The sequence below is a fragment of the Panicum virgatum genome, chromosome 2N (genome assembly GCF_016808335.1).
Source record: "Panicum virgatum strain AP13 chromosome 2N, P.virgatum_v5, whole genome shotgun sequence".
NCBI lineage: Eukaryota > Viridiplantae > Streptophyta > Magnoliopsida > Poales > Poaceae > Panicum > Panicum virgatum.
In genome coordinates this window covers 36384297-36456385 of record NC_053146.1, presented here as the reverse complement: position 1 = coordinate 36456385, position 72089 = coordinate 36384297, and the positions used below count along the sequence as shown (strand labels likewise).

The 72089-nt window shown below is 46.8% G+C and overlaps 2 protein-coding genes and 1 pseudogene across 2 annotated transcripts in view; 2 read left to right on the top strand and 1 right to left on the bottom strand.

Annotated features, from left to right (window-relative positions):
* The window catches only part of LOC120660310, a 3201-nt gene extending 2420 nt beyond the window's left edge, over nt 1–781 (top strand). Inside the window, exon 2 of the mRNA XM_039938784.1 lies at nt 1–781. This exon is cut by the window's left edge and continues 1973 nt beyond it. Coding sequence (XP_039794718.1) covers nt 1–452 — 452 coding nt within the window. The 3' untranslated portion in view covers nt 453–781.
* A 30883-nt stretch (nt 782–31664) lies between these two features.
* Nucleotides 31665–47443, bottom strand: LOC120662560 (annotated as a pseudogene).
* Nucleotides 47444–66918: 19475 nt separating this feature from the next.
* LOC120660309 (NAD(P)H dehydrogenase (quinone) FQR1-like) lies at nt 66919–67954 on the top strand. Its single transcript, XM_039938783.1, has 2 exons — nt 66919–67007; nt 67132–67954. Exons 1-2 carry the CDS (start codon nt 66982–66984, stop codon nt 67736–67738), a joined length of 633 nt encoding a protein of 210 aa, XP_039794717.1. The 5' UTR covers nt 66919–66981; the 3' UTR covers nt 67739–67954.
* The last annotated feature ends 4135 nt before the right edge of the window (nt 67955–72089 follow it).

Here is a 72089-nt window from a genome sequence, read left to right as displayed (position 1 = left end):
GCACGGAGCGCGTCTACAAGGACACCATGGCGGAGCTCAAGAGTAATAATAAGGCGCTCGGGTGCTGGGGCTACCACGTGTATCCACCCGCCACCCGGTCCAACAAGTTGATGGCGATGGCGGCGGAGACGGCGGTGGCCACCGACACCGAGAGGAAGGAGAAGAAGAAGGAGGCCACCTCGGCGTCTGCGCTGCACGAGGGAGCAAGGTTGGGGAAGGCGCTGGTGGACACGTACGGAGCCCCCACGACGGACGTTGAGCAGCTGTGGAAGCAGCTCGCCGACCTGTGGACAGAGGTGCTGGTGTACGCGGCGCCGACGGGGAGCGAGGTGCACCTCAAGGCGCACAGGGAGGCGCTGGCGCAGGGCGGCGAGTTCATCACCGTGCTCTGGGCGATAGCCACCCACACCGGCATCGGCCGCGGGCCGGCGGTGGCCACGCCGCCGGCATGATTCTAGCTCGCCGGCGGGCCGGGCGAGAGTTTTATTTTGTTGTGGGTAGCTCGCCGGCCGGCATCAACAGTTACGTTGCGTACTCCCTACTGTCGGCACGCACGCGCTCCTAACTCTGTACATGTATGTTGCAGAGAATGTGTACGTGCAGTTCCAAAGTATCGGCTAGCGTTTCTAGTATTATTGGAGCTTTTTTTGTGAGTTTAGCTTAGCGATCTTTTCCGTTAATGCATTTATTGCCTATTGGTCTTCATTGTTTCGTCTTGTTACTGGGTGCCCATGTAAGATTTAATCAGCAATAATCACAAAGCAGATCCTATCTTCATAGACACCCTTTTGTAAAAACAGAGCACGGACTTAATAATAACTCTAAGAGGCTATATATAAACTCCACGGACCAGATTTAGGCTGGTCTAACTTAACTCGGAAAAGCCTAACGACGAATAACGTTTAACGTCACGAAGGAAGCTAAATAAAACGAATCGCAATCAATACAGTAAAACTTCCCCAAAAGAAGTCGGTAGCACAAAAGCCAGAACCATGGTAAGGGCAAGAAGGGGCCACAGTAGATTCTACGAAACCAGAACCGACAATCTTTTCTACCATATATATACAGCAGGACCTACAAAGGACAAAGGGCACGCAATCGGCTAAGGCTACTACAAATTTTATTTTTACAGTTAAAGACCTATTGACAGCCAAATTTAGCATGTCCCGAGACCGACCGGTCAGACCGGTCCAGTCTGTGCAGTCCGAGTAGAATTAGAGTTTTTGTAAAGAGTCCTTTTGTAATCCTACTCGTGAAGGGGTACGTCTTCCCCGGTCTATATATATGAAGGCTAAGGCCAATTGAGGTAATACCCAAACGAATCAATCAAAATATTGCATTTCTTTTTGCCTTTCAAATTCTAGCTTTTTTCAAACCCTAATTGCTTTCTTCCTTCGTCTCGACGGCGTTTGAAGACGTTCTGAGTGGCCTGCCGACCTCAGAGCAACCCTAGCCTCACGAGCTCCGACGGGGTCCCTCCCGAGCTTGCTGATTCTAGGTCTTTGCGAAGCCCTGCCTGCACCGGTCAGACCGGTCGGCGGCACCGGTCAGACCGGCCTGCCCAAGGTTTTGCTGGTTTTGATCGTTTTGACGATCGTCGCGCGTTCTAGCGCATCCGAGTGTATTTTGGCGCGATTCTATATCAACAAGACCCTACAAAAGCACAACCGAAAACCTTTTCTAGCATATATAGCAAGGCCTACAAAGAACAGGGGCTGCGCAATCGGCTAACAGAACGACAAATTTTAGGCCACAAGCAAGATAAGGAAAACGTGCAAGGAGAAAAGAAGAAATCGCACACATACTGTGTCCAGGCAACCGCAAGGAGGTCGTCGCCGTCGCCCGTGGCAACCAACCGCAACGAGGTCGTCGCCGTCGCCTAAACAGACCCGTGGAAGAGGCACAAAGCCACCTGCAAAATAGAGGGCACCAAACAAACAACATCGACATGGGAACAAGAAACACAAATCTAAACCTAACAAATCTACAACGAGAATTCACCAGGAGGAAGAAATGCAGGAGACAAAGGCACCCAGCAACACCTTCCCAAACGCAGAGGATCCGGCACCAAGCGGCCCGAGACCCCAACCCCGACCCCGACGAGAAAGAGTTAGAGCAGCAAACGAGCCCCGACGCAACAACGGATGGGTGGTAAGAAGATGAAACGAAACCCTAACCCCACACCCCCTACACCCTCCATGGCCACAAAATCCGGGACCAGCAGCAGGTAGAACGGCACAGCAAGGAAAGCGTCGAAGAGGACCAGGCCAGAGAACGTAGCCGAGGAATCCCCTCTCCGGCGGCACAGAGGAACGGGCGAACCCCAAAGACCAAAAACAGAAGAACGGGCGGAAGAAAGAAAGCAAGGGCCATGTTTGGTTTAGCGCAAAAAAAAATGTCGCGAAATTTTTTCGCAACTTTGACCACTAATTAGAGATATTAAATGAAATCTAATTACAAAAACAACTCTACAACCATGGTAATTGTAGCAATACTGTAACTAACAAGGCCTTTGACCGCATGATTGGAGGATGATTAGAGTATAGTTACTGTAGCATTACTATATCTAATCATATTAGACTCACTAGATTCAGCTCGCAAAGTTGCACCTATTTGTGAAAAGGTTTTGTAAATAAACTTCATTTAATATTTCATACATGCAGGATTTTCTTTTCGCGATATTTTTTTTCGTGCTAACCAAACGTGGCCAAGAGGAAGAAGGGGAAGGCAAGGACCGAGGCTTAAATACAGCGGCGGCAGACGCATCCGGGCGAACCCCCGCCGACCCTAACAGGAAGGGCACCACGCGAACGAAGGAGCACCACCGGATGGCGATCGAATGGACAGTATTTTTTTTTTTTGCTACCGTGGACCTCCCGAGGGAGCTGGGACGACAGCCCTTCTGTTGGGGGTAAATGTGCTACCAGCTGATGAGTGATGAGAACCACAGCATTCTCGGTAGTCCAAGCTAATTCTAGTGTGTGGTCATCTGCACTGACCGACAAAGTCCATATATTTGATCAAAGGGGGAGAAGTTTACAAATGGCTTTGACAATAGAGGAAGTAGCAAACAAGAGGAGAAACAAAGGAGGAATGATGGGTTTAGGAGGAGGCCAAGTCAACATTGGATGATGGTAAGCATCCAAGCAAGTGTAAGTGGTTCAATTTATTAATTTTTGCAAAATTTATGTTTGCTTTGATTGTGTTGTCATCAATCACCAAAAAAGAGGAGATTGTAAGAAACATGCCCCATTAGGCCATAGTTTTGTGATTTTGTTGATTGAGTGACACCGCAATCAATGTGACTAATAGGTTTGTCAAGTGAATATTTATAGATCCTAGGGATGAAGCAAAAAGGCCAAGCAAAACAAAACATTAAGAAAGAACTCAAAGAAATGGCAAAATGGACGAGTTCTACAGAGCACAGTGGCACCGGATGAACCGACGCAGGGTCACCGGTCTATCCGGTGAGCGTCGGATAATCCGATGCATAGGCGTCGGAGCAATGGGGTGCACTGGGGGCAGGCCATGTGGACAAGGCCAAGTGGCACCGAATAAACCGACGGTGCCAAAGATGGTGCGTCGGAGTATCGACCGGAGGATCGTGCAGAGACGTTGTCAAGTGCGCTGAAGCAAAGCCTTCAGCACCGGATGATCCGACGGGCACCGATGAACCGACGGCCTTTGACCGATTTATCCGGTGACTGCCACGTCACTTGTCAGGGAGCCAACAGCTACCTCGAAGCGTAGTGTGACTGGATGATCCGGTGCCCTACCGTCGGTCTATCCGACGCCTTCGCAGGAATTTAGATAACGGCTAGTAACAGCTCTTTGGGCTTGGAGTCCTATATATATGCCATCCCCCGGTCATTTGAAGTTTGCTGGAGTTGCTACAAGCCTCAAACACACCCAAGAACATCTCCAAGCCAACCCAAGTGCATATTGATCATATCCTTAGGTTTAGCACTAGCTTTGTGAGTGTAAGTGCTAGATTAGCTCTTGAGTGAGTGATAAAGCAAGGCTTAGTGCCTTTGTGCTGTGATTCTCTTGTGAACCAAGAAGATATCTTGGTGCGCCGGCCCCTTGGAGCTTTGTGGCTCGCCGGCAACGTCAACGACCCTCTGACTTGGTGTAGAGCGGCGTGGACGACTTTGTGCGGGGGACGTGGAGACCCCCATCCTTCGTGGAGAAGCTCCTTAGTAGAACCCGGGATCAAGGTGACCGTGGTGACTCGGTATCCCCGGTCAACAACGTGGATGTAGGTGTGCCTTGATTGCCGAGTAGCAATACTCTTAGTGAGTGCTACAACAACGTGGATGTAGGTGTGCCTTTGTGGCTAACCGAACCACGGGATAAATACCCGCATCAAGAGTTTGCTTCTCCTATCCCGCTCTTTAATCTTCCGCATTTCATACTAGCAATCTATGGGTGCCTTTACTTTCATAGAGCAGAATCTTGATAGGAAAGGCTATATGTTGCTAAACTCTTTTGGGATAGGGGTTTCACACTAGAACAACCGTAGTTGCACATATAGAAAGCATGTTTTAGTTTAATATTGTATAATTTAGTTGGAGCCATAAGTCTAGTTTTTAAATTGCCTAATTCACCCTCTCCCCCTCTTAGGCTAGAGCACCCGATCCGGTATTACAATTGGTATCAGAGCCGGGACTCACTTCTCTCACAAAGAAAGCCAATTCCATTGGTAATTTGTGTTTACCGGCTCATTCGATCGGTTAGGCTTCACCGTCTAGTGAGTTAGCTCTTTTAGGCGAAGGGATGAATTCTTTAGGACCTCCTCCACGTTTCGATGGCACGGACTTTCAACGATGAAAGATTTTGATGCAATCACACCTCCAAACAAAGGGCCTAAATATTTGGAGGATAACTAGTGAGGGAGTGAAGAGCAAAAGTCAACAAGAGAGACAATATGATGTTATTACAAAATGTGCTATTTTAAGCTCTCTTGGTGGCAACGTTTTTAACCGTGTGTTTGCTTATGAAAATGCTAAGGATTTATGAAAAACTATTAGTGAGAACCATGAAGGCACAAAAGATGTTGCAAATGAAAAATATCATGTTCTCATTGATAAACTCAATAGCTTCAAGCAACTTGATAATGAGAATGCCGAATCTATGTACTCACATTCTTGTGAATGAGATTAATTCTTTAGGTGTGAAGAAAATTAATGATAAAGAGCTCATTCGCAAGATCCTTCACTCATTACGGAGGCCGGACTATGATTTGGTGATCATAATTCTTTATGAGGAAGAAATCAACACATTGACGCCAAATCAAGTCCTCAACAAGGTGATCGCCCATGAGCTACGCCACGACATCAAGCCAAAAGCGCCATCTTCTTCACCAACACATAGTACACTTGCATGCAAGCAAGTCAAGAAGTTGAAAGAAATGGCCATCAAAGGTAGCTCTAGTGAAGAGGAAGAAGAAGAGGCATGCCAAAGGTCCTCAAATGATAAAAAAAATCCAATGCACCCCAACCTCTACAAGCAAGTCAAGAAGATGAACAAATGCTTGAAAAAAATCAACTCAATTGGGTATATGGTCTTTCTCAAGGATGGGCCTCACCATCTATTTATGAAGGTTGAGAAGAGGATCAAGAAGAAGAAAGAAAAGAAGGAGAAAAAGCATCAACATGAGTCCTTCGTCATTTTCGGTGAATGGATAAGCGGTGGTGAAGAATCAAGCGCAAGCTCAAGTGATGAATCAAATAATAAATTCACCACCCGCACCAACATGGGATTATCATCAAACACTTGCCTTATGCCTCAAGATAGAAAAGCGATGTAAGTGATGATGACTCCGTTTCTTCTTCATATGATGAGCTTCTTGAACTAGTTCATGAGCACCAAAAAGTTATTGAGAAGCAATCAAATGAAATTGAAAATCTTAGTGCTCTTAATGATCTTCATGCTATTTTCGCTACAAATTATGAAAATTTGTCATGCAAATTCAAATTACTTAGCAAAAAGTATGAAGAGCTCAAGTTAAAAATTGGGTACTTCATGGTACATATACTTCATGAGGTATGTATTTTATTTGTGTACCATGAGCACAAGCTATAGAGTAAACTTCCCATTATTGTCAAAAACAATGTGCATACATTTGATTAGTGATTCAAACACTAAATGCGCACATTTAGGGGGAGCTCATCCTATAGTTTGTGATTTTGAGACTAATATATTTTCAAACTTATCTTTTGTAGTCTCTTATTGAGCCATGATCTATTGAACTAAATTTTTGTATCTAAATTCATAGGCTATGTGCTCATGCATTTGCTCACCTTGGCGTACCAAGTTTTTTTGACCTCAAAGACTTTCAATTGGTATCATTTGGCAAGTCTCTTTCAAATTGGTACATACAAGGTAATCAAAATCCCCGGAGGTATGCATGGTCTAAAACTCCTTCAATTGGTATCTTTGTCAATTTTTTGTTATTATAGAGCTACCTCCGTGCATGATACGATTTAAGCTTTCTCTTTCAAATGTCTAGTTGTGCACTTGATTTTTACATTATTTTTTTATGCACACACTTTGTGGAAAGTTTAGCTCATGTCATGCTAATTTCGTAATTTTGTGATCCACCCTTGTAATTGCTCAATTGGCATCTTCATTGATATCATATAATTGGATCATGATTCATGGAACTAACTCCCTAGGCAATACTAACACTTCCCTTTGAGCTATGTTGTTTTGCAAAGCTTTTTTAGGTGATTTGATTGCAAAGGGGGAGAGTTTGGGTCAAAGCAAGGAAAACCAAGGGAGAGAAATGTCAAAGCAAGGTGATCAAAGGGGGAGAAGTTTACAAATGACTTTGACAATAGGGGAAGTAGCAAACAAGGGGAGAAACAAAGGGGGAATGATGAGTTTAGGGGGAGGCCAAGTCAACATTGGATGATGGTAGGCATCCAAGCAAGTGTAAGTGGTTTAATTTGTCAATTTTTGTAAAATTTATGCTTGCTTTGATTGTGTTGTCATCAATCACCAAAAAGGGGGGATTGTGAGGAACATGGCCCCATTAGGCCAAAGTTTTGTGATTTTGGTGATTGAATGACACCGCAATCAATGGGACTAATAGATTTGTCAAGTGAATATTTATAGATTCCAGGGATGAAGCAAAAAGGCCAAGCAAAGCAAAATATGAAGAAAGAACTCAAAGAAATGGCAAAATGGACGAGTTCTACAGAGCATAGTGGCACCGGATGAACCGACGCTGGGTCACCGGTCTATCCGATGAGCATCGGATAATCCAACACATAGGTGTCGGAGCAATGGGGTGCACTGGGGGCAGGCCACGTGGACAAGGCCAAGTGGCACCGGATAAACCGACGGTGCCAAAGATGGAGCGTCGGAGTATCGACCGGAGGATCGTGCAGAGACGTTGTCAAGTGCGCTGAAGTAAAGCCTTCAGCACCGGATGATCCGACGGGCACCGGTGAATTGCGTCGGAGTAATGATGTCAGCAGCAAGCCGAAGATTCCTTCAGCACCGGATGATCCGACGCTCACCGGATGAACCGACGGCCTTTGACCGGTTTATCCGGTGACTGCCACATCACTTGTCAGGGAGCCAATGGCTACCTCGAAGCGCAGTGTGACCGGATGATTCGGTGCCCTACCATCGGTCTATCCGATGCCTTCGCAGGAATTTGGATAATGGCTAGTAACGGCTCTTTGGGCTTGGAGTCCTATATATATGCCATCCCCCGGCCATTTGAAGTTTACTGGAGTTGCTACAAGCCTCAAACACACCCAAGAACATCTCCAAGCCAATCCAAGTGCATATTGATCATATCCTTAGGTTTAGCACTAGCTTTGTGAGTGTAAGTGCTAGATTAGCTCTTGAGTGAGTGACAGAGCAAGGCTTAGTGCCTTTGTGCTTTGGTTCTCTTGTGAACCAAGGAGATATCTTGGTGCGCCGTCCCCTTGAAGCTTTGTGGCTCGCCGGCAACATCAATGACCCTCCGAGTTGGTGTGGAGCGGCGTGGACGACTTTGTGCGGGGGACGTGGAGACCCCCATCCTTCGTGGAGAAGCTCCTTAGTGGAACCCGAGATCAAGGTGACCGTGGTGACTCGGTGTCCCCGGAAGAGACGTGATTGCCGAGTAGAAATACTCTTAGTGAGTGCTACAGCAACGTGAATGTAGGTGTGCCTTTGTGGCAAACCGAAAAACGGGATAAACACCCGCGTCAAGAGTTTGCTTCTCCTATCCCGCCCTTTAAACTTCCGCATTTCATACTAGCAATCTTTGTGTATCTTTACTTTCATAGAGTAGAATCTTGATAGGAAAGGTTATAGGTTGCTAAACTCTTTTGGGATAGGGGTTTCACACTAGAACAACCGTAGTTGCACATATAGAAAACATGTTTTAATTTAATATTGTGTAATTTAGTTAGAGCCATAGGTCTAGTTTTTAAGTTGCCTAATTTACCCCCTCCTCCTCTTAGGCTAGAGCACCCGATCTGGTCTTTCACGGCGGCGTGTAGGGAAGAGGACCCAGCAGTCCATCATCTTCCCGGTTCTTGCCCTTCTGGGCGTCCTTGTAGAAGAACCCCTCCGGACCATGTGCGCTCGAACAGGCCGATGGATCCCCACGTTCCATGAGCTACACCGTGGAGCTAACAGATTGGAGTTGATCTCCAGCCTCCTTCAGTGTCTTCTGGAGCGCATCCATGGAAGTAGGCAGGGCCACCAAGGAGGCGATGCTAGGGACCAGCAGCGCAAGGGCAGACACCGTGGTGTTCATGGCGTTTGTGGAACCTGAGCAATCTGATACCAGATTGTTATGTTCGTGGGTTGATGGGGCTATATTGGTGCTAGGGATGTGGCGCAGGTGGTAGTCGTGGCTGGTGGTAGGGCGAGGTCCTGGACCTCGGCGTTTTGGCGCCGTCGAGGATGTCGCCGGTAACTAGAAGAGGAGATCAGGAAACAGAGAGAGAAGAGGTTAGGGAACCTAGATAATTCTCATTGCTTGCCTTCTCACGATACAACCAGTTCATATATATAGGAGGATCTCTATTAAAGGAAATATGACTAACAATCCGGAATATATCTAAACCAATCGCCTGAATATCCTCCTACCAAAAAACCAATCACCTGCTGTTATTAGCCACTTTCTCGATTTCCTGCTCCTTCTTCCTCCTTGTGCGACGCTGATAGACTTGTCTGGTCATAACAACAATTTAGCCACCCATATTGTGTTCCAAAGTAGTCCCCAATCAAGTTCAAGTGTGACTGGGTGGAATGAAATCCTCTTCCCGGCCCTTTCTTATTTTTTCTGATGATTGATGGACATTTAATAGTGATGAAACAATGTTCATCCTATCAGTAATAGAAAACTACCATATTAATATATAACTGTTTGGAGAAACCATCAATTAACGTAAGACATGCCTTTTGCACTGAATGGGTTAGGATTTCACTAGTGCTGGACGGCTGGGCTGCCACGCACATATGGGGCTAGATGCCTATCTGCTCTATCACTTGGTCCCCAGTGGGGGTCGAACCTCTTCACAGAACATTATTACCCGCAAAAACATCCAGGAACACTTTCTCCAAGGAAACTAGCTAGTAGCAACTTGCTTGCTGTATATAGAAGCATCTCCAAGAAAATTTTTGGACGCGATGTGAGGGTTTCCTGCTGACTGTCGAGGAGGCTTGGAACTCCCCCCTCCCCTGCTCGCAAGCTGATGCTTTCCGCACCCTTGATCACAAACTGCGAGCAACAGCACGGGCTTTATCCAGCTGGAGTGCTGAACATGTGGGGTTGATTCGTCTCCAGCATGCTATTGCAAAGGAGATTGTCCTCCAGTTCGATTGTGCCCAGGAAAAAAGAGTTCTCGTGTCACATGAGCTGGCGTTGCGTCGTAAAGCAAAAGTGTGCTCCCTTGGTTTGGCCTCCTTGCAACGAACAATGGCGAGACAGCGCTCCCGTATTACTTTCCTCGCCGAGGGAGATGCAAATACTAAATTTTTCCATCTTCAAGCCTGTCATCATAATAGAAAAAGCTACATTGAAAAGATAAGGGTGCAGGATCTTGAGCTATCCCAAGATGAGGACAAGGCAGAGGCGTTCTTCCAACGCTTTGATGCCATTTTAGGCACTCCGGGTGAGAGAACCAGTAGACTGGATTTGTCGGCACTGAATTTACTGAACTTAGGTGATGTTCAGCTTGATTACTGTTTCAGCGAGGAGGAAGTTTGGCGAACGATCTTATCCATCCCAACAGATAAGGCCCCCGGCCCGGATGGCTTCACCGGGGCTTTTTATCATGCAGCCTGGCCGATAATAAAGCAAGATATTATGCGCGCCTTTAATGCTTTGTGGGCTCTTGATGCTCGGAGTTTATATCTGGTTAATCAGGCCTATATCTTTTTACTGAGGAAGAAACCTGATGCTCAATTGGTGGCAGATTTTCGGCCGATAAGCTTGATTCACAGCTTCATTAAACTCTTCACCAAGGTACTGGCGGTTAGGTTGGCGCCGCACATAGATGGATTGGTGTGCACAAACCAAAGTGCTTTCATACGCGGTCGAGTCATACATGACAACTTTAAGGCGGCCCATCTCACGGCAAAACTGCTACACAGAAAAAAGACCACCTGTGCTTTACTGAAGATCGATATCTCCAAAGCGTTCGACTCACTTAACTGGCCTTTTCTTTTGGAGCTGTTGTCTCACATGGGTTTCTCAAGAAGATGGGTAAATTGGATCTCCATGATCCATTCCTCCTCAAGCACTAAAATTATCTGCAACGGCTTTCCTGGTCGCCGCATTTGTCATCCCCGTGGACTCCGACAAGGCGACCCGTTATCGCCCTTGTTTTGTGTTAGCAATGGAAGCTCTCAATGCCTGGTCAGGCTTGCCGATTCTCAAAATCTTTTTCAGAGGCTAGACCCATTGGTCAAAGACAGATTATTCCTGTATGCCGATGATGTTATACTCTTCACGGCTGCAAGGCAACAGGATCTGGTGTTAACAAGGGGGATTCTGGAGATGTTTGCAGCTGATGCCGGACTACACACAAATGTTGACAAGTGCCTCATTGCCCCGATTCAGTGTAATTTGGAGGCTACTGTCACTTTGCTGTCGCATTTTCCGGCCAAGTTATCTCGTCTTCCAATCAAGTATTTGGGCATTCCGTTGTCTGTTGGAAAGCTTAGGAAGAGTGACCTTCAGCCGCTGGTGGATAAAGTGGCGGATGCACTGCCTATTTGGAAGGCCAAATTTTTAACCAAAGCTGGTCGTGCTGTCCTAGTGAAGGCCAAGTTGTCTGCAATTCCTGTGCATACAGCAATGGCAGTTACACTCTCACCCTGGGCGATCAAGTGTATAGATACACGCCGTAGAGCCTTCCTTCGGACAGGAACTGAGAAGGTCGCAGGTGGCAAATGTTCTCTCACTTGGCCAGGTGTTTGCAGACCAGCTGAATTAGGAGGGCTAGGCGTCATGGACCTGCAACTATTTGGGTATGCGTTGCGGATGCGGCAAATCTCCCTGATTCAACAGAGAAGGTCGTTGCCGACCTCTTTCACGCATCCGTGTCGGTGGAAATTGGAAATGGGGAGCGCACTCTTTTTTGGTCGGATAAGTGGCTGCAGGGTAAATGTATCCAAGAGTTGGCCCCTTGCCTTTTTAATACAGTTGGACCACGAGTGTCAAAGAGAAGAACGGTCGCTCAAGCACTTACAAATGATAGCTGGGTGAGGGACATCGCTGGAGCTCTCACAGTCCAAGTTATTTTGGATTTTCTTCTCATTTGGGAGGCAACCAGAGGAGTACAACTCCGGCCGGACACACAGGACAAGTTTCTATGGAAATGGACACCTGATCAGTGCTTTACCACAGCTTCAGCATATCGCTCTTTCTTTGTCGGCCAAACTGAAATCGCTGGTGCAAGATGCCTCATGAAAGCAAGGGCGCCGGGCAAATGTAAGTTTTTTGTTTGGCTGGTCCTCCATGGTCGCTTTTGGACGGCGGAAAGAAGGAAAAGGCACAATCTACATGACGATGACACATGTGCCCTCTGCTCTCAACAATCTGAATCTATAACACATTTGTTGCTAAACTGTCCCTTTGCAAGGGAATGCTAGTTCTTGGTCCTACGTCGCATGCACTGGCACGCGCTCACTCCTGATGGCCGCTGCCTCGATCTCGCTGATTGGTGGACAACATCCCGCAAGAGCTTGGCCAAAGCGGAACGTAAGTGCTTTGACTCGTTAGTTATCCTCACCTCATGGATGATTTGGAATGAGCGCAATAGAAGGACCTTTGATCGACGTGCAAAGACAGTGAGCCAATTTGTGTCTTCACTCGAGGAAGAGGCAGCTTCTTGGATGCTAGCACTTTTTAGACATATTAGTTTGTTCACAGCTGCTTGTGGTCGGGTTGCTGGTCGCTTAGAGTCGGCCGTGTAATATATACTTTAGAACCCACGAGTTTAAGACCCCTGCTCTTAAATACGAGTTGTATTGATTACCTATTTTTCTTCCTCTTAATAAAAAACGTGCTCATGCACGGTCGCGAAAAAAATACTCGATCAATAAAACATGTTCTCATAAAGGGCAGGTGGAATAAAGGACCAACGGGTATATATGCTTTTTCTGTCGGAAAATTGTGTGAGTCCACTGTTATTCTGCTAGAGGAGACTTGGGTCAACGACACGAAGGTGGTGCGCGCATGACTTGCTGGCAAGGAGTGGACTGAGCTACGCACTAATTAAGGCAAATAATTGTGGCTGTGGCTTGCTGCATAATGGAAGTGGATTATTGTAGTTGGGAGCTAAGCTAGACCCTCCCCCTCCTCCGCGGATGCATGCCTTGCATGAGCCCACTAATAAGGCACTCACAAGGAGGATTAACCCAGCATTGGCTGGATGAGATCATGGGCTGAGCACTGCAATTGCCATGTTTTACAAGGTATAAGTGCAGCAAAACATTATTGTTTGTTACAGCGCCAGTACAAAAGGGACCGAGGTAATTGTTTGGATGGGTCATGGGTCGACAGGAAGGAAAAAACAGGAGGGCTGGATGGGCTCAAGAGAAAGATTCTCCACTTCAAATCATGCGCACTCTCAGACTCTTGGGCTGTGACAAAACTAGGAATCATGAACCGAACTAAATTTGAGATTTTTCATTTAAATGATTTCCCCACAGTAAAACACCTGTCTAGGGTTCTCCCTTGGTAGATGCTGATGTTTAGTTCAAATTTGGTCTAAAAATTTAGAGATTTGAGTCTGAGTCCCCTCTACCCAAATTACACGCAAAGTACAAGATGCGGCTTGAGAAGTACAAGATATATACCCACAGTATCTTCCAAACTATCATATTTTGTTTTTTACTACAAGATTCTACACACACACACACACACACACATATATATATATATAATGTATATATATGACAAAGGTATATTCTTATTTATTTGTTCTTCTGACTTAACAAATACCTGCGGTGGGGGATGCAATTATCTGGACTATATACTCTGTAGAGAAGCTGCCATTATTGCTCATCCTAACTTTGACGAAGCAGACGTGCTGGAACATCATCACATCTTCTAAAGTTTAGAACATACCTAGCTGTCTAACACTTTTCTCTGAAGTACGATATATAAAATGACCTCACCTAATGTGAACAATTCTCAAAACTCAGATTGCCTGCAGTCTAGCCAATTGAGTACATCTTCAATATAAAAAAAACATGTGTGCTTGAATATTACTTAATAGTATATTATTTACACTTTTGCAAGGAATATCTACTTTTGGGAGCCACACTTTGTCCATTTTCTTGCAACACATCACTCTCAGTCACTCCTTATTGCCCATTAGATCAACCCAGAAACAACATTTCTACATGCATGCTGGTCAATTATTCAGTAAGGTAAACAAATAAATAACATTGATTTATTGCCAGCATTTTTCAAACAAGACTATAAAGATTAGGATAAATTTCCAATTTCAGCTGGGTGATTTGCTATGCGTGGTGAGGACCAGAGATAGTGATTGTGCCATGTCTTAAAAATTCAAATTGGTGTATTTATTTAGAAACACCTAACAAGAGGAATATTATCAGTAGCCATTCAAAATTTCTATAAACACCAATACTTCCCCAAAATAAAAGGTTTGAGAGGCTTTAGCCAATTCTAATTTTTACCATGATTCATTTGTAAATTTTAGTATATGTAGCTTTTTATCTATGAAAAATCAAGGGACTATATTTTCTACTAATAATAATTGTCTTGGACCATGATCGAGTTAAACGTGAGTAGGAATTTGTACTTTACTCTAAAAAGGATGTTAAATTTATACATAATATTTTCTCTGGCTATATATTTCCAATATTGACTAATACACAACAATATTTTTAGAGGAAAAGGCAAAATCGCCCTGCTCCATTCCATGAACGAAGCAACGACTTAGCTCAAGGTCTCTCAGACCTGGGTTGGGCATCAAACCCCCCAAAACATGACAGTGCAGGATTATGTTCAAAAATAGGTTTTACTGGTTGCACACTCAGCCGTTCAGAACAGAGACAAAACGCAGCACACCATCGGGAACTACACAACAATTTCGCAGCTCAGAGATAACATCATATATAGCCTAGGGAGGAAGAAAATTTAGAAGAGAACCGTGCGGACAATGTTTCAAAGAATTTTGCTCACTTTTTACACACAAGTGCTTTATGCAGTAAAGGTTTGTGGCCGGGTGTGTGATGATGATGAGCAGCACAAGGTTTTAGTGTGATGTGAGTACGCAACGATGTTTGTGTGTTTGATATCCTTGTGGCTGAGGAAAAAAAAAGAATGAGGGATGGTCAAATTGCAATATTATCTAGAACATTTGACTCGTGGGAGGTAAAAAGGTGATGTTTGGTCTCAGAAGAAATAGCAAAGAGGCTTCCAGGAACCATCTTACCTGGACCAGCTAGCATACATATTCCCTGGATGCAACATGTCCCGAAGCATTGCTTGTAGGAGACCATGATACTTTTTCCCCTAATGCATGAATCGCAACATGAATATGTCAAAAGGTAGAAATTTTGGTGACTTCAAGGAAGAATTTCCATCATGTTATTTCTACCAAAACCATGATTAAATATTGATTGCATGATTATTTTGGACTACTGCAAGAGTGGGAGAGACAGTATCTGGACCTAACTGAAGACCTGTACGTCGATGTTAGTAGGTCAAGTAAATGTAAACTAATACCAACGAATTAATATACTCCTATGCTTAACATGAAATGCTAGCTAGATATTTTCCGTGCTTCCCTATATAATCCACCAGTTATTGGACATCTATCATAGTGCTGACCACTCAGCATATTCAGGAGGTTGCTGCAGGGGCCTATCGTAGGTAGCTTGAGAAATCATAGTGCAAACCACTCAGCTCAGAAAATAATTCAGCATGTCTTTTATCCTCTCCTGTGATTTCTGGTTCTGCTGCGGCAGTGCCAACGATCCTGAATGTCAATTGCCACCACAATATCCACAAACAACCCAACCACAAACACAAGTGATAACCGTGTTGCATCCACCAGGGCAACTGGTACCTCACAAATCATCTGATCAAATGCCACAGCCTTTGCCAGCACCGGCACAGCCTCCAACTATTGTGTATAACCTGCAGCCTCCGGGGACAACTCCTTCACCGCATATGCCAAACGGTTATCTACCACCACCGAAATGAATGAACCGGCATGGCCTTCGATGACTCCTCCATCACATGTGTCGCCCTCCAAGGATTACAATGTGCCACAACCGGTGACACAACAGCCATCGTTTCATTCAACTCTGTCATCCAAGGCATATGATCCACTGCCGCAGTTAGTGAAGATGATACCTTCTCATGTTCCATTCACCAAAGAGCATGAGCCGGTGATGTCACGCCCCTCTCCGCATAAGACATACCAGATTCCATCTATCACAAACCAACAGATGACACCTCCTAATGAAGTACCATCCAAGAGGCCCGAAACTATAGTGTCGACATTGGTGCCTATGCATGCACCTACTCCGGCACCATCCAAGGTTCATAACCCACTGCAACAATCTAAAAAAGAAGAGCTTCACACCGATTTGTTTGATGAGCCATCACTATCAGATATAACATCACAACCCCCTGCACAGGCAGTTTGCCCTGCCCGTCAATCATCGAAGACATACCAGAATTTGCCATCCTTGAACCAACACTCAATGCTTCCTCATGTGGCATCCAAGAGGCATGAGACTCCAATCCTTACGGTGGCGCCTACGCTTGCTCGTCCTCAGTACTGTAACAAACATGGCCCCATTAGGCCATCTTCTTGTGATTTTGGTGACCGAATGACAACGCAATCAATGAGATTAACAAGTTTGTGAGATCATATTTGTAGGATTTTTAGGTCCCATGGATGCAATCCAATGTGTCCAATACACTGTAGAGATGTGTCAAATGCACACCATCGAGATGTCCAATCCACCGCCGAGACACTCAAATCATAGTAAAAAAGTAGAGTTAGAATATATTTGAGGCATCCAAATAGCCGGAGCGACAAGTTGGACAAGTGCAAGCAGGAAACAGGGCACCGGTTAAACCGGAAGCTTAGTACCGGGGTATTACACTCAGCATTTTGAATTCAAGTGAGGAAGACTTAGTACCACCGGTTTAACTGATGGGGCATCGGTGCATTCACCGGGGCATTGTCCAGAGAGCATGTCGCAAAGAAAGGAGCTAAACCTTCAGCACCGGTTGAATCGACGGCGCACCGGAGCAAGGCGTCGGTGCAATGACATCAGCACTGCAGAAGCTGAAATGGAGTTTCAGTAGCACCGGTTAAACCGACACCCAAGCATTGGTTTAACCGATGGCTACTGAGTTAGCACGGCAGCGTGTCAGAAGTCCAACGGCTAGATCAGAGTTGTGTGTCACTGGTTAAACCGATGGTCTAGGCACCGATTTAATCGATGCCCTACGCAGAAAATGGACAATGGCTACAAACGGCTAGTTCGACTTGGTGGCCTATATATACACTTCACCCCGGCCATTTCAAGGTTACTGGAGTTCAAGGAGACTCTATACACATTGAAGAAACATCTCCAAGTCATCCAAGTGTAAATTGATCAATTCCTTAGGCTTGGCACAAGCTTTGTGAGTGTTAGTGCTAGGATTAGCTCTTGAGAGAGTGAGAGAGCAAGGTGTTGTGTCTTGTGAGCTGGTTCTCAAGTGAACCAATGTGTATCTTGGTGAACCAGCCATCCTTAGAGTCTTGGTGACTCGCCGGCACGTCAACGACCCTCCGGCTTGGTGTAGAGCGGCGTCGACAATTTTGTGCAGGGGACGTGGAGACCCCCCATCCTTCATGGAGAAGCTCCTTAGTGGAAACGGGCTAAGGTTACCGTGGTGACTTGGCAAGCCTTGGTGGCAAGTCAAGAAGAGTCCCGGAAGAGACTTGGTGGCCGAGAAGTGATACTCTTGATTGAGTGCTTCAACAACGTGGAGTAGGGATGGCTTAGTGCCTAACCGAACCACGGGATAAATTCTCGTGTCGAGAGTTTGCTTCCTCTCATTCCTATTTATGTTTCCACATTTAATTCTTGCAACTTGTGCCTTTACTTTCTGAGAGTAGCATCAATCTAGGATTGGCTATAGATTGCAAATATCTTTTGGGATGAGGGTTTCACACTAGATGAATCGTAGTTGCACATTTAGATAGCATATTTTAGCTTATGTTTTGTGCAAACTATAGTTGGAGCCTTAGGTTAAGGTTTTAGGTTGTCTAATTCAGCCCCTCCCCCTCTTAAGCTACGAGCACCCGATTCTTTTCAAGTACCATCTAATAAGGTCCATGATCCATTGGCACAGTCTAAAAGGACAGTTCTTTCTTGTGAGCCATCCAACAAGGCGCAAGATGAGCCACCACCTGCACAGGTGTCATCACAACCCCCTTCACAGGTAGCGTGGCTCGCCCATCAGCCATCTAAGAAATGCCAGAAATTGCCAAGCATGGACCAACAGCCATAAGTAGTGCCTCCTCAAGCACCATCCAAGAGGTATGAGCCTCCCGTGCAGGCTGTTGCGCAAACGAAGTCTTTGAAGGATGCGAACTTCAGCGTGGAATATTACTCGGAAGCACAAAGGAATACTTCTTATGGACGGATGCCAGCAATATAATACAAGCATAACCCTCTAGTTTGATTTCAACAACATACAGGTCATCTTAGATCAGAACTCGTCCAGACAGTCAGTTCAATAATTTTCTTCCAAGATTGAGTGAAACCAGTTTGACAAATGACATAAATTAAACTTTTTCATATCGAACTGCTCACTTGGACAAAAGTTCGATCACCCTAAGTTTCCTATCATCAGTCGAATTGCTTCTAGTATACATGTCAGTTTCTCTTTAAAAAATAATAATGTAATTGAATTATTGCTTTTCACTCTATTTACAGTTTGTTATTTCTCATGTATACTCCTATAAATAAATAAACTCCTTTCACCCATCAATAATGTGTTTTGTACTTGAGCACACAGCAGTATTGCAAAGGGAAATATTCATTACCAGAGCATATATGCATTCAGCTAGTTTTGTTTTGTTCCTCTCTATTTGATCTCTGACCACGCCAGCTACCTAGATGTTAGTAACTAAGCGATATGGATATATAGACTTGGTTGTCCGTGTTAGCAGCGATGCTGCATGGATAAGTATTACTCCCTCCTTTTTCACAATACTTGTTCTTTTATTAGCTGCTAGCTGGTAATTATATAATTAAGGAGGGAAATCAAAGCACCATCAAACCCTTAGTTAACCTTGCTAAAGTATAATACGGTTATTACATAGGACCTAGATTGGAAAACCCTGGGGGGGGGGGGGGGTGGCGTCATGGTTATTGCCTTGGAGTTGTAGAGCAACAAGTGTTTTGAAAACAGTAGAAGCTAAAATGAAGTAATGGAGGGAGTACGCCCACACAATTAGCATAAGATTTGAGAGCAGTTAATGCTAGTTTAGGCCTACAGAGAGAGTGTTTGTTGGAAAACATGGGTGTCAAAGTTGCATTGGAGTTGTAGAATAAGTGTTTTGAAAATAGTAGAAGAAGCTAAAATAGGTATTCTGAAACGGAGGGAGGGCCCAGGCGATTATTAGCATAAGATTTGAGAGTGATTAATGTTAGTTTAGGCCTAGAGAGAGTGTTTGCAAGGTGTTGTTGCCATATGCCTAGATAGATCAAGGAGTCGTAATACCTATTTATGAAGTATTCATGCCACTCCATAACCTTTGGGATGCAATGTGAAAGGTACAAGATATATAATATACCTGCCCTATGTTCCTATCTTTCACACTGCTTTCGGTCACTACTAGAAAACGGGCCTTGGGCACCGGCTGAGAAGGGCCTAAGGCACCGGTTTCCCAACCGGTGCCCCGCAACCGCGACCAATGGCCTCGCCTTAAGACACCGGGTTTCTCAACCGGTGCCTTAGGCTTCCATTGGTACCGGTTTGAAAGACCAGCCGGTACCAAAGAGGCTGCCACGCTGACGTAAGGTGGCAGCCCTTTTGGTACCGGTTGGTATTTCCAACCGGTACCAATTAACGTTTCCCTTTTTTTCCCAAATCCAGGTTTGTTTGTTATATTTATTACTGTTTATTCTTTTATATTTGCTAAACGCACTCAAACTCTACAATACTATACGTTCATTGGTCGTTCGTGTTCGTTTTCAGAGAATATTTGAAACTAACTAAAAGTGAAATGCGAACATATAATTAAGCTAATTAGATGAACTAATATATTTACAAATTTACAAACATCAAAGCATAATCTTTAAAAATATTTACAAATGTACAAGTCATGTTATTCCAACTACTAGTCCCCTCAGGAGGTCGATGGAAGTCCTCTATCGATGTGACCGTCGTGGTAGAACTCGCCTCTAGGATCCAAGATCTCGTTCAAAATGAATCCGGCGAGCTGCTCGCACACGGCGTTGATCCGATCAGTAGAGTAACATTCATCACGCATTTGAGACATCCATTATTTAGAAAAAAAAGGATTAACATCATGTGTGTTAGTACAATTATGAAAATATACTAGTCAACGGTTTGGACGTACTCTCGTTTCTTCATCAGTAGTCTTCCCGCATGGAGTCATGATGTGCAAGTAGTCGCATACGTAGTACCCGCACCAATCAATTCCTTGTTGTTGTCTCGCACACTTAAGGAGAAACAAATAAATTACTCAATTTAGAACAATTTGGGATTATATACTTAACTAGACAAATCTTTATGAATGAACATACCGGATAATCCATGTTAATGTTCAGTTCGGGCCTCCATTGACCACGTCCTTTGTTATTTTTCACAAATTTTTTCCAAACCCTGCGCTTAAAGTTAAGTTTGATATTAAGGAATTGTTATTAACAGAAAAAGGATTTAATTGTGCAAACTGAACTTACCTGTTCAAGGGGTCTAGGATATGTTGGATTGCAGACTTTGGATTTCTCATTGAGTCAAATACTATAAGATTTCCGGTCTCTACGGAAAGTATGAGTAAAATCCAATGATAACTGCAGATATAGATAAGATATATACATAAATATATTAGACAACTTAGTATTTATTTAGTAATATAACAGAGGATTGAGTCGACCAAGGCTTACCCAAAGTTGTATGGTATGAATATATAGGATTTGTAATTTTGCCTAGTCAACGAATTGTACATGTTTTCGCACGTGTCCTTGTAACTTTCGTTGATCAATTTCTGGTTGACTAGCAAAGGAGACATGAAGCCGATCTGATGGTGCCATCCATATTTTCGGCTTCTTTGGATCTCCTGTCTAAACGATGCAATAGAAATTTTATAATGCACACATATAATTATGTTCTTGTTAACAAAAAGTATTAATGTAGAGGTAAGTGATACTTACAAAACCCAAATGGTGATGATAGAGGCGTCGAGGGCTTGTCGATGGTAAATTTCATATAAATTTTGGAAGTACACCCAGAAGTCGTCCTCCCCGCGGAAGAAATCATGGTCACGATACTTGACTCCAAACATTTTCCCTTCGTCTTTCGTCATTCGCAGGTACCATCTATGCAAATTGAACATCTGCGTACCTAGACTTTTCTCCTCTTCCTCAGTGACAAAAGGTTTTCCATGATGGAATGGAGTAATAGTGCGAGCGATAGGGATTTTTGCCTCCACATGCCCCGTTGCCTCCTCTAGCGTTAATCCAGTTTCAGAAAGAAATATTGCGGCCTGTAGGTCCGCCTGGAGTTGTACGTCCGTCGGGTGTAGGAGTGGCAACCCTGGCACCCGGAGGGGCTCGAGTTCTTTTTGTTGTGTGCCAAGCTGAGGAATGGTCTTGCCATATTTTTTCTTCAGATTTCTCACCTTGTGTGCCTTTGTCAGAGTACGATCATAGTCCGAGGGTAAGCTTTTCGGTTTTGGTGGGTTGTCTAGGTTTGCGAGAAGCTTTTTCCCTAGTTCTAGAGGTACCTTTTCCCACGGCGGAGGGACTTTAGGCTTCAATTGTTATTTTATATATCGAGCAGTCTCCTCTTCCAACTCCTCAGCGGTTTTCTCGTAGGTTAATTGTCTTTAGACCGTTTTCTGCTTCTTCTTTGAGGGTCCAGCCGCTGGGAGGGATGATGTCTTTTTCTTTCCCTTTTCTGTTGCAGGAGGAGTTGGAGTACTCGTGGCCCTTTGCGCCGGCGGAGACGGTGGTGAAGGAGGTGGCAGTGGGGACGGCGGTGAGGTAGGCCGCGGAGACGGGCGATCAGTCTGCCCGGGAGCCGTTTGATGTCGGCCTTGCGCCATAGAACGACCCCGTGCAGTGCGTCTCCCAATGTCTTCTCTCCATCCCCTCCAACGAAGTCGAGCTCAAGATTGTCATTGTTTCCAACTATTTGCTCGACTGTGACGGAGGTGTAGCCAGGGGGTATCGGCCTTCCATGAATTGTAGTAGAAGGATTCAGGGGCAGGGCTGACCCGTATGCGACATGAATGGATATATTTCTTGCTCGCACATGAAGCTCGCACGGTGTCGGCATGGTGACATCATCCACTGGATACCTCTGGTCATCTACCGCCGTTGGCTCAATCTGGGGTTGCTTTTCCGCTTGTACGTCGGGCGCCGCTGTGGATGCACAGCTGCTGCGTCGCTGAGAGGCCGGGCTTATCACAACATCCGGGTGCGACCCAGCAGTGCCCCTTTGGCTCAGAGCTAGCTGCACCGCCTCATTGACCCTGGCGTCCATCTGAGATTCCAAGGACGCAACCTTCTTGTTCATCTTTTCTTCTATGGCACGAAGTTTCTCTTCCTGTTCGGCTCTGCTCTTTCGGTGAGTCTTGTAAGAGGGATCTCCGGCCCAAGCAACTTTCCATGGGACCACGCCGATGCCGCGGGCTCGTCCAGGGTGTTCCGGATTCTTTAATGCCCTTGTCAGCTCATCATTCTCCCTTTGAGGATGGAATGTTCCTTGTTGAGTCTCATCTATTGCAGCGACTAGATCGCGGGACACTTCTTGCATATGCTCGGGCACGACCAAACTTCCATCCAACTAGTTTAGTGTCACGCCATTAGCAAATAACCACCACTTGGATCTATCCGGCCAATCCCAAGTCGTCGGCCTGATGCCTCTATCCATAAGGTCCTGCTCCATCTTCTGCCATTTTTTAAATGACTTCTTGTACCCGGCAGCCCCAAGGTGGTGGCTGTACTTCTTATTTGCTGCATTCACCTTGGCCTGTTCGGATTTTTCTTGGGCTTCCTCTGATAGTTTGTATTGTTTGAACTCCTCCCAGTATGGTTTAACCTGAGGAAGATCGTCCCAGTTCGGCTCCTTATCCTTCTTGATGTAATTGGTGTACAACTTCTTCTTGAAAGTTGCAAAGGCAAGGGCCATCTTTTTCAAGGCACATTTCTTCACTAGTTCTTGGTCAACTCCTTCAGGAAGAGTGAACATATCCTTGAGTTCTGCCCATAGCATTTCCTTCTGATGTGCAGGCACGGTGTGTTGCTGTTCTTCGGGTTCGCTCGTTTTCCATAGTCTTGTGGTGATCGGAATTCTTGCCCGAACAATAACCCCACATTGGTTGACAAATTTTGTGCTAGCAGCCTCTGGAGCACTTGGACAGCCCTCTGCGTCCACTTCTGTGACGACCTGTCTTCCCTCCATTTTCTTGGTTGGCCGGCGTCTCGCTTTTGACTGGCTCAACGAAGTCGATGCGGAGGTCGACTAAATTACAGAAAAGATATGTTAATCGCAAAACTAATCTACCGAAGTCACCATGCATATAGTTTTAAGATTCGTACTGGAACATGCTGCTGTTGATTGGGCGGCGACGCAAAGTCATCATCTTCTTCATCGACATCTCCAGACATATTCAGGAACGAATCAGCTATCCGAGCATCTTCTTCAGCGATTGGCTGGGTGGTGTTGGCCCTCGTATCTTCGTTTATTGCGTCCAACATGTATTGCCCGGCGGCCTGCTCATCACCGAAGGGGTCCATCCTTAACTGAAACCGTAAAAATGTGTTAGAGTATTTGTCCATCCTTAAATGAAGCAGGAGAATAAAATTTTTTGAACGAATATGCGTGTTTGAGAGAGAGTGTGTGTGTATGTTAGAGTGAGTGTGTGTGTGAGTCAGTGTGTGTGTGGGTGTGTGTGTGTGTGTGTTTGTGTGTTAGTGGGACAGAGAAAGAGAGAGAGAGTTAGTGTGTGTGTGAGTCAGTGTGAGTGTGTGTGTGTGTGAGAGAGAGAGTGTGTGTGTGTGTGTGTGAGTCAGTGTGAGTGTGTGTGAGTGAGTGTGTGTGTGTGTGTGTGTGTGTGAGAGAGAGAGAGAGAGAGAGTGTGTGTGTGTGTGTGTGAGTGTGTGTGTTTGAGGGTCGACGGTCGACGGTCGATAGTTTATACAATTGCGGTACGAACGGGGTCGAGGAACGGGGTCGAGGGTCGAGGGTCGAGGGACGTCGAATGCGTTAGTGAGTTAGAGAGCGAATACGAACGGGTTCGAACTCGAGAATTAATTTAACTCAATCTAAATTACACATGCAATACAAGTACATCTAAATTACACAGGTCGAACAACATATTAAAAAGACTCATTTTTAGCTCCTGTTCTAGTCAGGAACTGGGGCTCAAACTTCATGTACAAGCTAAACTATCCAAAAAGGTCACTCGGAAATATTTTCATGATTTAACATCAGCATAAACTATTTATCATGATTAAAGTCTACTAAACAAGGATTAAATCAAATAAATAGCTACACAAGAGAACTGATCATGAAATTTTTATAGCAACAATAGTGTTACAAGAACAAACTACCATAAAAGTTTCACTGCAAGACATGGCTAGTATTTATTTACCTAGTGACACAAAACCATTTATACAGCAAAAACTTGCAACAAACACCTACCATATTATGGTTCTACTACAAAGAGCTTTACACAAGGATTCCAGAACATCAAGATTTTCTATTTTACGAATTTCCTACGAATTTCTACTGAATTTCAAAGTTCACTGCTAGAAATTACAAAGAAGTCCTTAGAGCACTATTCAACTGAGTCACGGTCTACTCAAATAACCCCCTGGGGTTTCTGGAATTTCAAACCCGAAGTCCTTGGCCGCAGGGGAGAACAGGGGAAAGGGAGGCCGGCCGATTCCCGGCGGCGTGGGTCGCCGGCGGCGAGGGGAAGGAGGCCAGGGAGGTGAAGTGGGCCAGGGCGAACCTGCTGATGGGGTCGAAGTGAAAGATTGGGGGTTGGATGGTGCTCGTCGACGTTGAGCAGGGCGCGGCGGCGGAGGGTGCTCGTCGACGGGGTGGTTCCAGTAGGGGATTGGCGACGAGAGGAGGGGGATTAGCTTCACTAGAACTTGGTGAAGCTCTCCGAGGGGTTGTAGTGGTCGGGCTCGGCTTGGAATGGCTGGTCCACGGCGGACAGCAGCCGACGGTGAGCTGCGCTCGTCGGGGATGGGGTTCGGGTGGAGAAAAGACGCAATTGAAGGGTCAATGAGCTTTAATGAGGAATTTACGAATTTCCTAGGGGGGTGATGGGGTCAATGCGGTGTTGTGGTGGTGGAGGGGGGCGGCGTCGACGTCGGCATCGAGGCGGGCGCGGGGGCACAGGTCGAGGGTCGGCGGGCGCGGGGGCACTGGTCGGCGGGCGCGGTGTTGGGGAGCGAGTGGTCGGCGCGGTGGAGGGGGGCGGCGACGTGGTGCTTGCCGGCGCGGTGGAGGGGGGCGGCGTCGACGTCGGCGTCGAGGCGGGCTGGGGAGGGCGATCGAGGACGGCGCGCGGCGTAGAGGCGGGCCGGGGAGGCCGACCACCGGAGAGGACGGCCCGACGATGCGCGGCGAAGGACGGCGGCACGACGATGCGGCGGGGAGGTAGACGTCGACGCAGTAGGGCGGCGGAGGCAATTCTCAGATGAGGACTTAGGCGAGGAAGAAGGGGATGGAATATATAGGGAGGGCCTTTGGTACCGGGTGAAAACATCACCCAGTACCTATGGCAGCCTTAGGCACCGGTTGGAATATTACCCGGTGCCTTAATAAAGCTTTAGGCACCGGTTTCTGTTTCACCCGGTGCCTTAGGTCCCCAACAGGCGGGAATTGAAATACCCTTTGGCACCGGGTGAGGACAACAAACCGGTGCCTAAGGATTCCTTTCCCTTTATTTGGATTGATGGAACGCTAAAAATTAAAATCTCTAAATGGCGCAATGGTTTCTCAAAGTGTCTTTGGGCGCCGAAGCCGGGGTTCGACTCCCGCCCAGACCACTTTTTTTTTTACGAAAAAAGCCTTTGGTACCGGTTGAAACTACCAACCGGTACCAAAGGAGTTTTCTTTTTCTCTTTTCCCATTTAGTTTTCTATTAATTCTTTTAATATTCTGTGAATTCATATTTGCCTAGTAAATCAATTAATTGCCCAATAAATATTATAATTGTCTAGTAAATTATTTATTTGCCTAGTAAATCAATTACTTACCCAATAAATCTCAATGGTAACTCAATGGTAAATCTATTAATTGCCTCATAATTCGTAATAAATCTGATATTTGCATAATAAATCTGATAATTGCCTAGAAAATCAGATAATTATCTAATAATTTAAATAATTGTCTAATAGTTAAAATAATTGTCTAATAAATTTGTTATTTGCTCAATAAATTTATTAACTGCCTAGTAAATCATTAAACTAATTATTTGCACAATAATAAATCATTTAAATGTACAATAATTTTAATTACTACATAATAAATCATTTAGGTGCATAACTAATTATTTTAATTGCATAATAAATCAAATAATTGCATAAGAAATCTAATAATGTTCACAGAAAATATTACAAGACATAATCATTCAACTAAGGGAATATTAACGACGGTTCGCTTTACAATCGTCCCTTCATTATGATCATGACGTGCGTACGGAGCCTCCTCTTCGGCTAAAAGAATACTTGTGTCAACCTCCACTGCGAACGGAGTCATATCTTCAACCTTATTGTATTCTTCTTCATCTGTGACATCGTCGACTCCCACAATTTTTCTTTTTCCTGCCAGAACAATATGGCGCTTTGCCTCATCTCCGGCACCTACAAAACTTGATTTATTCCTAGACTTGTCCTTTCTCGTTTTGCTAGACATGTCCTGCACATAGAAAACTTGAGTGACATCTTTAGCTAGGACGAATGGTTCGTCTCGATAGCCAAGCTCTTTGAGGTCTACCGTTGTCATTCCGTACTCGTCGATATCGACACCTTTTCCTGTGAGTTTAACCCATTGACAACGAAATAGAGGTATCTTCAACGGCCCATAGTCGAGTTCCCAGATCTCTTCAATGTAACCAAAATATGAGTTCGTTTGGCCACTAGAGTCGGTGGCATCTATACGGACACCACTATTTTGATTGGTGCTCTTTATATCTTGGGCTCTTGTATAAAATGTGTAACCATTAATTTCATATCCTTGGTACATCAGGATTGAATTTGCCGGACCCCTGGCCAGCCAAGCTAGCTGCTCATGAATTTGATCGTTGGCCATGACTTCCTTCTGCAACCAGGTGGCGAATGTATCGTTATGATGTTTTGTAATCCATGTCTCAGACTTCAAAGGGTATATACTTCGCACAATTTGCATGTGCTCCTCCATGTATGGAGCCACCAATGCTGATTGTTGCAGAACTGTTAGATGTGCTTTGCTCAACGTGGTATGATCTGTGGCATTTACTGATTTTCTTCCAAGTGTGCCCTTTCCAATCAGCCGCCCCTCATAACGTGATACTGGAATCCCAATTGGGCAGAGTTCTTCCACATAGTCAACACAAAATTCAATGACCTCCTCTGTGACGTAACCCTTCGCAATGCTTCCTTCTGGACGAGCCCGATTACGAACGTATTTCTTTAGTACTGCAAAGTATCGTTCAAAAGGGAACATATTATGAAGGAAAACAGGACCGAGAATACCAATCTCTTTGACCAGGTGAACTAGAAGATGCGTCATAATATTGAAGAATGATGGAGGAAATATCATTTCAAGACTGACTAAACTTTGGACAACATCCTCTTGAAGCCTGCTTAAACTCGATGGATCGATTGCCTTCTGAGAAATTGTGTTGAGAAATGCGCATAGCTTTATGGTTGTTGCTCGAACATTAGCTGGTAGAATACCTCTAAGTGCAATTGGAATCAATTGCGTCATCAACACGTGACAGTCATGGGACTTTACGTGTGCGAATTTCTTCTCTTTCAAGTTCAGTAGCCTCTTTATATTCGAAGAGTAGCTTGATGGCACCTTGATACTGTTCAAACAGTCGAACATACTTTGCTTCTCTTCCTTACTAAGAGTGTAGCACGCAGGACCTAGATAATGACATCCTTTATCCCTTTTTTCTGGATGTAGGGAGGCCCGTTGTTTCAGATGTTGAAGATCTTGCCGCGCTTCCAATGTATCCTTTGGCTTACCGTAGACACCAAGGAAGCCTAGAAGGTTCACACAAAGATTTTTTGTTAGGTGCATCACATCAATTGCATGGCGGACATCTAAGACTTCCCAATAAGGTAACTCCCAAAATATACTCTTCTTCTTCCACATAGGTGCACGTCCGTCATCACTCTGCACTAATCTGCTGTTGGGTCCTTTTCCGAATACTACTTTTATATCTTTGACCATTTCAAACACCATTTTCCCACAACGGTACCTAGGCTTGGTACGATGATCTGCCTTTCCATCGTAGTGAGCATGCCTCCTCCTTAATGGGTGCTTGATCGGAAGAAATCGACGATGACCCATATACACGATCTTCCTACAGTGCTTGAGGTACATGCTATCGGTTTCTTCTAAACAATGGGTGCATGCCCTATAACCCTTATTGGATTGTCCGGAGAGGTTACTTAGTGCTGGCCAATCGTTGGTGGTTACAAAAAGCAATGCACGCAGAGACAGGTGATCTCTCAGAAGGCTCTCGACGGTGGAGGGACCCTGAAGATCACCATAAATACCAGGTGCTGGGAGACGCTCGGGGGGCAGGAAGCGCCGAGCCCCTCCTGCCCAGCACACACCGGACCGTCCGGTGACCTCCGCCAGACAGTCCGGTGCTCCAGCGGACAGTCCGGTGAGGCGCACTAGACAGTCCGGTGGCACTCAGAGACCAGAGAAGACCTTCAGGCCAAAGCGGCCGGAGATCGGGACCTGGAAGCAGAACATCTCCAAGGCTTCTGGGAAGGTTGAGAAGTCAGGGCCGACTTTTCAGCAGCTCTTGTCCAAGTACACGAGCAAGAAGGCCGCTCAGTCTGATCGGTCACCACGTCGACCCTCACCTCCTATGAAACCAAGGCAAGAAGATAAGGGAAAAGCACCGATCGTACATACTCAGCAGATCGGTCAGTCCCAGTCTGTCGTGCAGCTAAGGCCGTTGGAGAAGTCGGCACCCAATCAATGGGGAGATGAGTCGACCTCTTCATCCATGGCTTACCTGTACCAGGCGTGGGGTGGCATGCCGATGTATCCATATTGGTATGGACCATATGGCTACCCGACTTGGGGGGCACCTACGTCACCTACGCCAGTGACGCCCACGCTAGCACCGTCTGTGTTTGACCAGTGGGCGCCGTCTACGTCTTCGGCTCAGCAGCCGCAGCAGTGCCGGACTCCTCGGCCTTCGGGGCCGACAAATCCGGCAGGGGGGCAAGTAAGGCCTCCACCCAAGTTCATTGTACAGCAGCCACCGGCCAGGACTACGGTCGGTGATGTGATCAAGATCGGCACAACGGATGTGACGGTCAACAACAACGAGACCCAAGGGCCGATGATTTTTAAATCGGTCAGCAACAACGTTGTGACTCAGTCCAGTGCTGCGGCCAGCTCCACCAAGGCCAGCAGCGTTAAGGTGGTTCATGATCCTAAGTGCTCTCAGCCTCGGTGGTGCCCGGCCGGGTTGACTCACTCGCAGAAGAGGAAGTTGCAGCGGCTCAGGGCAAAGGACAAGCGGGAGCAGGAGGCTGAGCGGGTGTTCAACGAGACGCACCTCGTGTACCCGCAGAAGAAGAGGTAGCCACCACAGGACGCGAAGACAGCAGCCGAGGTGGCGGCTGAGGCGTCACCGGACTATCCGGCAGCCAGCGACAGACTATCCGACGCGCCGGACTGTCCGGCGGAGTCCACCAGACTGTCCGGTGCACCTTCTGCAGCATCCCGGCACTGCACCAGGGCGTTGAGGAGCGCCCCATCGACACAGGAAGCTCCAAGCCCCCAGGTGAGAGTGATTCTGATGAAGAGATGCCTGACTATGGTGATACTCCTGATCGTTCGGCCATGGATATCAGCATGATCACTTTCTCTACCAATTACAAAATCAATCGGTCTGATGATGAGAAAGTGGCTCAGTTTGACTTTGGGCCAAAGGATGCTGTTTTTACTAAGCCTGATGAATCGGTCAATCATGTGAAGCCACTCTACGTGCGTGGTCATCTTGATGGGAGACCGATATCCCGTATGTTGGTCGATGGTGGAGCTGTCGTCAACGTCATGCCGTACTCGCTTTTCCGGAAGTTGGGTAAGGTGGACGAGGAGCTTGTGAAGACCAACATGACTTTGGCCGGTGTTGGGGGAGAGAACCCCATTGAGGCCAAAGGTATTGCTTCCATGGAGCTTACTATTGGGAGCAAGACTATAGCTACTGCCTTCTTCGTTGCTGAAGTCCAGGGAAACTACAGCTTAATCCTTCTTGAACTACTGGATCATCATGCCCAGCTGGGGCTCCCTGGCTGAAACCCAACTCAAAATCTGCCTAAGGTAAAAGTTCTCTGAATCGGAGTTCTCCTACTCCTCTCTCAGGTCAGACAGCAAAACCGCCTGAGCGGCACAAACGTTGCACTCCTCACTAGGATGGCTAGGTCTCTTCTCTAGGCGAACAATCTCAGCTTACACGCTGCTAGCTCCATCCTATAGGAAAGGCAACCCTCACAAGTGCGGGATGGGGCATTCCACTTCTCAAGGTCTCCCCACACCTACTCAAGCTCTTCCCTGAGCGTAGGACACACCTTACACGCTCCAAGCAAAGTGGGACGTGCACGCAACTCTTTCAACTCTGCACTAAGCAACTCAAAGTCCCTCACCTGTGCCTCACACTGGTTCTTGACTCGCTCAAGCTCACTCTCAAGGCTAGGACAGGTGACACAGGGCTTAACATCGGTGACTGTGGGTGCTTGGGCAGCTAGGAGTTCTTTCTTGGTGGCTTCTAGGTTTGCACAGAAATCATCTCTCTCATCCACCCGTTGGGCATACTTATGCCTCAACTCGGCCAAATCGGCCATCACCGCCAAACAGCTCTCACACTCAGACTCGGTAGACTCAGGAGGTGGCACACTCAAAGCTGTGATCTTGTCATTTGCAATGACAAGCTCGGCACTTACTCGCTCATAGGCTTCTACCGCCTTCCTGGTAATCTTGGCATAGTGCTTCAGCTCCTTACGGTTATCCTCTAAAATCTCTAAGATCTCCTCATCGGTCATGCTTACCTCAGAGGAAGTGTCGTCGTCGTGGGACCAGAAGTCTGGGTGTCCTCCATCTACAGCATCCAGGGCCATGGTGCAAAAGCCACTGGTGCTACTGGTGCGGTGCCGACTCCTCCGCTCGGGGCTTGAAGCCATGAAGCAGAGTCCGGCGGGTCCTCCAGCGTCCTTCTTCTCTCCTTTCTTGAAGACAACCTCCTCGTCGCTTGAGCTCGAAGAAGAGGAAGAAGACGTGTCATCCGCCAGGAGGTGTTCTTGGACCTTTGCCATGAAGGGCCGCTCCCGATGCTTGGTCTCCTTGTGGAAGCTCTTGGCGAACTTCTTAAAGTTCTTGACCCGGGAGCCCTTCCTTGAGCAGTACTTGTAGTCGTTCGGCTTGTGAGGACCGCCGGAGTCGTACGTGCCGCTGCCGTTGCCCTTCGTGTAGTAGGCGTTCCGCTTGGGGCAGTCGGCGACGAAATGGCCTGGGTCGCCACACTCAAAGCACCCTAGCTTGGAGCCGTGCTTCTTGGCCATCCGCCTGTCATACACGCGTCGGACGCGGTTGTTGAACAGGGACAAATCTTCATCTCCCAGCGTGTCCAGCTGCTCCTCTGAAATCGACAACAAAGACACAGAAGACAAAGCAAAGCTGTCACTGGGGTTAGACTTAGCACCCTCAGCTGAGGCTAGAGCTAAGCTCTTTGAGCCTCCTCCCTGTGGAGACGACCATAGCTGTCTATCAACTTCAGAAGCTTTGAGCTTGCTGAAAAGTTGTGCAGTGGTTAGAGTCTCATAAGTAGACCCCTCAACTATGGCCGTAGCTATCACTTCCCATATCTTAGGATCAAGCGTATGGAGAAGCTTGAGAGCCTGCTCATGATCTGTGGGAAAGTAGTCGGTAGCACTCTTGTTGGCACGGAGCTTGTTAATGACCACTTGGAAACGGCCATACATCTCCTCAACGGGCTCTCCTGGCTTCTGAACGAAATTCTCATATTCACGCCGGAAGGTCCAATTCATTATGAAAATCTAAATTCAAGTATGCTCATAATAGTTCTAAAATGGGGGTACAATGGCTGTGGAGCTACCGTCCCTGATTTCCTCCATCTTGCATTCTCACAAGTGCTCTTGGTAACACCACTGCCGCCCTTGAGAGTCAGCTTCACGTTCTCCAGGGCTATGCCATGGCAAGGCACGCCTGAGCTGCAGCTCAGCTTGATAGCCTCTTTTGATGCACTTGTGCCCCTGATGTTCTTGAACAGCACATTGCTCACCTCTACCGTAGATTTCTGCAAGAACAATAAATCAGCAGGTCAAGCATGCTCTGTACGGTTGAATTCATACAACCATTTTTATTTAAGAAAAATATATCTTGCATGTTTCTTGCAGGGTGTGGCAGAGTCACAATAGTTCTGGTCGATGATGATTGGGTTCCATACGCTGTCCATGATCATGTTCCGGAAGATGATGTTCTTTGCATAGCCCCTCCCCCCTTGCCATGTCTTGATGCGAGCTCCGTTTGTAGTCCCATGCAGTGTCACGCTGTCGACTGTGACTTTGATAACATAAGCTTCAGATCCATGGTCGCCTAGGCTGCCAATGCTGATTCCATGCCCCGGTCCACACAGGATGTTCTTGACATGGAGGTTCTCAGTTCCGTCCTCAATGGAGATGCAGTCATCTCCGGTCTTGATTGTGCAGTCTGTGATGTGAACACGTCTGCTGCGGGCGATGTGGATGCCATCGGTGTTAGGGCTAGTCCCTGGGGCTGTGATTGATAGGTGGGCTAATTTGGCGTGGCTGCAATCCTCTACTGACATGTGGATTTGCTAGCTGTTCCTCAGTTTCAGATTTTCCAATCTGAGATTTTTACAGGAGGAGAATGTCAAAGCCGTTGGAGCTTGTTTGCATGGCTGAAGAAAGGAAAATGCAAGAAGAATCCACATCAGCAAGCTTTCAGAAATAAAAATGAAAGGATGGAATATATATTTCCTCATCATAGTAAGTAAAAAGTACTTACTACTCTTGAGCTAAATTTGCATGACTTCTGCCACCAAAGCTTGCCATTTCCGTCGATGGTCCCACAGCTTGTGACGGTTCGTCCATTGACACCATTGAACAGAATCCAGTGCCTGTTGGTCTTCTTGCTCCAAAGTGATCCCCTTGGAGGCGCCATCAAAGTTCCTTCAATCTGAATATAGTTCATCGTGCAAAGGAGCATGGAACTTTTGTGCGAGAAAAGATTGGGAAAAGATTTCTTGTGAGGGGACGACATAAATCTGAATATATGTGCAACTGTGTCACCATTAACATGATGTTAGACTTGCATGGGCCAGAGAAGGTGACATGCTTGGTGAGGTATCTCTTGGCCTTTGGAATTATCACGATGGCAGATTGCGAAGAGGAGCATGCTATATCCCAAGCTTTTACCAATGCCTACATAAATTGGGAATGAAAGAAACAGACCTTGGTTAGCGCCTGAAAAACTAAAGATTGTCGTAATTTTAGGCCTTGGCAAATGGCCTGAGGAAAACACCTTTGTGTCATCATGGTGTCCATCTCCATGAGCTCCATATTTGCGCACATCGAACACTTTTGACTCAAGAGACCTGTCTCTACGAGTGGTACCATTGATGTCTCCATCTGCTCCAACGCCACATAAGAAGAACGACAGGAGAACAGTTGCACAGAAAACAAACACATTGGAGGCCATTTTTAGCACAATCTGTATATCACACTGTTCGGACTAAGTACTACAATGAAGAATGCTATCTAGTAGAAAGCCTTCTTGTTTTGTAGGATGCCTTCTTGGATGTCAACTAAGTGGATCACAGGGTCTATTTATATTTGCCGGGATTGGTAGGAAATCTTTGCAGCATTTCAGATTGCTTTTGTGGTTGAGTAGCATGCATGGTTGGCACAGATATTTGGAAAAAAAAATGTTTGCCTTCCTGAAATCTGACTTTTCTGCTCAGTGCTCAACACTAGCCTCAACTAATTGTTTCCATGTAGTTTAGCAATAAGCACTGGCATCAACAAAAAGGTACAGCTTCTTGACAATCGGAAAGATGGACACTTGTACAATTCGACAGTGTTCCACTCTAGAGACCCACTAAGCTTACGTGAAGAATTCAACCCTGACGACAGATGTACGAGCGTAATGTCTCCAGGTGTAGTTTGATTAGCCTTATAAAGTGGAAAAAAAACGCCCACTGAGAACCCATTAATGCTAACTCAAGGTCTCTAGAAACATAAAGTATATGAATGTTAGTGCCAACTTGCTGTATCTCTTACCATGTTGGGTATCTGAATTATGTTGCTACCACTTCCAGAATAGTTAGAGAATCTCTTCAGGATCATGACTTGGTGTAAAAATGGATCGTGGAAGGGGCCAAGCGAGCTGCTGAATGAGGTGAAACCGTTGCCAATTTAATGAGATTCCTATAGCCGAATTTGGCACGGATACCTCGCTGGAAGTTTAGGCAATTAATTCATGCATGGTGAAACTTGAGCTGACGATCCAAGTTGAGGCTTCCAAGCTTGGTTACCTTCGCGGGTTCTGTTGATTTCAAAACCTTCTGCGATTCTTCAAAATTTTGTATGCCATTTGAAAGTTACTTTCTTGCGCTGATTTCCCAAAAACATCTTTTTTGAGCAATTTCCCAAAAACATCTTGAAGGAGACAAAATAAATGTGCTGGATCTGGGCTACCTTGCATTACGTGTGCTGGCGGCACTGAACAACCATGTTATGATCAAATACCAATAGCAATCATATCTATTGATGTTGGTGGCTGAACATTTGACTGGTACCCTATGAAGCTTTTACCATTTCAGAGAACTTGACTAAGCTTTCTAGCTTTGACTATAGATACTATGCTTTCTAGCTTTGACTAAGCATTAAGGAAAAAAAGTTAACATATACTTCCTCTGTCCTAAAAAAGCAAGTTGTTCTAGCTAGTTTTGTTCTAAGTCTTTTAAATTTTTGAACAAATGTTAGCGAAAATTGTCAACATTTATAACACCAAACATGTACATTAGTATGAAAATATATGTTATGATGAGTCTGGCTATACTTATTTGGTGTCATAAATATTGATAATTTTGAACATAAACTTAGTCAAACTTTTTTTTTGACGAATACGCAGGAGAGCTGCGTATCATTATATTAAGCAAGAGAAAATAAAGCGGTGTTAGACGGTCACCGCAAATCGTTGTACAAAGCCGATATCTCCCAACTAAACAATCAGACTGCCCGACGACCTGCCTAGATCAGGCCAACTGCACCAAGCCCCGTGGCCCCTCCTAGGATCCACAATTCGGCGGTATCCCGGATGGCCAACAACACACTGGCTACACTAGCCCGTTCACCCCTGAAACAACAAGCATTACGCTGCTTACAGATCGACCAGCAAACCAGGCCGAACAACGTGTCTGCCCCCCTCAGCAACGCACTCGGCCAACCTGCCCTGTACCTAAGCCACCAGTCGGGTAAACCATGGCAGTCATCGGCAGGGGGGATCTGCCGGCCAACCTTTGCCAGCACCTGTTGCCAAACTTCTCTAGCGAAGGGACAACGGAAGAGAAGGTGGTCGCAGGACTCGGGCTCACGGTCACACAACCAGCAGTACTCGCGAGCGTCAAGCCCGTGACGGCGTCGCCTGTCTGCTGTCCAGTGCCTCCTACGGAACGCCAGCCAAACGAAGATCTTGACCCTAAGCGGCATCCAGGACTTCCACAATAAGCTGTAGGTGGGGAAGTGTATCGACCCCAAGTGCATCGCTCTATACGCCGAACGCGTGCGGTATCGGCCACTAGCCGACCACTTCCAGATCACCTGGTCTTCCTCGCCTTCATGCAACTGCAAGCCTTCGAGCCGCCGCCAAACCTGGAGGTATTCTGCGATGATGGTTACAGTAACATATTGGAATTAGGGCACATTATTGGAGTCCATCCAATTAGCTCATCGGACCCAAGAGAACATTTATGTCATCCAACACCAATAGACAAATAGAAATTCCTATAGAAAAGCAATGGAAAGATATCAACGCATCATCAAGTTTTTTTGGATTTCAAATAAGCAAAACAACACGTGCTATAATTAGAGAGAGAAAATGGAGGGAGAGGGAGAGATTCACAACTCCAAATCCAATAATATGCAGTCTGGGACAAATCCATTTTTTTATTGCACAAGCTAAGGGCCTGTTTGGAAGCCAAGTATTTTTACAGTTTTTATGCAAAACCATGATATTGGAGAATACTGTAGTATTTTTTACCAGAAGGTGTTTGGTAACTCCCCTCAAAACATTGTATCCAAAACTATGGTATTGGCAATACCACAATATTTTTGGAGTATTGGAAACTGAGGTCTGGACCAAAGTTTTCGTCTCTTCCGCGGGCTTTTCTCCCTCCCGCGCCATGCTCGTCAACGTGAGACGGGCGCAGCCACTGAGCTGGGCGCCCCGCCAGCCAAGCCACGACCACGAGTACTCCGCCAGCCATGACCATGACGCCATGCCGGAGATCGATAGCAACGCATCGACGGACACCGTGGATGTTTCTCATGTCAGCCAGTCGGAACCGGAGCCACCAAGAGATGAAAACGATCGTGTGGCCCACCGCGCGCCGGCGCCGCTCCTAGCCGTGACGCCCTGCGAACCGCCGCGCCAGTCCGCTGCCCCTCCTGGCCGCGGTGCCTGGCCGCCCTCTTGCTGTTGCTGGATCCGGGGGACCGGGGCCGACAAGGATCAAGGATGGAGGTGGCGGCTACGGCGGGGAGGGAGAGAGCGGGTGGGGCAGTGTAACGGAACCGCCAAATTAAAACTCTAATTATGTATAATGGCCGCCATTTGAACACATCGGGCGCATTAGTTTAACGGCTTAATTTGGCGATCCTTTCTCAACCCACGGCCCGATCGAAACAACACCGAAAGTCCCACGCGAAGGAGGGCGCAGATGGTACAAGCACAACGTAATACTTAAAAATATAAACACCATATGAGTACCAAACATTAGGTTTTACAACCCGAGTTCAAATATACGAATAATCTACAAACTTTGCATAATTTACAAACTTTACAGCCGATGTCCGGAAGTTTTAATAGACTATATCCTACAACTACACTTGCCTACAAACTCCACATCACGGTCAGGTGGCATGCCTGGCAGATCATCCGGAAAAACATCCGTATATTCACACACCACTGGTATATCGGCTATGCTTTTGCCCTCAGTGTGGAGCACAGTAGGGGTCACTGGCTTATGGTTCATCAAAGATAATGCCATGGAACTATGAAGAGGAGAGTTTACATGCACCATGTACGATGTCGTATCTAGGAGAATCCCATGAAATTTCATCCAATTCATCCCCAGGATAATGTCCACTTTCTGAGTCGGTAACACAATCAGATGAGTGCCAATGATTTTTCCTTGGATCTTCAAAGGCACTTGCTTAACAGTTTGATTAGTTATTAATTGCCCTCCAGGTGAATAGATATTGTACGGAATCGACATATTTCCTATTTCCAATCCAAGTCTAGTAGCACAATCCTTGCTAATGAACGTGTGGGATGCTCCAGAATCAAATAATACTATAACGGGTTGGTCGTTTATGGAAAACGTACCCGCCATCACTGGAGCTCCCTCTGGAATGCCCTCGAGGATGGTGTAGTGCACTTGCCCCGGCTTGAAATTAGCCACGTTCTGCTTCTGGCTCTGCTGATTGGACTGCTAGCCCTGCTTTGGTGGCATCGGGCAGTTCCGTGCAAAGTGTCCAGGCTGCCCACAGTTGTAGCACGGGAATAAATTGGGGCGCATCCCCGGCTGCTGCACACATACTTTCTGCTCACCCTGCTGAGGAATAGGAGGTCTGGCTGTCCCCTGTGACGATGTGTACTGAGGGGGCCTGTATCCCCACTGCTGCTGTGGCTGGTGCTGAAAAGGGGCTCTCTGTGGGCCCGACTGCACCAAGCGAAACCTTTGGGGAGTGCTGCTTGAAGATCCCGCTGCCGGCGCCTTTCTTTTCTTCTCTGCCTTGTGAGCAAGGTGGGCGTCCTCCTGAAAGATAGCCCCATTGACTAGCCCACTGAAAGTGTCAAACTTGATCATTGCCAGGCAATCCTGGAGCTTACTGCTAAGTCCCTGCCGGAAACACGCCTGCTTCTTCTCATCAGTGTCTACATGGTACCCGGCATACTGTGATAGAGTGTTGAAAGCCTGGGAATACTGTAGCACACTGTTATTGCCCTGCTTCAAGGCCAAGAACTCTGTGAGCTTCCTTCTATTCACCCCCGCTGGAATGTGATGTGCCTTGAAGGCTTCCTTGAACTGTGCCCAAGTGAACCGGGTGTCCGCGGGGAACATTGCCACATGATTGTCCCACCACGTGCGTGCGGGACCCCGGAGCTGCTGAGCTGCAAACCCTGCCTTGTCGTTGTCATTGTAGGGGTGCAGGGTGAAATTGGACTCAATAGTCCGAAGCCAGCTGTCCGCCTCCAATGGTTCATCCGCCTTATGGAAGAGTGGCGGCTGAGTAGCCAGAAACTCCGGATATCCAGGAACTGGGGGCTAGGGATGATGTTCGTGCCGCTGTGCCCTGCCCTGCGCCAAATCTCCCGGAGGAGTGCCGTCTGCTCATCGCGTCCGGTGAGCATGGCCGCAATGGCTTGGGCCAAATCAGGAGGGTTCGGTGGCTCTCCCATTCTGCATTCAACCATGGTTGAATTAGTCCCAAAATTTTGATTACAAAACAATCAACCATGGAAGAAGGCAGAAAGCACAATTTAAATCAAAAAGACAGAATTTCTTTTTGCAACTAAATCTAGACTATCCGGATTCTCACCCGGAATATCCGGATATCCCCACCCGGACTATCCGGACCTATGTCCGGAGTCTCCGGATACACTAGTGGTGTTTCAGTTCGTCCCCACCCTCAAAATGCAAGAATCTTTTTAAATCAATGAATGACATGATGCACAATGCATGACCGTCCTACGGTGGCCTCCCATCTCCATCCCAATAATCTAGTTGCGACTCTAGCATTAACTATATAGGGCTATTACAATTAACCCCCCCCCCACCCCCCCCCGCCCACGCTACTAAATAACCTTTGTCTTAAGTTGAAATTCATTTTTAAGTCGTAAAAACCTCAAAATTAGTCATGCTCGTACCACCCCCAGTGCGTTTCGGCTCTGATACCAACTGTGACGGAACCGCCAAATTAAAACTCTAATTAAGCATAATGGCCGTCATTTGAACACATCGGGCGCATTAGCTTAACGGCTTAATTTGGTGATTCTTTCTCAACCCACGTCCCGATCGAAACAACACCGGAAGTCCCACGCGAAGGAGGGCGCAGATGGTACAAGCACAATACAACAACAACAACAACATAGCCTTTTTTCCCAAGCAAGTTGGGGTAGGCTAGAGATGAAACCCGAAAGAAATAAGTTCAAGGTTCAGGCACATTGATAGCTAGTCTCCAAGCGCTCCTATCCAAAGCTATCTCTTTAGAGATATTCCAATTCTTAAGGTCTCTTTTAACCAACTCCTCCCACGTCAGTTTAGGTCTACCTCTACCCCTCTTTACATTATCGACCCGCTCAAGAACCCCATTACGCACCGGCGCCTCAGGAGGCCTTCGCTGGACATGTCCAAACCATCTCAGCCGATGCTGAGTAAGTTTCTCCTCAATTGGTGCCACCCCGACCCTATCCCGAATAATTTCGTTCCGGACTCTATCTCTCCTTGTGTGCCCGCAAAACCACCGCAACATCCGCATCTCTGCTACACTCAGTTGCTGCACATGTCGCCTTTTTGTAGGCCAACATTCAGCACCGTATAACATCGCCGGACGAATTGCTGTCCTATAGAATTTGCCTTTTAGCTTTTGTGGCACCCTCTTGTCACAAAGGATGCCAGAAGCTTGCCGCCATTTCAACCAGCCAGCTGAAATTCAATGCCTAACATCTTCATCAATGTCGCCATCCTTTTGTAGCACCGATCCTAAATACCGAAAAGTATCCTTCTGGACCACCACTTGCCCATCTAGACTAACGTCTCCCCCCTCATGCCTAGTCGCGCTGAAATCGCACATCATGTACTCGGTCTTGGTCCTACTAAGTCTGAATCCTTTCGACTCTAACGTGCGTCTCCACAGCTCTAACTTCCTATTAACCCCTGCCCTACTCTCGTCAACTAGCACCACATCATCAGCAAAGAGCATACACCAAGGGATCTCACCTTGTATATCCCTTGTGACCTCATCCATCACTAAAGCAAATAAATAAGGACTCAATGCTGACCCCTGGTGTAGGCCTATGTTAATAGGAAAGTCAGTGGTGTTGCCATCACATGTTCGGACAAACGTCGTCGCATCCTTGTACATATCCTTAATGAGGGTAATGTACTTAGTTGGGACTTTGTGCTTCTCCAAAGCCCACCACATGACATTTCTCGGTACCTTGTCATATGCCTTCTCAAGGTCAATGAAGACCATGTGCAAGTCCTTCTTCTGCTCCCTATATCTCTCCATCAATTGTCGTATTAAGAAAATCGCCTCCATGGTTGACCTTCCAGGCATGAACCCAAATTGATTTTGGGTCACACTTGTCACTCTTCTTAGGCGATGCTCGATAACCCTCTCCCAAAGCTTCATCGTATGGCTCATCAGCTTAATTCCACGGTAGTTAGTACAACTTTGAACATCGCCCTTGTTTTTGAAGGTAGGTACTAATATACTTCTCCTCCATTCTTCTGGTACAAGCACAATGTAATACTTAAAAATATAAACACCATATGAGTACCAAACATTAGGTTTTACAACCCGAGTTCAAATATACGAATAACCTACAAACTTTGCATAATTTACAAACTTTACAGCCGATGTCCGGAAGTTTTAATAGACTATATCCTACAACTACACTAGCCTGCATAAGCCCTGATTAACCAAGACCGGTCAAAAATTGAGGAGCTGCACACTTTGCCCTAAAGTGTGCAACCGACCACTCCCTAACCTAGGGGTCTCAGTCTCGCTCCACCACCTCCCACCCCTCTGCATCACGGCGGATGAACTTGATACAGCAGGGGCAGAAGTCAACTTCTGTCTGTCCTGAAAATAATGGTGGCAACAAACCCTGAGTATACTAATACTCAGCAAGTCTTACCCGACCATTGGGTATACTTAACCCACATAACTAGACATGCAAAGCTTTTTGGCCGGTGGTTGGTTTTGCAGAAAAATGCAACTACAAGTGAGTCCTTATTTCCATGTTTTAGTTTCAATATAAAGTAATCAATTTACTAAGCTCCAATGTTTTGCAAATCTACAACAATCATGGTGAGCAAACCATTAGTTTAGATAATAGCAATCCACATCTCATCTCAATTTATTTCAATTCCTCACTACGATGTGACCAAGAGATCGGGCCCTCATGACCGCGAGACACGGCGAATTGATCCGATTTAACCTTGCAAGGTGAACCTAACCAACACGGCATGCAAAAGCCCCGTCGAACCCCACACACCAACCTTTTCCCTCCCCGCCTCGAACTACAAAACTGCCCCCTCAACGTGAGACCACCAAAAGTAAACATATGCATCCCATTTCTCCACGACTACTCGACTTTCCCTAAGGGGTGGTGATGAAGTTCTGTACTTTCGATATAAGGCAGTACTCAGCTTGCCGGTTTCGACTACCTCCTACTCCCGGCATGCGGTTAGTACAATTCAATCCCCGATCAGCACAGCTGACAATGGAACGGTCCTTAATCAACACAGATGGGGCTATACCTTCCCCCATCCAGTCTCCCATCCCTTACCTTCCATCTTGAATGTAATAAAGCACATACTGTAATATAAGGACATCCTATATCTCGCGAGTGACAGAATTATTACTCGACTTCTATCGAGCCCTATTAAGCATAGCAGTGCTAACGACCTATTCATACTAGTATGAGGCCCAGGAAAAACTAGGAATCATGCAACTAAGGTTTCAACCAATTCCTAAACCTAATGCACAAATATTAGAGACATATATAGATGACATAATTTAAAATATTAGGATGTGCACCGGGGCTTGCCTTGCGTCTGCTGCTCAACACTGGGGTGAGTTGGGCCTTGGGCCGACTCCCCGCGAACTTCCTCCTGCGGGGCTTGCCCCTGCGGCTCCTGTGGCTCCGGAACCACCTCGTATACGACTCCTTCAGCGGCGGCGTCTATACGTATGCATATGATATGAGAATGTATGCAATATATTTTGAAACTTTGAAATAAACCTTAACCGATTACAAATACTTCTAACCACACAACCCGATGTTCATAACTCTGCAAAACCGGAATATCCAGATCTAAATCCGGAATATCCGGATTTCCAAATCCGGAGTTTCCGGGGCTATACCCGGAGTTTCGCCCGGAGTGTCAAAAACCCGGAGTATTCGGGCTTATACCAAGAGTCTCCGGACCCGACAGCATTTTTCGCCCCAAAAACTGAAATCGTGATTTCTAGCAAAACCAACCCACCAAAATCAAAACCCTCCTAGACCCTAATAGAGTGATTCATAAGAAGATGACTAACCGCAGGAAATCGATTTAATCCCCCTAGAACAAGTGACTTGCCAAACCCTAGCTTATTTACCTTGGGGTGAGCTCTTCCTTCCACCAAGAGCTTAAACTAAGTCGCCCAGGGAAGGAGCACGCGGGAGAGATTTTCCACCGCCCAATTGAAGCTCCCTTGGCCTTGGATCAAGGGTAGAGGGAGGGTTTTGGGTCTCTAGGGTTTGGGGTGAGAGAGAGCACGAGAGAGAGTGAGAGGGAGCACGAGAGAGAGTGAATAATGTTTTATAACATTTGGGGAACAGCAAAAGGACCAAAACATGAGATATAAAGTTCCAGGTCCGGAGTATCCGGAAGAATATCCGGAGTATCCGGGTAAATCCGGAATTTCCGGATTCATACCCGGAGTATCCGGGTTCCACTGGCTCCAGGATTTGAAATCGAGTTTTGAGTCGATTTGTGACTCGACTTGTAACCGAGAGAAATTGGGTCACTAGTTAGCTAGTTAAACCCAAGTTTAACACTCGGGTGTTACAATCTTCCCCCCAAAAAGAAATCTCATCCCGAGATTTAATGGATGTGCTAAATTGAGAAAATGGAACTTGGTGAGTACCTTGATACATTTGTAACAATTCCGGATATTTAGATGGAATGAAGTCCTCCGTCTCCCAAGTAGCCTCTCGCTCGGAGTGATTACTCCACTGGACCTTATAAAAATTGCTTGTTTGATTCCGAGTAACCCGGGTCTTGTGATCAACAATCCTTACCAGATGCCCTGGATAAATAAGATCGGGCTCCAACTGCAAATTTTCCGTATCAACGACCTCAGTTGGAACACGAAGGCACTTCCTGAGCTGGGATACATGGAAGATATTGTGGACCGCCGATAAATGTGGTGGAAGCTACAATCGATATGCCACCGGCCCACAACGCTCAACGATAGGAAACGGCCCAACATAGCGGGGTGCTAGCTTTCCCCGTACTCCGAATCGTTGAACACCCTTCATTGGAGAGACCCGGAGGTAAACACGATCACCATCTTCAAATATCAGAGGCCAACGTCTCTTATCTGCATAACTCTTTTCGCGGTATTGAGCGGCTTTCAAATTTGCCTGTATAAGACGAACCTGGTCCTCAGCTTCTCTAACCATATCGGGTCCAAAGAAGTTCCGTTCACCGGCTTCCGACCAGTTCAATGGAGTTCTACACCTCCGTCCATACAAGGCTTCAAAGGGTGCCATTTTGATACTTTCCTGATAGCTGTTGTTGTAAGAGAATTCAGCGAGGGGTAGGCACTCATCCCATTTCTTACTATAAGATAGTACACAGGCCCGCAGCATATCTTCCAAAATTTGATTAATCCTCTCGGTTTGGCCATCGGTCTGAGAATGATAAGCCGAACTGCAGATCAGTTGTGTACCTAAAGCGGCATGGAACTGTTCCCAGAACCGTGCAATGAATTGTGCCCCATGATCTGAAATAATAGTCTTAGGAATCCCATGGAGACTCACAATACAGTCCAGGTACAGTTGAGCATATTGCCTCGCCGTATAAGAAGTCCTTACCGGAAGAAAATGGGCTACCTTTGTGAGTCAATCAACTATTACCCAAATGGAATCATACCCTTTAGAGGTGTTGGGTAGACCGACAACAAAATCCATACTGATTTCTTCCCACTTTCCTGAAGGAATATTCAGAGGTTGAAGCATTCCGGCAGGTTTCAAATGGCTTGCTTTCACCCTCCGGCAAAATGTCACATTCCGATACATACTTAGCAATTTCTCGCTTCATCCTCGTCCACCAAAACCTCTGTTTCATATCTTGGTACATTTTATTGCTGCCCGAGTGGATAGAATACCTAGAGAGGTGAGCCTCATTAAGAATCTGCTTTCGAAGCTCTAAATCTTTAGGTACCACCAATCGAATTTTAAATCAGAGAACTCCCTCACTATCCTAATGGAAACATTGAACCCGAGGATCATTTTCGCTAAGCCTCTGTCTGATCTTGCCCATGCCCACATCGTTTCTCTGAGCAGCAATAATTTGATCCCGCAGGGTTGGAGTGAGGGTAATGTTGGTAAGTGTATTCTCAGCTACCATAACTAGATTCAACTTCTCCATTTCTTGGCATAGAATTGCATGCACAGGTATTGCTGAGGTGCAGTTGCAATTCACTTTTCTACTTAATGCGTCTGCAACAACGTTGGCTTTGCCCGGGTGATAATGAATCTCCAGATCATAATATTTAATCAGCTCTAACCACCGCCTCTGGCGCAAATTTAGCTCACTCTGGGTAAAGATGTACTTGAGACTTTTATGGTCAGAGTAGATATGTACTGGATTACCTAAGAGATAGTGACGCCAGATCTTCAGAGCGTGAACCACTGCGGCTAGCTCCAAATCATGGGTGGCATAATTCTCTTCATGTCGCCTAAGGGCTCTGGAGGCATAAGCAATCATCCACTGATCTTGCATGAGAACACAGTGGATCCCCGTGCCTGATGCATCACAATACACATCAAAAGGCCAAGTAACGTTCGGCTGAGCCAAAGCAGGGGCCGACATCAATATCTTTCTCAAAGTCTGGAAAGCCTGTTCACATTTGTCATCCCAAACAAATTTCACCCCTTTCTTAAGCAATTCCGTCATGGGCCTAGCAATTTTAGAGAAGTCCGGTACAAACTGGCGATAATAACCTGCTAGCCCAAGAAAACTCCGGATCTCTGGAACGGAGGTGGGAGCTTTTCAATTTAGGACATCTTGAATCTTTCTAGGATCAACAGAAATCCCCTTGTCTGAGATGATGTGGCCCAAGAACTGGACCTCCTTGAGCCAGAAATCACATTTACTGAATTTGGCATACAGCTTGTGTACTTGCAGGCGCTGAAGCACAATACGGAGATGCTCTGCATGCTCTTCTTCATTCTTGGAAAATATCAGGATGTCGTCAATGAAAATCACGACGAACTTATCTAGTTCGGGCATGAACACCGAGTTCATGAGATACATGAAATGAGCAGGGGCATTCGTTAGCCCGAAAGACATGACCAGATATTCAAAAAGTCCGTATCTGGTGGAAAAAACCGTCTTGGGAATATTCGCAACTCTAATCTTTATCTGATAATAGCCAGAGCGGAGATTAATTTTTGAAAATACTTTGGCCCCGAATAACTGATCGAATAGAATATCGATCCGGGGAAGTGGATACTTGTTCTTGATCGTGCCGGCATTCAAAAGTCTATAATCCACACACAACCTGAGGCTTTCATCGTTATTTTTCACAAAGAGTGCAGGACAGCCCCAGGGCGAAGTGCTAGGACGGATATAGCCCTTGTCGAGCAGCTCTTGCAACTGCTTCTTTAACTCCGCCAGTTCATTGGGAGGCATCCGATAGGGTCTTCTAGAGATGGGTGCCGTGCCCGTTTGCAACTCAATGGCAAACTCCACATCACGGTCAGGTGGCATGCCTGGCAGATCATCCGGAAAAACATCCGGATATTCACACACCACTAGTATATCGGCTAGGCTTTTGCCCTCACCATGGAACTATGAAGAGGAGAGTTTACATGCACCACATACGATGTCGTATCTAGGAGAATCCCATGAAATTTCATCCAATTCATCCCCAGGATAATGTCCACTTTCTGAGTCGGTAACACAATCAGATGAGTGCCAATGATTTTTCCTTGGATCTTCAAAGGCACTTGCTTAACAGTTTGATTAGTTATTAATTGCCCTCTAGGTGAATGGATATTGTACGGAATCGACATATTTCCTATTTCCAATACAAGTCTAGTAGCACAATCCTTGCTAATGAACGTGTGGGATGCCCCAGAATCAAATAATACCATAACGGGTTGGTCGTTTATGGAAAACGTACCCACCATCACTGGAGCTCCCTCTGGAATGCCCTCGAGGGTGGTGTAGTGCACTTGCCCCGGCTTGAAATGAGCCACGTTCTGCTTCTTGCTCTGCTGACCGGACTGCTGGCCCTGCTTTGGTGGTATCGGGCAGTTCCGTGCAAAGTGTCCAGGCTGCCCACAGTTGTAGCACGGGAATAAATTGGGGCGCATCCCCGGCTGCTGCACCCATACTCTCTGCTCACCCTGCTGAGGAACAGGAGGTCTGGCTGTCCCCTGTGACGATGTGTACTAAGGGGGCATGTACCCCCACTGCTGCTGTGGCTGGTGCTGAAAAGGGGCTCTCTGTGGGCCCAACTGCACCAAGCGAAACCTTTGGGGAGTGCTGCTTGAAGATCCCGCTGTCGGCACCTTTCTTTTCTTCTCTGCCTTGTGAGCAAGGTGAGCGTCCTCCTGAATGATAGCCCCATTGACTAGCCCAATGAAAGTGTCAAACTTGATCATTGCCAGGCGATCCTGGAGCTTACTGCTAAGCCCCTGCCGGAAACACGCCTGCTTCTTCTCATCAGTGTCTACATGGTACCCGGCATACTGTGATAGAGTGTTGAAAGCCTGGGAATACTATAGTACACTGTTATTGCCCTGCTTCAGGGCCAAGAACACTGTGAGCTTCCTTCTAATCACCACTGCTGGAATGTGATGTGCCCTGAAGGCTTCCTTAAACTGTGCCCAAGTGAACCGGGTGTCCTCGGGGAACATTGCCACATGATTGTCCCACCACATGCGTGCGGGACCCCGGAGCTGCTGAGCTGCAAACCCTGCCTTGTCGTTGTCATTGTAGGGGTGCACGGAGAACTTGGACTCAATAGTCCGAAGCCAGCTGTCCGCCTCCAATGGTTCATCCGCCTTATGGAAGAGTGGCGGCTGAGTAGCCAGAAACTCCGGATATCCAGGAGCTGGGGGCTGGGGATGATGTTCGTGATGCTGTGCCCTGTCCTGCGCCACAATCTCCCGGAGGAGTGCCATCTGCTCATCGCGTCCGGTGAGCATGGCCGCAATGGCTTGGGCCAAATCAGGAGGGTTCGGTGGCTCTCCCATTCTGCATTCAACCATGGTTGAATTAGTCCCAAAATTTTGATTAGAAACAATCAACCATGGAAGAAGGCAGAAAGCACAATTTAAATCAAAAAGCTGAAATTTCTTTTTGCAACTAAATCTGGACTATCCGGATTCTCCCCCGGAATATCCGGATATCCCCACCCGGACTATTCGGACCTATGTCCGGAGTCTCCGGATACACTAGTGGTGTTTCAGTTCGTCCCCACCCTCAAAATGCAAGAATCTTTTTAAATCAATGAATGACATGATGCACAATGCATGACCGTCCTACGGTGGCCTCCCATCTCCATCCCAATGATCTAGCTGCGACTCTAGCATTAACTATATAGGGCTATTACAATTAACCCCCCCCCCCCCCCGCCCACGCTACTAAATAACCTTTGTCTTAAGTTGAAATTCATTTTTAAGTCGTAAAAACCTCAAAATTAGTCATGCTCGTACCACCCGTAGTGCGTTTCGGCTCTGATACCAGCTGTGACGGAACCGCCAAATTAAAACTCTAATTAAGCATAATGGCCATCATTTGAACACATCGGGCGCATTAGCTTAATGGCTTAATTTGGCGATCCTTTCTCAACCCATGTCCCGATCGAAACAACACCGGAATTCCCACGCGAAGGAGGGCGCAGATGGTACAAGCACAACGTAATACTGAAAAATATAAACACCATATGAGTACCAAAATATAAACACCATATGAGTACCAAACATTAGGTTTTACAACCCGAGTTCAAATATACGAATAATCTACCAACTTTGCATAATTTACAAACTTTACAGCCGATGTCCGAAAGTTTTAATAGACTATATCCTACAACTACACTAGCCTGCATAAGCCCTGTTTAACCATGACCGGTCAAAAATTGAGGAGCTGCACACTTTGTCCTAAATTGTGCAACCGACCACTCCCTAACCTAGGGGTCTCAGTCTCGCTCCACCACCTCCCACCCCTCTGTATCCCGGCGGATGAACTTGATACAGTAGGGGCAGAAGTCAACTTCTGTCTGTCCTGAAAATAATGGTGGCAACAAACCCTGAGTATACTAATACTCAGCAAGCCTTACCCGACCATTGGGTATACTTAGCCCACATAACTAGACATGCAAAGCTTTTTGGCCGGTGGTTGGTTTTGCGGAAAAATGCAACTACAAGTGAGTCCTTATTTCCATGTTTTAGTTTCAATATAAAGTAATCAATTTACTAAGCTCCAATGTTTTGCAAATCTACAACAATCATGGTGAGCAAACCATTAGTTTAGATAATAGCAATCCACATCTCATCTCAATTTATTCCAATTCCTCATTACGATGTGACCAAGACATCAGGGCCCTCATGACCGCGAGACACGGCGAATCGATCCGATTTAATCTTGCAAGGTGAATCTAACCAACACGGCACGCAAAAGCCTCGTAGGACCCCACGCACCAACCTTTCCCCTCCCCGCCTCGAACTACAGAACCGCCCCACCTACATATAGTCAGTCAAGCTCAACGTGAGACCACCAAAAGTAAACATATGCATCCTATTTCTCCGCGACTACTCGACTTGCCCTAAGGGGTGGTGATGAAGTTCTGTACTTTCGAAGCAAGGCAGTACTCGGCTTGCCGGTTTCGACTACCTCCTACTCCCGGCATGCGGTTAGTACAATTCAATCCCCGATCAGCACAGCCGACAACGGAACGGTCCTTAATCAACACAGATGGGGCTATACCTTCCCCCATCCGGTCTCCCATCCCTTACCTTCCATCTTGAATGTAATAAAGCACATACTGTAATATAAGGACATCCTATATCTCACGAGTGACAGAATTATCACTCGACTTCTATCGAGCCCTATTAAGCATAGCAGTGCTAACGACCTATTCATACTAGTATGAGGCCCAGGAAAAACTAGGAATCATGCAACTAAGGTTTCAACCAATTCCTAAACCTAATGCACAAATATTAGAGACATATATAGATGACATAATTTAAAATATTAGGATGTGCACCGGGGCTTGCCTTGCGTCTGCTACTCAACACTGGGGTGAGTTGGGCCTTGGGCCGACTCCCCGCGAACCTCCTCCTGTGGGGCTTGCCCCTGTGGCTCCTGTGGCTCCGCAACCACCTCGTATATGACTCCTTCAGTGGTGGCGTCTATACGTATGCATATGATATGAGAATGTATGCAATATATTTTGAAACTTTGAAATAAACCTTAACCGATTACAAATACTACTAACCACACAACTCGACGTTCATAACTCTGCAAAACCGGAATATCCAGATTTAAATCCGGAATATCCGGATTTCCAAATCCGGAGTTTCCGGGGCTATACCCGGAGTGTCAAAAACCCGGAGTATTCGGGCTTATACCCAGAGTCTCCGGACCCGACAGCATTTTTCGCCCCAAAAACTGAAATCGTGATTTCTAGCAAAACCATCCCACAAAAATCGAAACCCTCCTAGACCCTAGTAGAGTGATTCATAAGAAGATGACTAACCGCAGGAAATCGATTTAAACCCCCTAGAACAAGTGACTTGCCAAACCCTAGCTTATTTACCTTGGGGTGAGCTCTTCCTTGCACCAAGAGCTTGAACTCAAGCCGCCCAGGGAAGGAGCACGCGGGAGAGATGATCCACCACCCAACTAAAGCTCCCTTGGCCTTGGATCAAGGGTAGATGGAGGGTTTTGGGTCTCTAGGGTTTTTGGTGAGAGAGAGCACGAGAGAGAGTGAGAGAGAGAGCACGGGAGAGAGTGAATAATGTTTTATAACATTTGGGGAACAACAAAAAGACCAAAATATGAGATATAAAGTTCCAGGTCCGGAGTATCCGGAAGAATATCCGGAGTATCCGGGTAAATCCGAAATTTCCGGATTCATACCCGGAGTATCCGGGTTCCACTGGCTCCAGGATTTGAAATCGAGTTTTGAGTCGATTTGTGACTCGACTTGTAACCGAGAGAAATTGGGTCACTAGTTAGCTAGTTAAACCCAAGTTTAACACTCGGGTGTTACAATCTTCCCCCAAAAAGAAATCTCGTCCCGAGATTTAATGGATGTGCTAAATTGAGAAAATGGAACTTGGTGAGTACCTTGATACATTTGTAACAATTCCGGATATTTGGACCGAATGAAGTCCTCCGTCTCCCAAGTAGCCTCTCGCTCGGAGTGATTACTCCACTGGACCTTATAAAAATTGCTGGTTTGATTCCGAGTAACCCGGGTCTTGTGATCAACAATCCTTACCAATGCTCTGGATAAATAAGATCGGGCTCCAACTGCAAATTTTCCGTATCAATAACCTCAGATGGAACTCGGAGGCACTTCCTGAGCTGGGATACATGGAAGATATTGTGGACCGCCGATAAATGTGGTGGAAGCTACACTCGATATGCAACCGGCCCACAACGCTCAACGATAGGAAACGGCCCAACATAGCGGGGTGCTAGCTTTCCCCGTACTCCGAATCGTTGAACACCCTTCATTGGAGAGACCCGGAGGTAAAAACGATCACCAACTTCAAATATCAGAGGCCAACGTCACTTATCTGCATAACTCTTTTGGCGGTATTGAGTGGCTTTCAAATTTTCCTGTATAAGACGAACCTGGTCCTCAACTTCGCTAACCATATCGGGTCCAAAGAAGTTCCGTTCACCGGCTTCCGACTAGTTCAATGGAGTTCTACACCTCCGTCCATTCAAGGCTTCAAAGGGTGCCATTTTGATACTTTCCTGATAGCTGTTGTTTTAAGAGAATTCAGTGAGGGGCAGGCACTCATCTCATTTCTTACTATAAGATAGTACACAGGCCCGCAGCATATCTTCCAAAATTTGATTAATCCTCTTGGTTTGGCCATCGGTCTGAGAATGATAAGCCGAACTGCGGATCAGTTGTGTACCTAAAGCGGCATGGAACTGTTCCCAGAACCGTGCAATGAATTGTTCCCCACGATCTGAAATAATAGTCTTAGGAATCCCATGGAGACTCACAATACGGTCCATGTATAGTTGAGCATATTGCCTCGCCGTATAAGAAGTCCTCACCGGAAGAAAATGGGCTACCTTTGTGAGTCGATCAACTATTACCCAAATGAAATCATACCCTTTAGAGGTGTTGGGTAGACCGACAACAAAATCCATACTGATGTCTTCCCACTTTCCTGAAGGAATATTCAGAGGTTGAAGCATTCCGGCAGGTTTCAAATGGCTTGCTTTCACCCTCCGGCAAATGTCACATTCCGATACATACATAGCAATTTCTCGCTTCATCCTCGTCCACCAAAACCTCTGTTTCATATCTTGGTACATTTTATTGCTGCCCGGGTGGATAGAATACCTAGAGAGGTGAGCCTCATTAAGAATCTGCTTTCGAAGCTCTAAATCTTTAGGTACCACCAATCGATTTTTAAACCAGAGAACTCCCTCACTATCCTAATGGAAACATTGAACCCGAGGATCATTTTCGCTAAGCCTCTGTCTGATCTTGCCCATGCCCACATCGTTTCTCTGAGCAGCAATAATTTGATCCCGCAGGGTTGGAGTGAGGGTAATGTTGGTAAGTGTATTCTCAGCTACCATAACTAGATTCAACTTCTCCATTTCTTGGCATAGAATTGCATGCACAGGTATTGCTGAGGTGAAGTTGCAATTCACTTTTCTACTTAATGCGTCTGCAACAACGTTGGCTTTGCCCGGGTGATAATGAATCTCCAGATCATAATCTTTAATCAGCTCTAACCACCGCCTCTGGCGCAAATTTAGCTCACTCTGGGTAAAGATGTACTTGAGACTCTTATGGTCAAAGTAGATATGTACTAGATTACCCAAGAGATAGTGACTCCAGATCTTCAGAGCGTGAACCACTGCGGCTAGCTCCAAATCATGGGTGGCATAATTCTCTTCATGTCGCCTAAGGCTCTGGAGGCATAAGCAATCACCCGCTGATCTTGCATGAGAACACAGCCGATCCCCGTGCCTGATGCATCACAATACACATCAAAAGGCCAAGTAACGTTCGGCTGAGCCAAAACAGGGGCCGACGTCAATATCTTTCTCAAAGTCTGGAAAGCCTGTTCACATTTGTCGTCCCAAACAAATTTCACCCCTTTCTTAAGCAATTCTGTCATGGGCCTAGCAATTTTAGAGAAGTCCGGTACAAACTGGCGATAATAACCTGCTAGCCCAAGAAAACTCCGGATCTCTGGAACGGAGGTGGGAGCTTTCCAATTCAGGACATCCTGAATCTTTCTAGGATCAACAGAAATCCCCTTGTCTGAGATGATGTGGCCCAAGAACTGGACCTCCTTGAGCCAGAAATCACATTTATTGAATTTGGCATACAACTTGTGTTCCCGCAGGCGCTGAAGCACAATACGGAGATGCTCTGCATGCTCTTCTTCATTCTTGGAAAATATCAGGATGTCGTCAATGAAAATCACGACGAACTTATCTAGTTCGGGCATGAACACCGAGTTCATGAGATACATGAAATGAGCAGGGGCATTCGTTAGCCCGAAAGACATGACCAGATATTCAAAAAGTCCGTATCTGGTGGAAAAAGCTGTCTTGGGAATATTCTCAGCTCTAATCTTTATCTGATAATAGCCAGAGCGGAGATCAATTTTTGAAAATACTTTGGCCCCGAATAACTGATCGAATAGAATATCGATCCGGGGAAGTGGATACTTGTTCTTGATCGTGCCGGCATTTAAAAGTCTATAATCCACACACAACCTGAGGCTTTCATCGTTCTTTTTCACAAAGAGTGCAGGACAGCCCCAGGGCGAAGTGCTAGGACGGATATAGCCCTTGTCGAGCAGCTCTTGCAACTGCTTCTTTAACTCCGCCAGTTCATTGGGAGGCATCCGATAGGGTCTTCTAGAGATGGGTGCCGTGCCCGTTTGCAACTCAATGGCAAACTCCACATCACGGTCATGTGGCATGCCTGGCAGATCATCCGGAAAAACATCCGGATATTCACACACCACTGATATATCGGCTAGGCTTTTGCCCTCAGTGTGGTGCACAGTAGGGGTCACTGACTTATGGTTCATCAAAGATAATGCCATGGAACTATGAAGAGGAGAGTTTACATGCACCACATACGATGTCCTATCTAGGAGAATCCCATGAAATTTCATCCAATTCATCCCCAGGATAATGTCCACTTTCTGAGTCAGTAACACAATCAGATGAGTGCCAATGATTTTTCCTTGGATCTTCAAAGACACTTGCTTAACAGTTTGATTAGTTAATAATTGCCCTCCAGGTGAATGGATATTGTACGGAATCGACATATTTCCTATTTCCAATCCAAGTCGGGTGTTACTGGCAGGGGCTGCGCTGCGCGGGGAGAAGAGAGGGGCGGGTCGCCTGCGCCGCGCGGAGAGGAGAGAAGGGCCGCCGCCTAGCCGACCACGTGCCGGACCAGGATCTGGCGAAGGAGAGTGAGACTCGAGAGTCGCCTCCGCTGGCTCTCGAGAAAAAGGAAGAGGGGGTGGTGAGTTTCTGGTCAAAATCTCGGTGAAAAAAGTCGCTCGGGTGGCCACGCAGGGCGGCAGGAACGCATTACATGCGTGCTTTGTCCTGGTGCGTAACGCATTACGCTGGCTCTCGAGAAAAAGGAAGAGGGGGCGGTGAGTTTCTGGTCAAAATCTCGGTGAAAAAAGTCGCTCGGGTGGCCACGCGCCCCGGCAGGAACGCATTACATGCGTGCTTTGTCCTGGTGCGTAACACGTTATGTTTGAGTAACTTTCCCCCGACAGCATGGCCTGCTACGGTACCCGTGTGGGGTCATGTTTATTCCAAACCATTAGATGGAAGTGTAAGATTAGATCTAACGAAGAAGAATAGCGGTGGGTAGATTTTATACAGGTACAGATTGTTTTTCTAATTGTTTCGCTCTTTTGTAGTTTAGATAGATGACACATTGCCACAAATCAAGCTGTTGTGGCCCTCTTACCTCGGCAAGTGCATCGCATTATAGATGTCTAGATGGGTCAAGCCAGCCGGGTGGCCCGCAGCCTAGATTTAAGCACGATATGAGCATGGCACGACCCGTTGGACAGCTGACACGTGATGATCTTGCCTGCTCTTGGCCCGTAGGTGCCGCACGACGGGCTAACCTGGGCATGGCCCACTTTCTTTTGTAATATGATTTGGATGTGACTAACGTATGGCCGGCTGTAAATTAAGCCGGCCGTACGGCCACCCCGAATACGAAAGGCGCACATGAACAGTGAAAAACTGTTTCCCATATTTGGTAAAAAATCTCAATTAGTGCAGGAAAACAAGCTAGTCTAGCATCAATTATTAGTAAAATAGTAATGTTTACCCACATATTCAGATCTACATAGCTGCCCTCTTGCTTCTGGACATTCTACATTTTTAATACAGCTAATTTAACTCGATGGTTACAAAGAAAAAGCAAAGCTTTGAATAACTGTAAGCAAATTACAGCATATTCAAAGGCAGTTTCACATATCTAAACATTCATAAAAAACAAGTGTCCCGCCCTCATCCTCTACAACCAAAAATGGTTTGGACTGGCTCCATCATCATATTTGTATGAGCCTGCATACTAGCACCAAACACAAAGAATTGAATCAGATAATCAGATTATAAAAATGCTTAACTGGAATACAAAAAATGCTAAACCAAAAAATGAATGTTTGCTGCAAAAGTTGATCAGTAGGACCAAAATACTAAATTCACTAACATATAAAAAGATTGCGAAAACAAGAACACAAACAAATGTGACATTGCAATGGACAATTTGCTTGTTGATCTAGCATAACTATCCTACATAAAAAAACTGTTGATGCGTCATTGTGTTTGAGGGAAGAGCATTTTTGGGGTTCATTGTAAGGGCACGATACAGGCCCATAATTGTATCTCCTGGGGTTTCTACCCCTCCCTTTTCTTCTTAATATATTGATGCACAATTCTCCTGTGCGTTCAAGAAAAAAAGTTTCATAAGATTTATGGCCACTCAAAAGAGCTGAAATCTCTCGAGGAACTCCCCTAAGAAGGGAGAGCAGGTGCATGAGAACTGTCCGTGTAAAACTGAAGCTTCACCAGTTTTGGTTATCACATCATTGATGATCTCTCATATCTAGTCTGCCACAAAAATAGTTTTCAGAGCTTGATCATGGAGAAGCAAAGAAATACTGCTTTTTAAAAATCTAAGTTTCTTGAATGAAGTCTTACTGCATCTTCTTGCAAAATAATTTGGGCAGCCTTCTTCACCGTAGATGAAACAATGGAAGCACCTCTGTTAGGATATTGGTGCACACAAACAGAATTAAAGCATCTATACAAAACAGCAAAAGTGCTTTATGTTTGAGTCAGGAGTTACAGTTGTTTAGTTGAGCAGAAAAATAGCTAAGTATTATATAAAATGCTTGGGCCGACCATTTTGAAATTGCCTACCAAATATTATTAAATTGCTACCTCAGTACTACTTAAATGCCAGTTAAATATTCTTAAACTATTTTGATACAGCACAAGAATGTGAACACGAGCTGTAAAAGAGGTGATGTCAATATGTGTTGTTAGCTGCGGTTTCTACAGGGATGCGATGTGGATAAAAATGGCCGAGTAGGCTAGCTGCATGATGTGTAGAAAAAAGAAAATAAGGCTGCATAGTCTAACGACCACGTATTTGTTTTATGTGCAAATTATGAAGCACAGATATAAAAGGTGGGAAAGTATGAATTGTGTACCCATGGCCGTGTTCAGCTGCCCTATACATTCGGCTAGGCTGCTGCTTGCAAGAAAGCCTGCTATCCCTCCATATAGAAGAAAGGAGGAAGATGTCTAATGAAAGGAGCAACAGATGGGATCTAGTGGAATGATCCTATTCTGTCATAGTTCAGATCATGCTAAAAAAACTGAACAATAGTTCCAAAGATCTTGCTTTTAGATCTAGTAGATCTCCCTATGACATATGTTCAATAATATTGCCTAAAAAAAGTAAACTATTTTACCTTTTCAATGCAATATTATTGCCTAATTGAGAACCACATAACTACCTAATTTATCCCATATTGTATATGTACTCTCAAGATGGATCGGATGCACACATAGAATTTACTCCCATATGATCAGATCAGGCTAAATAACTAGGTTTCAGTGCTATACCAGTGCTGATAGTTGATATTACCTAGTATTTTAGGCAGCCAATGAAAATGAATTGTATAAAACTCTAAACTAAACATTGGCTAATGAAGTAAACTGTTTTGTCTAGTTCAGAACCATAGTATTGTCTAAAGTATGTTGTACGAATTGATTGTTAGAACCATAGTTACAGGATTCTAGCGAGCGAAAATAAAGGACACTGGTAGCAAAAAAAAAATGACAACCAACTTTTTATCAATCCAAATGATAGCATACATCCATCTGATAGCAACAAAAAAAATCTATCTCAAAAACGCCTGAGCACACATGAGGATTAACGAAAAGAAGCATTTCCTAAAAGGAAAAAAGTCCACTTTTGACCCCTCAACTATATATTGGGTTTGTTCAACTTTGACCCCCAACTACAAAACCAGATACAATGGACATCCAAACTTTCAAAACCAGATCAATTTATACCCTGAGACTGATTTGGGTAGTATCGAGGTGACGTGGCGGTGGTTTTGACTACATTGACCATGACATGACAGATTTACTTGTGCTTGATGGACTATGGATAAAAGCCCCCACCCCTCCCACTATAACACCTGGGTTTTATGATCGGATTGGCTAGGTGGGGCGCGTTAACATGGTACCAGAGCCGAGGTCCCGGGTTCGAACCCACCCGGCCACGCATTTCCGCTGCGCGATTTCCCCTGCGCCTCTCATGTGCTGAGACCTGCTGTGGACTACGCCGAGCTCGCACACCGTAGGGGGAATGATGGACTATGGATAAAAGCCCCCACCCCTCCCACTATAACACCTGGGTTTTATGGTCGGGTTGGCTAGGTGGGGCGCGCTAACAGTGCTGATCCCAAAATGCATTTCCTAAAAAAATGCTAAACCAAAATGAATAATTTGCATATTCATTTGGCATAAGTTGCCTACATGAAACCTAATAAATAATGAGTAGGAACAATGAAAAATGCTAGAATTAGAATGCGAAAACATGAAACTGAAATTAATAATTTACTTGATGATTTAGCAAAAATTTTAATGGACAAATCACATATTACCAAGAGAACATAAAAGATGGAATAAAATGACTAGACAATGGAAAAGACATGATTGGTGTCAACAGTTGCAGAGATGCATTAGACATCTCACCATGAGAGCCGACCTCCATGGCAACTGGAATGACAGACTCCAGGAAGACCTGAAGATTTTGGGGGCAGACCCAAATCTCTCTACTGGCCGCACCTTCATGGACATCACCTCCCAAAGGCTATCTGATTTTTTCTCTCCATTGCATCTAAAGCATCAAAAAAAAAAATCAAGCTATAGGATGGCAATGAATTTGTGCAAGGGGCTGAGCAAAATCACCGCATGAAGCAAAAATCCACTCGAAAACAACACGGTGCACAATCTCACCCCTCACCTGATAGTTTGAAAGCAACCTCTTGCCATTATGCCTGGAACTTCTACAATTAGCAGCAAAAAGTGATAGAATCACCTAATTGAAATATTAAGATTGTCTAGTTCAAAATAGTAGAATTGACTGGGCGAGAAACATAATATATTGAAAAACGGATTTGGTCCTACAAACTATGGTACTAATTGCTATGCTATAGGATCTAGTCCTATGGTTCTACAAATTACGGAATGTGTCATGTAAAAACTGATCTAGTACTTTGTCATATCATATTTATGTTGACTCAATGGATTTGTATCAAATTTCATGGGAGATGATCTTAAGCAGAATAGCAACACATCTGATTGAACTCTTCACTCCTTGTGACTGTTTAAGTCCCCAAAATCAACATCACGATCTAGACAGTGCTGCTATATTGGTGGCAGAATTGGAACATATAACTGATTTTTTTAGGGAAATGACCTAGAAAAAAATGGGGGAGAAATTCTTACGCACCTAGCGAAAATATTCGTCATGCTCCTCGCTGCTCGTCGGGATGAAGACTTCGACACTTGTGGCCTGTCCCTGCATCTGCGCCCTGCCATTGCCGTGCTTACCGGGGATCCATCCCTCCGCCGCGGCCCCCGGCTCCAAGCCACGGCCGCCAGCTCCGCACCGCGGCCATTCATCTATGCCTTCGCACCCTGCCGTTGCCATGGTCGCCGGGATCCACGCCGCCGCCCGCAGCCCCTTGCTCCGCGCCGGTCGCCACGGCCACCAGCTCCTGCACCGCGGCCCTGCATCTACTCCGTCGTGCCGCACCGCGGATCCATGCCCTGCCCTGCCGCAACTCCTCCATCAGGAGAGAGGGAGGGGAGGGGAGGGGTGGCTCCGCGCCTCCGCGAGCCCTCGCGCCGTGGGCGGAGCACCAAAAAGGAGGGAGCCGGAGGCGAGGAGAAGGACGGCTCCATGGCCTGGGGAATGGAAGGTCGGCAGGTTGGGTAGGGGGAGGGGAATAGGATGGCCTGCGGGGAGAGTGGAGATGCAGAGAATTGTCGGGTAGAGAGATAGAAGATGGTAGGGAGAATAATTATTACGAGATGGACCAAACACAGCGCGTGGTTAGATAGAGCCGGTCGTGCAGATGAACTAAATTACGGCAAGCCGGTTTGAAGTCATTACCATATGATTTTAGTAAAAGTTATTAACGTATCAAACGCAAAGAAAAAGATCCTTGGTTTGTTGAAATGGGTGAGGACGAGCGCGTGGGAGAGCATATCAACCATATGGTTCTAGCCCCAAGGATGCTTTTTTTTTTTGAGACAACAATGATGCTTTTTTCTAGGCCTTGGGCTGCTGTCCTAGCCCACATACTGTGCCGTGGCCTTGTTGTTCGGCGGGGCCCAACACTTCACAATGGTCAATTTTTCCGTTTAAACATCTATTTACTCCATTAAATATTGGTTTAAATCGTTTAAATGGATATTTAGCACTGTTTTTTTTGTAGAAAACACTATCTAAACCATTTAAATGGACATTTACCCAGTGCAGCCCGTTCGTTTGGACATGTATAGCCTGCATGCCAACAATAGGAGTAGGAAATTGAATTGACTACCGACACAAGGGACCAGTATCGCGATTTTGTTTTTATTAGGCATCTCTAGTGCTCCTCCAAAAATCCTGAAAATGATTCTGGGTTAATTTCAGTACCACACTATCAAGGGTAGGTTGTTTGTTGACAATGCTCTAGTGCATGTATAAATTTCGTACGTCTTATAATTTTGCCAAGTCAGCACTCAAAAGCAAATCACACATAAATAATGTTGATTTTATTTGCGTGGTTGAGGACAAATTTTAGTAACTGATATATTTTAGTATATTTGCAAGAAGTTGATTTTTAGTTGGTAAAAGAAATACCTAATAAAAACTTGTAAATGCACTCAGCTGTATTGTCAAGTTCAACTCCGCACATATTTATTCCATCGCTCTATCTTCTACGGATCCGTTTACCTAGCAGTCTAGCACCCATTTACTTTTTCGCAAAAGCTATTTGGTGATTGAGTCGTGCAGGAGCGTGATCGCACGACGACCTCACGATGACAATCTGGCCCATCATCGGAAGCGTGCAAAATCATGATTAGCTGATAACAAGTAAAGTCATGTGTCCTGTGCATGTATTTTTTGTCCTAACCTGAATTAGCCTATGCACACGGGCATCCTAGTAGTAGGAGGGAGACATGCGGTGTTTTGGCTTGCGTTTTGAGGTTCGCCTTAAAAAGTAAAAAGTACTCCCTCCGTTTTAAATTGGAGATCATTCGACTATTTTGGCACCAAGTTTGACCGGCTTGTCTTATTTAAAAGTTTCTATAATTATCATTTATTTTTGCTATGATTTCGTTTAGCATATAATATACTTCAAGTATGGTTTGAAAATTTTCATTTATTTGTAAATATTTTGAATAAGATGAGCCAGCCAAACTTGGTGTTAAAAAGTCAAACAAACTACAATTTAAAATGGAGTGAGTATTATAATTTTTTCATGGAGGGTCAGTTTTCTTTTTTATTGCCTCACCCTCACACCACACGCACCTACTCTGTGCATAAGCTAGAACTATAACCTATACCTAGAGATACACATGGCTAAGAGAGATAAGACAGTTGTGGCACGTCCGCGGGAGGCAACTAAACTGTTCCTGGGTGAGACGCAACATGTGTAGTCTATGTCCCAAACCTAGAAAACAAAAATTCTGAGCCTCTAAACTTGGCCAGAGAGACTGGAGTGTCATCTAGGCCCAAATCCGCCTTCAAAAGCCACTTCATTATCAATGTACGAAGAGTGGAAAGTAGTCTTAAAGAGCGAGTTTAGGATCTAGATAACACTACAACCAAGTTTATTTATATAGAAGCTTATACAGTCTATGCCTCTGTTTTTTTTTCGCGGCGTGCCGAGGCACGTATTTCATTAAGAGGGTAGAAGATTACAGCTACAGGGAGTAAGCCGTGGCATACAAACCAAGGAGAAAATAAAGAACAAGTAAAAGAAATACAACCCAACGCAACTCGCCTAAACGACACCTATAGATGTCCAATGGGCCGAGCCCGGCCCGACCCGGCACGGGCCCGATCCGGCCCGGCACGATCCGGCCCGGCACGATTAGCCCGGATAACTAATCGTGCCGGGCCGGGCCGGCCCACGTGCCCAGCTCTGTGCACGAGCACGGCACGGGGGCCTGTTTGGCGTGCCGGGCCGGCCCGATATGCCAGGCGGGCTTCGTGGGCCGTGCCAGCCCGAGCCCGGCTAGCCATCTGCACCAGGCTGCCACTCCCTCAACTCAGAATGATTTCAAGATTTCAAATCTAAGATTCAAATTCACAAAAGATCACAAAACAGAAGCACATTTCATGATAACAAATTTATTGAGCTGTTTTGGGTGCTGCCTCGTTAAAAACCTTTGTAGGTAAAACCCCACACCTCGTGAGGACAAAACCCTACAAAGGAAAAGAGTACAGCCAGCTCTAAATGTTCAAATGTTCATCACAAGTTCAAGTCCACAGTCCACAGTCCACACTACATAGTTATACAGATTCAACATCTAGATATAAGTTTTCAAATGATTCTTCAAGTTCTTCATCCTCTATGAGATGCTGAAGTCTTGCATCGGCTTGCTCCCAGTCCTTGATCAGAGCCAACATCTCCACGACCTCAGGGCCCAGACGGCGTCGTCGCTCCTCGATAATCCTGCCAGTCATACTAAATGCAGATTCTGATGATATTGTTGAAACAGGAACAGTCATTACATCTCTAGCTAGAATTGAAAGAACAGGATATGATAGCTTATGCTCATGCCACCAGTTCAAGATATTGAAATCATCATCATACTGGTTAACAGTATCACTGTCCAGGTAGGCAGACAATTCAGAACCAGATGATAGAGAAGCACCAGAAGTTGCAGCTTGCAACAGAGCACTAGCAGAGGTTCTTCTATGCAAGGAGGAAGTAGAACCAGAACCAAGACTAGTAACAGAACCAAGAGTAGTACCAGACAAACTAGAACCAGAAGAAGAAGACTCACCACCAAAGATTCTTCCCCAAGCAGTTTTTCTCTTACCTGTAGGGCCTGGTTGGGCAGCCCTTTGCAACCTTACACCACCAAACTTCTCATCATACTTAGCAAAAATAACAGACAACTCAGCCCTTACCTCAGTCAAGTAGCATGAGTAATCATTACCATTAAGCTGAGATAGAAGTCTAAGAACATTGGTGAAACCTTTCAGCTTAGCCCTAGGGTCTAGTATAAATGCAAAGGAGTAGAGCATGGGTATGTCACACCAGTATTGCAAGAACTTATCTTTCATAGGAACCACAACTGATCTTAAGTCTCTATCATTTTCATAATTATTTAGATGGCTAGCTATCTCAAGAACATGATGCAATATTAATGGAGATGTGGGGTAATAAACACCAGACATAACAACAGTGGAATCATAGAACTGTTCAAGGAATTCAAAAATTTTTTCAGCAACATACCAATGCTGGTCTGTCAGGAGTGGCTGACCATCAACCAAAGGATGCTGAGTAGTGATGAAAACAGAGAATGTGGCCTTATGGGGCAGGAGATGTTTTAACATAAGATAGGTAGAATTCCATCTCACATCCATATCCAAGCCAAACTTGCGAGGTCTTTCACCAACAGCAATGCAATATGACTTATATGCAGCAATGCGCTGGTTAGATGAGTTTAGAAATGATATAGCAGATCTAAATGCACCAAGCATTGGCTTAAACACTTCAAGACCAGCCTTAACAATAAGATTTATGATATGACAAGCACATCTTTGATGCAGGAACAAGCTACCAACATAACCAGACAAAACATGATTAAGTTGATTAATAGCCCTAGTGTTAGCAGCAGCATTGTCCAGTGTAACAGCAAAGATTTTATCAGTTAACCCATAATCAGCAATAACAGAAGTAATACGCTCAGCAATATTCTCAGCATTGTGAGACACATCAATCAACCTGAGACCTAAGATCCTTTTCTCTAGTTGCCAATCAGCATTCACAAAATGAGCAACCACACTAAGGTAATCCTCCTTAGCATTGCCAGACCAGATATCAGAAGTAAGAGCAACAGAGGATACAGACTTCAAGCACTCAACAAGCTGAGCACGACGTTCAGTGAAGTACTTGGCAAAATCTCTAGTGGTTGTTTGCCTAGACACCTTAGCAAATTTAGGATTATGAGCAGTAGTAATGTACTCTTCAAAAGCATCAGACTCACCAATGCAAATAGGCAGGTCAAGACGAGCAATTAACCTACACAACTCAGTACGAGCTACTTCTGGTTTGTACTCCCAAAGGTGCACAGAGCCATCAGGATTAAACTTAAGTTGAGTTTGAGTCATGGCATTACGAGATTTCAAAACAGGGCATATAGGAATGTGCCGCTTCAAGTGACCAGTACCATGGGTTGATTTACCAGTGAGGTTTTTCTTGCAATGCTTGCATCTAGCACCAGTTCGACGTTCCTTACCATCAATTACCTCATAGATCTCATCAAAGTCTTTCCAGACCTTGGAGGTGGACGCCCTCCTCTTCCTGGTCGAGCCAGATTCAGTGGCAGCGGCGGTGCTCGCGCTGCCAGTGCAAGATCCAGCGGCCGTCCCCTGAGGAAGTCCTTCTGGATCCAGGTCGATGGCAGCATTGCTCCCAAACAACTCAGCGGCATCCGCAGACAGGTCATCCTCATCATCTCCGCGAAAGCCCATCGACCGCAACTCATTGTTGTAGGAGTCGTCGGCGGCCATCGCCGGTCTTCGGTCCCTCACGGCCTGCACAAGGAGGAGAGACTGTGAGGGGGATTCGTGAGGAAGAATGAGAAGAAAGGCGAGTTCTGACTTACCTTTTGCCGGAGCACCGAAGACCGAAGTTGCCGTCGACGCCCTCACCGGAGTTGCAGGCCACACAGACTCGCAAAGAGGGGACAGGAGGATTCGTGAGGAAGAAGTAGAAGAAAGGAGAGGGAAGGAGGTGAGGGCCTGAGGGGAGCGGCGGATCTGACCGAGCAGAGTCGGAGGAGGTCCACTGGAGCGGCGGATCTGGCCGAGGAAAGGCGGAGGAGGTCGGAGAGCGGCAGATCTACGCCGGACAGGTGGGGTGCAGGTCGGGGTGGAGCGGATCTGGCGAGGAGCGGGGGAGGCGGAGGAGACGAGGCGGCGGCCAGGCGGGCGGGGAATGGAGGGGGCTAGGGTTACCGGCGATCCGTGCGACAGGAGGAGGTCGGAGAGCGGCGGATCTACGCCGGAGAGGTGTGGTGGAGGTCGGGGTGGAGCGGATCTGGCGAGGAGCGGGGGAGGCGGAGGAGACGAGGCGGCGGCCAGGCGGGCGGGAATGGAGGGGCCGGAGAGGTGGGGTGGACGGTGGAGGTCGGGGACTCGGGGTGAAGGCGTGGCCGCGTGGAGCGGATCTGGCGAGGAGCGGGGGAGGCGGAGGGCGGAGGAGGAGACGAGGCGGAGCCGCGGAGGAGCCAGGGCGGGGAATGGAGGGGGGCTAGGGTTAACGGCGCCCGCGGCCGCCCCCTCCCCCTTATGTGGCCGGCCGACTCGTGCTGGCGGGCTTCGTGGGCTTCGTGCTCACGGGCCGGCCCACGTGCCGAGTCGGGCCGGCCGCTAACCGTGCCGGGCCGGGCCGGCCCACGTGCCTGCGGCGCGGCCCAGGCACGGCACGACGCCCGTGCCGGGCCGGCCCGGGCCCGTTTACCTCCGTGCCGGGCCGGGCCGTGTACCGGGCCCAATTCTCGTGCTTCGGGCCGGCCCACGGCCCATGGGCCTGATGGAAAACTATAACGACACCTCTGTAGCCTTTTGAACAAAGAAGTGCTACAGATGCCCACATGGAAACTGGCCGATAGGAAGAATGAACCCCCAGGAAGGAAACGAGCCGATAGGAAGAATGAACCCCCAGGAAGGAAACGACGCTCACGGCGCCGTCATCACTGGCCCAAACTAAAGGGCCAAGCTTTCGCTCGTCGAGAGAGGCGAAGGTGATAACACCCCAGCAGGCTAAGCTACATCCATGGACGTAGCCATTATCAACACCAACCTGAAGCCGGCGTTAGAGCTTTCGCCCGAGACACCACAGCCCTCGACCCTGTCGACCTTGATGACCAAGAAGTGAGCAGAGCCTAGCAAGGATTTGAGGCACACAAAAGGCACACAGAAGGCAGCACTCCAGCGACAACAGCAAGACTGGTCGGCCCAGCACACCCTTAGTCAGCACGAGAACAACAGTCCACAGGGGCAAAAAACTCCCCCGAGAGAATGACCATGACGGTGGGGAGCAATGCAGGTCAACCACACCACACCTGCAGCAACGGCAACAAGCCCCTGGAGCAAACAACGACGAAACTGACAGTAAGGGCATGCATCAACTGAAGCGCCGGAGAAGAAAGGACCACAGACGCCCGAATCATCTCCCTCAAGGCGGGGAGACTCCTCGGCGCGCGTGCGCGCTGCTAGCGCGTTGCGACGCGCGAGGATCCCCTTCTTCCTCCTCCCCCTTCTTCCTCCTCCCGCAGCATCCGCCTCTCACGTCATCGCCCCCGCGCCGCCCACCTTCCCCGTCTCCGGCCCCTGCCGGCCCCCGCCGCCGCGAAACGCGCTGCGCGCTTCGCCGAAGCCACCCTCTCGCCGCCGGCCCACCGGCTGTCTCGCCGCCGGCCCACCGGCTGTCTCGCCGCCGGCCCGGCTCCGGCGGCTCCCGCCGCCTCTGCTCCGCCGCCCACCAGCCGCTACCTCCGCCGGGGCCGGCCACCGCCCCCGACCCTCTCCTTTATCGCCGGAGATGGAGGGGATGGGGTCGCCGGCGACCCCCGACAACCCCAACCGCTAACCTTCGGCAGCCGGCCACCGCCCGCCGCCACCCGGAGGCCGCCGGCGCCTCCGCGCCGCGGCCTCCCCGCCCGTCGGCCTCCGCCCCCGCTGCGCCGGCCCTTCCGGCAGTCGCCGCGCGCTGCTATCCCCTCGTAGCGCGCACGCACCTTTTAGTATTTTCGCCCTCAAGGAGAGCCGGCGGCGAGCCCCGCTGCCCAGTGGACGGCACCGTAGCCCTGTGGTTCCTCAACGCGTGTGGGGGAGGAGACGGTCCAGCCCCGAGAACAGGCGTCGGTGGAAGCCCGACAGCCAAAAGACGCTGGCGGCACGGGCGACCTCCGTAGCTCGACGACGACAGCGAAACCAGCCTCACCAACACCGGAGAGTACAGATCCGGACCTAGGAAGGTCGGATCTAACGCCAACGACAGCCGAAGATGACCCTGCGGCCGGCGAGGACTCCGGCCAAGGCAGAGATGCGAGGGGGTGGTGGAAGGAAGGGAGGGAGGGAGGGTAAGGGAGAGGGCACGCGGGGCAGCCGAGTTCTGACGCGGCGGCGGCGGCCGAGCAAGGCCGTGGGGCGGAGAGGAGGCGGGGTGCGCGAGTTGCCCCCGTGTCGCCGTGGAGACAACGCGGGGGATATGTGTAGTCTATGCCTCTGTTGTACCAGTGGAGGAGCGACGTCAGCAGTGAAGAGCGATTGTCTAGCTAGATAACAATACAACCAATTTTAATTATATAGGAGCTTGTAGAGCCTGTACCTCTGTTGTACCAGTGGAGGAGCGGCATCAGCAGTGACGCCACTGATCACGTATGCTATCTCAACAGAATGCGACTGCGCCGCCGGCCGGCTGCTGGCCTAATTATTGGCACAATAGCTTTTGATGATCCTCAAATCATAGATGATCTCTACTAACAGGCAAAATCAACCAATCATCGTCGCCGTAGTCGTCGGTCTCCGCCCTTGCAGTGATTGTCTTTAAATAAAGGCGTGCACGCAGTGTAGAGGCACACACTGACACAGCAACTGAAGCACTCATCAGGAAGGTATCGAGAAGCAGAGAAGCTATCTACTGCGCGTGGTCCATCAATGGCGGTGACCAAGATCTACATCGTGTGAGTGGACAACAAATTGGCACCCCGCACAATGCTGAACATGTTCCCTGGCAATGCCGCCACTGTTCTTGGCTTCTTGCTTGCTGATTACGAGTGCCTGGCTGCCTGCTGCTGTTTTGATCAGGTACTACTCGACATGGGGCCACGTGGCGAGTCTGGCAGAGGAGATCAAGAAGGGCGCCGATTCGGTTGACGGCGTTGAAGCTACGATATGGCAGGTGGCGGAGACGCTGCCGGAGGAGGTTCTTGGGAAGATGCACGCGGCGGCGAAGAAGGCGGAGCACCCTGTGATCTCAGGCAAGCAGCTGGCGGACGCGGACGGCCTCCTGTTCGGGTTCCCGGCGCGGTTCGGGATGATGGCGGCGCAGATGAAGGCGCTGTTCGACTCCACCGGCGGGCTGTGGGAGCGGCAGGCGCTCGCCGGCAAGCCCGCGGGGTTCTTCTTCGCGCTGGGCACGCAGGGCGGCGGCCAGGAGGAGACGGCGCTCACGGCCGTGTCGCAGCTGACGCACCACGGCATGATGTTCGTGCCCGTGGGATACACCTTCGGCGCCGGGATGTTCGACATGGACGAGGTCAGGTGCTGCAGCCCCTATGGCTCCGGCACCTTCGCCGGCGCCGACGGCAAGAGCAGGAAACCCAGCGATGCCGAGCTCCAGATGGCCGCGCACCAGGGAAAGTACTTCGCCACCGTGGCCAAGAAGCTCAAGGCGGGAGCGGCATTCGTCTGACTCACTGACCTTAATTGGCAGCTTCTCCTTGTTTGCGTAAAGTTTACTCGCACTGCGCGGGAATAAAATAAACACAGTCCAGAGTCCAGACCCATCAGGCCCATCACATGTAACTTTATGTTAAAAATACCGTCCGGAAATTGATTGAGGTGACCTCGCTAAGGAACATGCATGTAACCTTCATCATCGATTATACTCGTACTATATATTTCTGAATTCCCAGCGAACTTTTCAGACTTCATTTATTTGCTGCTCAAGTGTAGTCGTCCAATAATGTTGAGTTCAATTAAACAGCTTCAGATTTGAAACGCCTATTTGGCAGACTTGTGTTTTTCCTTTTTTTTTTATTTCTCAGTAAAATATTTAACTTTTCAGAACTAAAAAAATTATCTTTGGACTATAAATATTATTATTTCGAACACTGAATGTTTTTATGAAGGTAGAATATTATTTGTTTGCGTTGTAAAAGTAGAATTCATTTCTTGTAAAGATAGAATATTATATATTTACTTTAACATAGAATATTCTTTTTACGAATGTTGAATATTTTATTCATTATGGTGAAATATTTTTTGCATATATTTATTAATGTATATTATTTTACTTGTGAAGCTAGAGTAGTATGCTTTAGAATCTGAAAAATATTTTATGTGAAGATAGAATATTTTTTATATTTATGTCATTTTGATGTGAATCTAAAATAATTTTCCTGGTGCCTGCAGAACATCGGTATTACAAATTTAAAATTCTTTTTTATAAATCTGAAATATTATTTTACTAAAGAATCTTCTAATTTTAGAGATAAAAGGAAAAAGTCTACATAACCCTGTGACCTTAGCAGGGTAGTCTACTCCACCCACTAACCTTCAAAAACGGATATTTAACACATTAAATTTTGCAAAACCAGACATATCACCCCCTAGGTGGTTTCAGTGAGCGGTATTGATGATGTGGCACACCGTGGCAACTCAGTGCTCACGTGGCAATGGGGGGGGGGCACCTGTTTGCTCATTTTAGTTCTCTCCCTCCATCTCCTCACTCTCTCATCTCTCTTCAGTGTTCACCGAGCTGGAGGCCTACTGCAGAAGGGGAAGTTCACCCCACGCGCGAGCAGGCCGGAGGCGTCGGCGGCGAGCGTGCCGGCGGGTGGGCGGGCGGTCTGCGGTGGCGAGCGCACTGGTGGGCGTGCGGTGATCGGGTGGATGGGCGGCATCGATGGCGAGCGGGTGGGATGGCGGCGATGGGGCAGGGTGTGGGAGATGAGAGAAGGAAGACGTTGTGACTGGCGGGTGGGGGCCACTGCCACTGTGGCACATAATGTCCACGTGGCTGGGCAGTGTGGCGAAACACCCTCCAAATTAAACCGCCCCAGGGGTGATTTGTCCGGTTTTGCAAAGTTTAGTGTCTTAAATATCCGGTTTTGAAGGTTAGGGGTGGAGTAGACTACCCTGCTAGGGTTAGAGGGTTATCTAGACTTTTTTCCGAGATAAAATATGTGCAGACTTCGGCCCAACATGAGGAAGAGGATGGGTGGATCGGAGGTTTTTGCCAAAATGAAAAGATGAACCAATAATTCTCGGGATGAGCCACATAGTTTTGTCCCAGCCTAAAAACCAACAGTTTCAGCCCAATCATAGATCACCTAGAACAAACACAGAACAGACGACAAGACTGGGGACTCTAGGCAAGAAAATAAGAAGAGGAGGAGGAGGAGGAGGAGATGATTCCACGATCGGAGCGTTGACCTATCATCTTGCCTTATCAAACCTATATATGGTGATGCCTAGCGTTTTTGAGCTATAAATTATCGATTTCCAATCGATATCAAGCTATTCCCATAGTTTCATTTCCGAAGTTTCTGTAATATTGGATCTGTATTCGTTTTTGACAATATTGTTTTCGATACCATTTCTAAGAAGAAATATGAAACAGAAAACAATTTAGCCTTCTTCTGACCGTTTTGATCCCTACTGTTTATGTAAGAAAACAAAATGGATACATAAGAACAAGATGAAATCTAAATATACATTTTTAAAGTAGAACATCAAGGAGAATACAAGAGAAAGACATAGGAGAGAAAAAACTTACCTCGCTAGGTAGGAAAATGTGTAAACAAGAGTAGGCTGCTAGTGAGGACCTTGGCGATTTACAGCCTCCACTACTGGAGAAACAGGCATCCGTCCACCAAAATTAGTACCGTTACATTTATATCTGGTACTATTGCTAGCATCGGTACGTTGTAAAGGAGTGCAGCATTGATCCTTCACCTTAGGACCAGTTATTTTTGGACCCGGTACGAATGAGTGCATTAGTACAAGTCTAATGAATAAGGGGGTGTTTGGGAGAGCTCCACTTCAACTATTCTAGCTCCACTCCAAGAACTCCACCATGGAGCAGCTCCACCATGGAGTTAGGCTAGGTGGAAAGATGTTTGGCTTGCTAGTCAGCTCCAGCTCCTATTTTTGTGAGTATTTTTATGAGTTACCATTTTTACCCCTCGTTGTTCGGCTGCTGGCTCACTTTTCCAGCACAACCGTGGGCTTCTTTGGACATCTTGTTGGGCTGCGTTTGTCGTAGGGTGCCACTACAAACAAATTGGCTGTCCCAAAAAAAAATAAAAAAGAGAGGAAGATGGATCATGAAGCACTAGCATTTCAAAAGACCATACAAATTACTCAAGTAATATAGGACACGTAGATCGGCATTGCTATGAATAAGTGCTACTCCGAGTCCGAGGAGAGAGTTTACTAGAACATGAGCATGACGAGACCTTACAAGTTCAGACTTGCATTGCATGGACATACAGCATATTCAGAGATAGCGTATTCACAGTTGCGAAGAAGAACCCATGTGTCTTTCGGAGCTCGCTCAGACAGCCGTAGGCAGCCGCAGCGGGCGCACGCGCACTGGCGCCGTCGCCGGCCACTGTGAGTGGGAGCGGCCCGCCGCGCGCAAGTATGGACCTGTACATCTCGACCAGCACCTTCTCGTCGTACTCCTTGAGCTGCGAGAGCCGACCAGCCACCGGCGAGGCAATAGCGCGCAGCAGCCGCCGGCCCAGCTGCCCGCTGCGGCGCCCGTGCCGACGCCGTGATCCAAACGGCGGCGGAGGAGGAGCTCAACAGATGGCGCCGGATCTAGAGACGGCGGCGGGAGGAGAGCAGTGGAGGCTTGGCGTGGCAGGAGGTGGGTCGGCGCTGAGGCGAGCCGGGGCTGGCGGCGCGGAGACGGTCTGTGTGACAGACCCGCCGAGTTAAAATGCTTAAATAACCGTAACTGTCATCATCTGACGCATTAGCTTAATTAAGTGTAACTTGACAGGCCGTTTCCAACCCACAGGCCGATCGAAACACACCAGAAGTCTCGCACGAAGACGAGCGCAGAAGGTACCAGCACGATATAAACTTATAAAAATAGTAAATTATATTAAGACTTTTACAAAACAGCTTTAAATTTAAAATTTACAAATGAAAAGATAGCAACGGAAAAGAATCTAACTTACAAAGCATTTTTACTAGAGAAATAAATAAAACAAACTAAATAAATCGAGAACTACCAAGACATAAAGACAAGGCACCACATCGAGCCCACCGATGTGAAGGCTAGTTAGCTCATAAACCTGAAATAGGGTAAACAAAAAACCCTGCGCAACTAATACTCAGCAATTCTTACCCGACCAGTGGGTATAACTTTGCCCACATACCTAGATATGCAAGGCATTTGGCTGGTGGATTATTTTGCAGAAAAAGCCGCTAAAGTAATTCCTTACTTTCAATATTTTAGCCCAATATTCTATATAAATTAACTCTAATCTAACATTTGCATGAATCAACTATAGCAAATATGGTGGTGCAATGAAAATAATTTAATGTGTTCAATATTATATATAAATATACATAACTCACATTTTAACATTTTGCTACGATGCAGCAAAGAGATCAAGGCCCTCATAACCGCGAGACATGGCGAATCGATTCGATTTAACCTTGCAAGATAGACCTAACCAACACGGCACGCATAAGCCCCGTCGGACCACACGCACCAACCCTTCCACTCCCCGCCTCGAACTACAGGACCGCCCCACCATCATATGGTCAGCCGAGCTCAACATGAGACCACCAAAAGTAATACATGCATCCCCATTTCTCTGCGACTACTCGACTACCCTAGGAGGTGAGATGGAGTCCTGTACTTTCGAAGCAAGGCAGTACTAGGCTTACCGGTTTGACTACCTCCTACTCCCGGCATGCGGTTAGTACAATTCAATCCCCGATCAGCACTGCCACAACGACCGGTCCTTAATCGATACGGACGGGCTAAGGCACCCAGGAACCCTGTCCTGCTGCCATAC

What these genes read in the sequence shown, in the direction of transcription:
- LOC120660309 (XM_039938783.1), top strand. Translation starts at nt 66,982, where the DNA reads ATGGCGGTGACCAAGATCTACATCGT. An exon ending in GTGACCAAGATCTACATCGT is followed by an intron (nt 67,008 to 67,131) that starts GTGAGTGGACAA and finishes TGTTTTGATCAG; the next exon opens with GTACTACTCGACATGGGGCC.